This window comes from Papaver somniferum, chromosome 9 (genome assembly GCF_003573695.1).
Source record: "Papaver somniferum cultivar HN1 chromosome 9, ASM357369v1, whole genome shotgun sequence".
In the NCBI taxonomy this organism is placed as follows: domain Eukaryota; kingdom Viridiplantae; phylum Streptophyta; class Magnoliopsida; order Ranunculales; family Papaveraceae; genus Papaver; species Papaver somniferum.
Genome location: NC_039366.1, coordinates 67,129,139 through 67,201,227, shown reverse-complemented (window position 1 = coordinate 67,201,227; position 72,089 = coordinate 67,129,139). Strand labels below are relative to the sequence as shown.

General features: G+C 37.4%; 3 protein-coding genes across 5 annotated transcripts; 2 read left to right on the top strand and 1 right to left on the bottom strand.

Annotated features, from left to right (window-relative positions):
- The first annotated feature begins 45,077 nt into the window (after positions 1-45,077).
- LOC113313190 (E3 ubiquitin-protein ligase UPL7-like) lies at positions 45,078-50,769 on the top strand. 3 transcript variants are annotated; one of them, XR_003341747.1, is made up of 14 exons: positions 45,078-45,236; positions 45,333-45,455; positions 45,558-45,804; positions 45,895-46,487; positions 46,880-47,878; positions 47,977-48,308; positions 48,485-48,763; positions 48,872-49,124; positions 49,230-49,400; positions 49,488-49,580; positions 49,708-49,815; positions 49,992-50,022; positions 50,248-50,337; positions 50,437-50,493. XR_003341747.1 is itself a non-coding variant. In XM_026561928.1 (14 exons), exons 1-14 carry the CDS (start codon positions 45,213-45,215, stop codon positions 50,518-50,520), a joined length of 3,513 nt encoding a protein of 1,170 aa, XP_026417713.1. In that variant the 5' UTR covers positions 45,078-45,212; the 3' UTR covers positions 50,521-50,769. The 3 variants fall into 3 exon arrangements, 2 of the variants coding, with proteins under 2 accessions (XP_026417713.1, XP_026417714.1); XM_026561928.1 differs by having other exon boundaries at positions 49,992-50,108; positions 50,437-50,769; XM_026561929.1 differs by lacking the exon at positions 50,437-50,493 and having other exon boundaries at positions 50,248-50,388.
- Positions 50,761-52,692, bottom strand: LOC113313192 (GDSL esterase/lipase At5g03810-like). Its single transcript, XM_026561931.1, has 5 exons — positions 52,390-52,692; positions 52,150-52,280; positions 51,843-52,076; positions 51,480-51,738; positions 50,761-51,164 (listed from the first exon to the last, which is right to left on the bottom strand). Exons 1-5 carry the CDS (start codon positions 52,631-52,633, stop codon positions 50,968-50,970), a joined length of 1,065 nt encoding a protein of 354 aa, XP_026417716.1. The 5' UTR covers positions 52,634-52,692; the 3' UTR covers positions 50,761-50,967.
- A 2,233-nt stretch (positions 52,693-54,925) lies between these two features.
- LOC113313191 (stromal 70 kDa heat shock-related protein, chloroplastic-like) lies at positions 54,926-58,736 on the top strand. The gene is made up of 8 exons (XM_026561930.1): positions 54,926-55,529; positions 56,006-56,258; positions 56,580-56,659; positions 56,747-56,889; positions 57,035-57,133; positions 57,257-57,446; positions 57,556-57,954; positions 58,260-58,736. The coding sequence occupies exons 1-8, from the start codon at positions 55,017-55,019 to the stop codon at positions 58,653-58,655; spliced, it is 2,073 nt and encodes a 690-aa protein (XP_026417715.1). The 5' UTR covers positions 54,926-55,016; the 3' UTR covers positions 58,656-58,736.
- The last annotated feature ends 13,353 nt before the right edge of the window (positions 58,737-72,089 follow it).

The window sequence follows — 72,089 nt, the reverse complement described above, 5'->3', positions numbered from 1 at the left end:
AAAAAAAATTATTCTGAGAATGATAGATCAAGGAAAACTAAACCACTTTTTGGTAGGGCACCCACAATCTCAACCATTGCCACCACCACCACCAGAGCATCACAGAGTAAACACGGTGAAAAAGAAGGAAACATTCTTCATAGAAGTTGGTGCAAAAGCAAAGAATTTATTCTGTCACTCTATCGTACATTCATACAAGACAATTGAAGATTTCCATGATAATGTTTTGATTAGAGTGCTCGCAAGAGACAATGATGGAAGAGAAATTATGAGCATTGCGAAAATCTCGCCACTAGAGGAATGGCAGAAACAAACTATTTCTTTTACCGCAAAAGAAGTTCCCGGAGGTGGAGAGGTACATGAAAACACATTGGTGGTAAAATTAGAAATTAATCCAAAACCGAAAGAAGATGAGGATGATGCAGCTGAAGATTCATGGGCAATTAATAGGATTCTAAGCGATACTGGAAGCTCTGTGAACATCTTATTTTATCATACTTATAAAACTATGGGAGGAAGAGATGATGATCTTATACCATCAACATATAAGATATATGGTTTTAATGGTACTGCCAACAAGCCTAAAGGGGAGGTTACTATGCGAATTCCATTGAAAGGAATATCTTCTGAAATCCTGTTCTGTGTCGTTGACGTAGAATCACCCTACAATGTATTAATTGGTCGACCTTGGCTACATGGGATCCTAGGTGTAGCTTCAACTTTCCACCAGTGCATCAAATTCCCTCACCCCAGCGGTGTAGGAATCACAAAGGGATATTGGGTTGAAGGAAAGAAGTGTTACGAAACTGAGGTAGAATCCTACGAAGAAAGAGCAAACAAGAAGGATAGTTGGCGACAAAAAATCAAAGAGACACAAAGAAGTGAGAGATTGATGGTGTATGCAATCGAACGAAAAGAATAAGAAATGTTGCGAAACTAATGCTAGCTCAGAATAAGAAATGGTGAACATACCACTACCAAGGAAGCAGTAGCAGAAAATAACAAAGAAGCAGAGGATGGCAAAGGTAATAAAAATAAGAAATTGATGAATGATTGATTTGTTGCGACACTCTCACAACAAATAAAATTCTCAAAAATACATTTTATTGAATGACAAAATTGAGATTGCGAAATGCAAATACGTTATGATGATGTGCGAGAATCTCGCAGAGATGATGAATTCTACAAAAGACAATCAGAGAACAATGACAAAAGAGAAAGGGGCGAACCTTTATGGCGTACACCCTAGTTCGTGAATACAATTTCGCAAGAGGCAAATGTAAGACCTAAAGTACGTCATATAAGGGGGTACCTGTTGCATGGCTCAAGGAAAGGCTACACCGCCACCGGAACCTGAGTCATGGAGATTTGGGGTCAATAAAGCCCATCCGGGAGAGGCACCTTGGATTCTCAGCTTAAGCATATGACTTAGGTTGGGAGACTAAGGTAATAAGGACTCTCCCAAGGAGTGCAGAATATGACCAAGGCGCCGAGGTACACGGTTGAGTCAAGAGTGCCAGGGGCGTCTGGAGCGTATCTTGCCATTCTTGACAAGTCTTGGCTTATACTACACTCGGCCCGAAGAAAACCCCACTTAGGGTGCAGTCTCGAACATAAGCCTATAGGTAAAAGGTATAAGAGGCTGCGAAAACAACTGGTTGTTGTTAAGACCGGATGGGAGGATCCAACCTTGTATGGTAGAGGTACGCCTCCTTGAAGGGGCAACCAGGGGGAAGATAAGGGCGGCACCCTCAATTAGAGAGCTGATAAGTGTCTTAAGACGAAAATTTCATGAGGCTTTTTACTCGCAAGGGTATTAAGGCTTGTCATATTTGTGCGACAATCCTGAATAGGAAATAATACAAAAGAAAAAGATAAGACGAGATCAATGGGTTTTCGCATGAAAATGCGAAGACGTCCTGCGATTTCGTCGCAAGACGGCAATGTAATGGGGGTTTATTTTCGCAAGAATATTTAGGCCTGTCATATTGTCGCAACATTCCTGAAGAGGCAATAATACAAAAGAAAAAGTTAAGGAAAGATCAATGAGTTTTTGCATGAAAGTGCAAGGACGTCCTGCGATTTTTTCGCAATGACAAGGGGTGGCATGATAAGACCTTTAACTAGGAATGCAAAATAATACCACACAAAAATGAAATTTTGAAAAGAATCAAAATTCACTTCGCATATAATTGCGAAATTATACAAAAACAACTGCGAAGCTGAAGCACAAAATAAGAGAAATCTGCAAAATCTCTCGTTTGGATACAAATAACAGAGGCAAGTATGGGAATGAATGAAATCATAAAATGATATTTGACTCCACATGACAAATTTACGCAGAAAGTTAAAAATTAATTATTATGTTGATTAACCATATTGCAAGGAAGAATTGTCTTAATGAATGCAGGCCAAAATAATAGAAACTTATATATCAAGGAATATGGGGAACCAAGAGAATTCGCAAATATACAAAAAGAAGGAATAAATGTACAAGTACTACAGAAGATCAGAGAAAGAAACAAAGATTACTTCTTAGTTGATCCATCATCATCTTCATCAGAGTTGCTCTCTTCTTCATCCTCATCAGAACCTTTACCTCCATCAGAACCTTCATCACCATCAGATTCCTCATCATCAGCTTCGCTATCAGAGATGATCAGACTAGGAGTGTTCTTTGGGATCTCCTCTGAGAGACAAGGATAGTCAGAATGAGGAATACTATGGTCATCGCAAACCATTTGAACAGTTTGATTGCGAAAATGCAGAGCGTCATTCTTAAAGTTCGCAACAGTGATCTTGAATTGATTCTTCAATCTAGAATATTTGCCGTTGCGAGAAGAAAGACTCTTTGTGAGTTCCCCTTTCTCAGCTTCAAGTTCTTCAATTCTTTTGCGATATCTACTTTCAGAACCTGCGAGCAAAAGGCAATCAATTAATAACTTGATGAAAATTCATAAGAAACAAAAGATTAGTAAAGAAGAACAGTTAATAACCTTCTCTGTCAGAAATCACATCTCTAATCAAGGTTGTATGCTCAACTTGGAGACTAACTTTTACACCTAAATATTTTCTGGCATCGTCTAAGATTTTCGCAGCCCAAGCGAATTCATCCTCATTATTTATAAGGAGACGAGAACGAATTTGGTTTTCTCTCTCGTTAAGCACGGCATTTTGGCGGTTAGCTTCATCCCGTTCAAGTTGAACTTCAAGAAAAATTTCTTGGAATTTCGCCAAAGTCTCAGCACCTCGGTTAGATATGCGATCCTTATCATCTATGAGACCGCTAATTTTGGTTCTTAGATCATTGATTTTCTCTTTAAAATTAAGAAAGAAACACTTAAATTGGTTGGCTAAGCCTAAACTAGATATATGGTCAATCTCTAAGAGGCGAATTTTGGATCTCAGTTCATTCAGAGAAAGAGATGAAATTTTATCATTTGAGAAACTATTTAAAGATTTATTAAGATGCTCAAGAAGGGTGTCATTATCCAAGGCATTAGGAAATGAACGAAGAACGGTAGCTTCATCAGAAAGACCATAAATGTCTGCAAAAAGGATCAATCAAATAAGATAAAACAACATGATGAATGAATGAAAGGAAAGGAGAAAAATTGCATACCATAGAGCTGATCATTAGCTTTTTGAAGAGTAAAAATTTTGTTCCTTTGTGAAGAAGTGTCGGTTTCCAGTTGTTTGTTCTTCTCGCGAAGACCTTTAACTTCAGCTTCTAATTGTTCGTTCTTCTCACGAAGACCCTTAGCTTCAGTTTCCAGTTCTTCATTTTTCGTGCGAAATTGAAGATTCTTCTTTTTAAGAATTTCGCGTCTCCTCTCCAAATCTGAGGCAACAGCAAAAGAAGCTTTTCCAGCCTGCGAGAAAATGTAAAAAGTATTAAAATAAAAATAGATTTTGAGTTACAATAATGAAGAAGTAAAAAGACGAAAGCATACCAGACTATTAAGAGAATGCAGGAAGTTGGGAGTCACCGATCTAGAAACTCCGCGAAGAGAACTATCACCATCCAATAAAGAAACATCGCAAATAGTGGCGAGAGCTTTGCAGGTATTAGCGAGTTGACTATCTCCCATTCCTTGCCAAGAATCAGAAAAGATGTCAGAGAGCTTAGCCATGGAAGATTCAGATGGAGAATCTTCATTTTCAGCAGGGTCATCATTATCCTCATCATCCTCATCACTCTCGGAATTTTCATGAGAAGGAGTATTTGAAGGAGAGGAAGAACGTATTTTTCTCTTATTTGAAGGAGGAGCAGTTGGTTTTTCCCTGCGAAGAGCACCTTTGCCTTTATCACCAGTCTTTGCAACATTGGTAGGCTCTTCTATTTCAGCGATAACCTTCACACACAAATAGAAATAAGAAATAGAGGCAACAATATGTTGTTTAAAATCATAAGAGAATATTTCTTACCTCATCTGTGTATGAGCGAAGAGCTAACAAGGTATTAGCCTTCCCAGTCCTGTGGAAGCTATCTTTCAGTTTCTGGATCTGCAAAATATCGCAAGAATCAGCGAACAAAAGAATAAAGATAAATAAAGAAATGTAAAGTGGGCGAAACTGGAATAAATATACCTCTTTTTTCTTCTCAGGCCAAGAGAGTACCCAAGGTTGATAAGTATCGAGATTCTCAGGAAGAACATTTGACCCAGCAATGTAAGGTCCTTTCTGCATCAAGGGAAAAACACACCATTTATCATCTTTGGATTGGCGAGGGGTTGTGTTCTTACCAGAGTGTCAATCAATATCTTGAATGAGTATTTTATCTTCATCAATATTATCTTTCCTTTTCAAGCGAATACCCCAGTGAGTATTCTCCTTCTTCATGGATATTAATTCATAATTTTCGAAGAAATTCGCTATTGTATACTTCTCAGCGACTATCTCTAGATCTACGAATTTAGGATCCCTAAGCTCTTTGGAATAAAGAGATCCTTTACCAGCACCACGGTTAGCGAACTCCAGCATTAGACGGATGCAATCTCCACTTAATTGAAAGATAGCTCGCGAGAAGTTTGGATGAGTGAGAATCTCATAAAATAAAGGAATATCAGGGTCATAAAGAGGAATGGGGAGACCTGCGAGAATTTGACCCAGCGAAACTATGATTATATGATCATCACAATGTTGATCAGAAAAAATTTTAACAGAAATAATTGATTTGGCACTTTCACCAGGAATGGTAGAAAGTGTAAAACCTCTCTCGTCGAGATCTTTTTGGATTTCTTTAAAAGTTATCTCATGCTTTTGACCGCTTGGAGGCATATCTGAGTATAGAGTATGGGAATGAATGATAAGTAAGAAGATTGAGGAGGGAGGAATTACAGTAGCAGAACTTACGGAAGAACAACAGAGTTGCAGAGATGAGAGAGTAAAAAGAGAAGAGAAAGTAAAAAGAAAATGGAAAGAAGAGTAAGAAGAATATATAAAAAAGATTTTTTTTACTCGAAGAAATAAACACCATTAATGCGAAAAGACGTGAGCGGTTGAAAAGCAGCGGTTACAGAAGACGTGTCAAGAAATAGATGGAAGAAAGGATACGTGTGATAAATGCAGAATATGAAGAGATGGACAACTGCGGCATTTCTCACATTGTTCTCTACTTCGCAGAGAAGATATGAGAAGAGGCAAGATGTAGGATCAGAATCTCGCAGCAATAATGCCTCAGCGAAATTATTAACAACATAACACAATAGTGTCGCAGAACAACTTCAGAAATGACATAATAAACGACGTCAGCTAAATCATGAGAAAAATGTGATGGTCCTGCAAAAATTAGGGAGTTTGCAAGATTAACATTTATAAGGTTGCGATAATGCCGCAAGTCATTTCCGAAAATAAAGGATGGATTAGCTGTCATCCACTATGAAAAACTCTATATAAAGAGCCGATCAACTGTGAGGAAGAGAAAGATCTTTTTGGATGAGAAGCAAGTAAATAGGAGAGAGAAAATCTAGAGCAGTGATTATTCTTGATTCCTTTATCTTTTCTTGTAAGAGTTTTAAGAGAATTAATCAATAAAATTGTGATGGTTAGCCTTCAAATGTGTTGATTATTAATGAATTCTTATGAGGGGTGTGTTGTAGGATTTCCTGCAACTACACTTTTTGCAACTGGGATCTTTGAATCCAGACACTACTTTTTGTGTGTCCTAGTTGTATCTAGAGTCGTCCTTTCCGGAAAACCTTCTAGGGTTTAACGACTACAAAGACTTCACTGGGATTCGTGAGGCCATGATTAGTTATCTTTTATCTTGATAACTCAAGTATCCTGATCTTGATTTTTTGTAGAGCCTTTCTACAACGATCAAGATAGATAGTGATCATCAAAGTTCTCTTTGTCTCGGACTTTGTTGATTCCGCAAGTTTTATACTTGTAAGGTGAATAATAATCAAGGCTGCACTTCGGGTTGCATAAGTCCGAATTTTGAGGATAGCCAAACTTTTTTCAAGTTGCTATCGATTTCCATCACCTGGATCTATCGTTTGATCTCATCATCCGTTTAGATCGTAACGGGAAATCAATCATAGGCTTAACCTGTGGGAGGCAATTTTGGTTTAAAGTCTTCAATTGAGTTGAAGTAACTCTTAGTTAGTGTGAGACCGTCTAAGGGAATCAATTGCGCACAGTCCTGTTGGGATTCAAGAGGCGTAAGGAGTACGATTGTACCTGAATCAGTGGGAGACTGAGTTCGGGCTCAACTACGTTCCAGATCTAAGTCAATTGGTAGTATGCTAGTGTCTGTAGCGGCTTAATACAATTTGGTGTTCAATATGGACTAGGTCCTAGGTTTTTCTGCATTTGCGGTTTCCTCGTTAACAAAATTTCTGATATCTATGTTATTTCTTTTTTCGCATTATATTGTTTATCTTTATAATTGAAATTCATCATTCACAGTAGATAGGTCTGACCTTGTTTGTTGGATAAGACTTGATTGATCCTTGGACATTGGTCTTTGGTATCGTCCAAGAAATCTTTTTGTAGTTAGGTTCACAGATTCAGTTCTGTAAACTAACTAACAACAAGAGAGAGAGAGAGATAACTCTAGACACTTTCCTTGATTGAGTTTTAACTCTCGGAGTTGTGTTGAATTTTTCCATATGGATTGCCTACGAAAAAGTTGGTGGTGTATTTTGGTACCCCTAGCGTTTTCAATTGGTATCATAACAGGCAAACACGTTAAGACCTAATAAGTCTGTGTTTGAAGCAGTCTGACTATAAGGACATAAACGAAATCTCAGTAAACTACCACCAGATCTAGAAGATACATAATTTTCTTCCATGACTAATCGAATTAAGTACGTAAAAGAAATTTTTTGTAAACCTCCTACAGGGTTAAAATCCCTTGAAGCATTTTCAGGTCTTAAAAAACAACTTGTGTATTTCTTTTGATGTTGAGATATTTCTCCAGAAAGAACAAGATTTTCTCGGTAGGATACATCATGTTATGATGAATACTGTTCATGTAGAGGTTGACATTGATGCATTGATAAGTGAGTGCACTGCTACCTTCTTATGTAGCACAAAGAGTCGTGAACTAGATGTGATACAAAAGGAGCGTAAGCCTCATTCAACAAATAAAACCTTTTTGAAACAAGACTCTTTTCATTGGTCAAACCCTGAAACATCTTGTCAAGATAACAATGTGTTAATTTTTGGTAAAAACATTAAGATGTCTCCCTACACCAAGAAAGTTCCCTTTCTAAAGAATACAAAACTAGACATCAAAGACATAAAATTTTATTTTAAGTGTCTTTCTAAAGTCTTGCAAGGCTCTTATAAATCAGACTCTTGGGTTTCATAACTCATCTGGGTGTAAAAGTAGCTGGAAGGAAGTTCTCTCTCAAGCGGTCAAATATGATCGAACCATTTGTGCTCACAGATTTCTCTTAAAAATGTTTTAGAAATTATTTGCATGTTGAGCCTCGCTCCATAAAATAATCTATTTAGTGTTTTTCAAAAGCAAACCCTTGACGAGGTCTCATGTTGAGAAAGTCATTTTTTTGTACTCTAAATATCCACCAGATTAATTTATTGAGCTAAAAATAATGGCTCATGAAAGATGATAGATAGCTATACTTTTTAGATCTTGACTACACATACGATGAATGAGGACATGAACCTGAACAAGTTGGATCTAGTACCAGAACTAGTTGGCTCGGGTCCATGCACTTAAAAAGAGAAATAACTCTCTTGTTTTCTCTTTCAACCTCTCGACAATTCGAGAACTCTGAGAAAAACCAAAGGCTTCGCAACCCATCAATATCGCAATATTCATTTCTCAACCATCTTGAGTGATTTTGGTCTCAATAAACTCATGAAATCTTTCTGATCAAGGGGTTGTCACTTTTCTCACATTCTATCACCGTTCTGGAGCAGCACCATTAACGACAGTTCACGCACTCGGTAAGTTCTTCACCTTATATTTAAGAATTTTGTCAATTGAAATATGTCTAGGAATAGAACCCTTCGTGGAGAAACTTCAAGCTCTTGTAATCGTGATGAAACTTACTTTTATCCAACCATACAAACCAAGTTCATCAACAAGGAGGCTCGTGACTTCTATAGGGAATATAACAACAAAACTCCCATTATGGAAAGAATATATGATGCATCAAAACTTAGAGTAAAACATATTTTTTAATCATCGTGAATGGGGCATAATTATTCATCCTATGGGAACAACACACCTAAAAATGACAACCCAAATTTATGCAAATTTGCATGAACCTGATACGGTTAACCGTAACTTCAAGACCTTAGTCAACAATAAGGTTCTCGTTGTGGATCGAAAAATTATTGATGATCTCTTAGATTTTCTGCGCGTTGGATCCTTTCAAGTATCGCAACCAGAAAACTTGAGACCTACCCAGAATGAGCTTGCTAATCTTCTACTTGCAAAAACCGCACCTTGGAAGGATGGAAAGATCAACATCAATGATGCCGAGTTATTCCTAAAGGCTGCTGGAAAATTGGTTGTCGAAAACTTGAAGCCCAACACAATTGACAAGCTGTAGTGGATCAGATCACTTGCTGAATTGGTTTACTATATTGCACAAGAGAGTGATATTGATTTACATGGTCTTATTATTCGTCAAATGATAAGTGTAAGACAGATTTCTAAGAAGATTCTAGGATTTCCTTGCCTCATTACAAGGATTTTCTGTCAGTACATCATTCCTCCTTTTGGAACCAGCATTTGAGGCCCAAAAGCCTTTACCATAGACAACATTGAAAAGATGAGTAGAAATCAGTCTCAAACCCCTGAAGTTGCTCTTCTTCAACGAAGAGTTGATTACTTGCAGGAGCAACTGGATAATTCCTTGGATATTCATCCATATTTAGCATAACCATTCTGTAAAATTGCTGAGGATTTCTATCGCAATCAGGCATAAGTTTCTTTATCACATTTTCATATGTTATGATTTTTTTTCTTTTTATGTTGAACTTCTTGTGTTGAATTTTTATGGTTGTAACGTTGACGGTATTTTAGTTTTGAATGATGTTATCCTTCAATTAAATTGCTAAATGGGTCAAATCCATATGAAGTTCAGCTAAATACAGGAGTAGGATTATTCTAGAATTTTCCGGAAACTGTCCTTTTTATCTAGGAAACCTTTTTTTGAGGATTTTATTCTTGAGAAGGATAATTAGGTTTGGTATAGCAAAGATTGTGATTACACATAACTATTTCCAAACTTTTTCATCTTGCATGATTTTATATTTATTTATTTAAATTCTAGAGTTGTTGGAAGATGAACTTGCAGTATGTTATCATTATTGGTTTAATTATTGCAAAAATCTTATGAAATATCTGTGCTTTTACGTTCTCGTGAATTAGCTAATATTTCATATATGCTCAAAAGTCAAATATATTATGTTTTTTATAAACGAAGAATAAAACAAGCTCTTTAAGATTTTTCTCGCAGTATTGATCGTTTTTGTGATCACACTCAGGTGTTTTGTTGCTTGACACACTCTGTAACATTCTCTTATAATGAGTAAAATTGTCTCGTTGTTCGTAACTTTCCGTGAGATTAATTTATGTCGGTACTATGTGTTAGAGCATTGCTCGGTCGAACTCGCATGCGTTTCTATCTCAAGCATGTTTGTCAATGTTAGTGATCAAAACTATAAGTCTTGATTTCTAATCTACTATAGCTAAGGTCTCAAACTAGGATAGAAAGTGTAGTTGAGCTCAAGAACTCCATGGAAATCATCCTACAAGACGAAGGACTACTCAAGGAACCGGTGGATCTTCATCGACTAAAAGGTATGTGGAGACTTGAACTTATCTATTACTCAAAAGTCTATTTATCTCCTATCTTGAGACAAAAGTCGTTTTTCTATATAGACTTAGATTATACACATTTGCTATTTCGAGCCGAGTTTATCTCGCCTATCTATTTCTCGAAATATGTGTTGATAAGCTTTCTCTTTAGCCAAGTTCATCTTTACCTAGTGAAGAAAGTCATGACAAGTTTCAATAACTTTGAAAATTGCCTACTTTGACGAAAAATAGTTTGTGAATAACAACTATAGAATATCAACGTCCTCTAAGAATGTTTCAGTGATTGAAATTAGAGTTTAGATAATATAACCATTGGAGGATATAAGCATCATTGTGGAAACATATATATTTATAAGTCCTTATTCCTTGAACCGAAGTTTGCGAACTTTGTTGATCAAGAGAACCGGAATAGTGGCGTGAGCTAAGTATGCGAACCTAGTCCGCGAACTGGCGGAAGTTCTCGACCCGAGAAATTCTGCTGGAGTTTGTGAACTCCGTCCGGGAACTTAAGTCCGCGAACCCAGTTCGCAAACTTGAGTAGGTTATATCTAAAAACAATGTTTGTGAACTTATTCTTATATAAACTAAGGAATGCAAATTGCAAACCGTGGCTATATAGTTCATGAACCGATTTGAGTGAATCAAATCGTTTTTGCTTCGATTGTGTCTTGTGTTGCTACATAAGATTTCCTTGCAATTGAACAACTCTCTAACTAGTTCATTTGAGTCACTTGAACTAGTTATGGTGAAGAAGAATATGGTTGATATGAAAGTGATCATATGGCTAACCATTTGGTTGACTATTGTTGAACCAACAAATGTACAAGTTTGGGTACGGTTACACAAGCCTAGAAACGTGCATTTCATTTGTGTGTAACAAGCTAGTTTTCGATCTAATGGTTTAAAGATATTAGCTTGAATCTAATCAGGTTTTCATCTAACGGCGAATATTGAATGCTTTGTTACCAAGCTAACATTGATTGCAAACCCTGATTTGAAAAACTATATAAGGGAGAACTCTAGCAACTGGGAAACCTAATCCCCACACCTTCTGTGTGATACTAGTTGCATAGATAGAGTTGATTCTCCTTTAACCTTTGGTTTTTTCTTCTAAACCAGGTATTTGTCGGTGAAAACTGTTGCTGCTGGTTTTGGTAAATTTGGGTGTGTGGATGAGAAACGAATCTAAACCCTAAAGAATGCACTGCACGGAAGTAATTTTGATTCGAGAGATCAATCTGTACAATCCTGGCCTAAACCAAGAAATGGCCGTTCCAGGCTTGCTTCGGTCACAAAGTGAAGGAGAAGGGTTGGTCTTAGGGAGGGAAGTGAAGAGAGTGTTAAGAATCGTTGATTCTGAAGGTGTGGTTGTTTATGACTTGTATCTGAAAGTAGAACTGGCTAGCAGAATAGAAAGCTACCAGGTGATTTCTAGATACTGTGTTGTTGCCGACCAAAACTTGTTTTTGGTGAAAATAGGTGAATCCTATTTATACAAGTCATATTAAAACGATTGAGTGGTGGAAGAAAAGAGTAAGTGTAACTGTCAGTCATTATGCTTCCATGATGAAGGAAGTGAATTCGTTTACACTGTTACTTTTTTACCACGACGAATTATCCTGCTTCATGACACTTTCTTGTAACAGGCGCATTGCACGCCGCACACTGTAAACCACTAGACCAATACCCTGATGAGCATCCCCAAGTTTGTGACATGTTTGATGTCTCGAGTGTTTTCGTGGAAAACAAGTAGCACTTTGCTACGTGTGCCAAGTCAAAGTCAAGGGACTTACCGCAGGAAAATAACATGTAATGCTATTAGGCTCGTTTTGGCTGGTCGCCTAAAACTTGCCACAAGTTTGTCAGTTCGATGGTGAACTTCGATGGCTGAGATCGCATCTCATGAAGGAGGGTAGCCGTTGATTATGAATACCTTGTGTTTGCGCATGATAATGGCGCAGTGGTGTTTTGGTGTACGTCAGTGGCAATGTGGCATGGCTAGCATGACTCGTGCATGCCAGTGGCACGATGATGTAAGTGGCGCCTGGCGTAGGCATGGCCTCTAGATTTAGGCAGCTGGTCGTCTGAAACTTGCCACAAATCTGTCAGTTCGGTGGCAAACTTGGATGGCTGAGATTGCATCTCATGAGTAAGGATGACCGTTGATTATGTCTGCATCTTGTTGTATAGCAAAGTGGCGCCATTGGCATAGTGGAGCCTAGCGGAGCCATGACATATTGGTGTTAGACCCAAATATGGCTTATGGCAACATTGACCTTGTTGCTAAGTTAATCTTGAGGCCTTAGGAGAGTCAGTGGACTCAGTTGGCATGGAAACTTTTAGCCGAATTAGGGTTTGGCGCATCACAACTCTATTTAGCACGTGCGGCATGACTGCGGCATGACTGGCAAAGTTAGCACATGTCAGTAAATTCTAGCATAGCCATGTTCGCTAGACTTTAGCACCTCGGTGTTGGACCCACATGTGGTGTGGAAACATTGGCCTTGTTGCCACATCAATCCCAACTCTCTATGAAACGTTACTTGGCTTGGTTGGCGTAGCTGTAGGATCAGAATCTCGTAACAATTATATCTCAGCGAAATTATCAATGGTATTGCACAATAGCGTCGCAGAACAATTTCAGAAACGACGTCAGCAAGGATCATGAGAAAGATGTGATAGTCTTGCGAAGATTAGAGAGCTTGCGAAGATAATATTTGTAAGGTTCCGAGAATGTCGCAAACCATATCCGAAAATAAATGACAGATTAGCTGTCATCCACTATGTATTTCCTTATAAATAGTCATTCGAGTTGTAAAAGAGAGAGGGATCTTTTTTTGAGTAAAAAAACAAGTAAATAGGAGAGAGAAAGTCCAGAGCAAAGTTCATTCTTGATTTATTTATCTTTCTTGTAAGAACATTCAAAAATTAATCAATAAAATTAAGAGTGTAAAAACCTAAAAATGAGTTGATCAACAATGAAATCATATGAGGGATGTAGTGTAGGATTTCCTGCAACTACATAAAGGCGCTAGAAACAGGGACGAGTAGAAGATTATTCTAGAAAAAGCTAAAGATTGATATTGAGATTTGTGAAAATTTAAAGTAATTGATTAAGAATTTTTCATAATTTTTTGAAATACTGTTAGCATTGAAGAAACGGCTAGAAGAAGAAATACATCCGAACAACCGACTACTATTAGAAGAAGCAAAAGAATTGCTGGAAGAGAAAGAAGTGAAATGGGAGAATCTACTAGAATGAGAAATAATAGAGAAAATCTAATTCAATCGCCAATTCAACAAACATTAGTTCAAGAGAGGAATACAGATTATGACAAGAAGCAGATGAAGGAATAATTCATGGAAGTGAAGAAATTGGAGCGTTAGAAACATTGAGACGAAAAATACATGAAGAAAGAAGATCTGAGGCAGAAGAACGTGCAAATTTAACAAGACAAAATCACGAATTAAGGATGGAAAATATTAGATTGCAGAATAGAAGATCGAGAAGTATTACAAAATCATATTCCAGATCAACCAGAAGAGAAATAAGGCAAAATTCACCTACGATCAATGTTGGAAACAATATTCAAGAAGAAATGTCAAATCCTAATGAAGAATATCGCGAAAATAGAGAAAGATTTGATGATCGTTACACTCCACAAAATGAAACTTTTGATGATAGGAAAATTGGAGGAAATCAAGAGAACGTGCAAATTCAGAGACAAAATAACCAAGATGGCGAAGGAAATCAAGAGGAGGGAAGAAGAATTTTACATGTGAGAGAAAATCAAAGAAATCAACAGACAATTGAAGAAGAAATTGAAAGGCATAATGCTGAACAAGCACGTTCAATCTGCGAACGTGAAAGGCTGAGAGAAAAAATGGAAGAGCAAGAGCTTCAGGAAACAATTCGCCAGAATAATCATGACAACCGAGAAAGAAGGCGTATACAAAACCGGAATAATGATAATTTCAATAAGGAATATGATAGAGTGAAGATAATGGTTGAAAGACAGCGAATTGAGCTGATAAGAAATGAACAAAATCATGGAGGGGAAAATGAACGACATCATCATTTGCGAATTCAAGATAGGGATGAGGAAGAGAATCGCAGAAGAAGACGAGATGATAATAATGAAGAAGGGATACAAAATTTCGCAAGAGAAGATAGACGTGAACGCAGAAGAAGAGAAGAAAAATTAAAGAGACCAATGGGTCAAGATTCATGAGTAAACAAACAAATCTTGAAAGAATTAGAAGAAATGAGAGGAATGCTAAATAACAGAGGAGAAGTAGGTAGAAGACAATTGGATGAAGCAATAGAGGAAGCTGCGAAAACTCCATTTACAAGGGAAGTACAATTAGGAGGAATACCACTGAAATGCAATTTGCCCGCATTAACCAGCATTTTCGATGGAACAACTTGTGCAATTCAACACATTAAAGCTTATGTGAGGTGCATGTTACAGTGGGAAAATCATGATGTGGTATTGTGCAAATATTTCGCATCCAGTTTAACAGGAGAGGCGTTAAAATGGTTTGAAGGTTTACCAAAGAATACAATAACCTCCTTCAATCATTTGCAGACCACATTCTTGGGAGCATATATAATTAATAATTCCTCACGACCTGGTATAGAAGATGTGTTTGGATTAAAACAAAGGATTGACGAAAGTTTGAAACACTTGACTAAAAGATGGAGAACTATGTGTAGCGAAATGGCTGGCTGTGTAGATGAGAGATATGTCATATTATCATTCATTAATGCTACGTTTGCAACAAACCTTTTGTATGTTCAAATTTTCAGAGTCAAGAATATGATTACAATGACTGAATTACGAGAACTTCAAGAAGAATACATTTCTTTAGAGGAAAGACAAAATGAAATGGAATCATATCCAGTTGCGAACACCAACTCACAAGCAGCGAACACAAGCTAATAAATACAGTGGTGAATACTTCGCAAGTACAACAAGAAAAGGTGACAGGTAATCATCACCAGAAGTTGGTAGATATGGGAAGTCGAGATCAAGAAGAGTATGAAAGAGAAAGAAATTTCTACAGTCGTGGAGGAAATAACAAGATTCAAAGACTCGATCAACCACAAGAAACTTATGGAGGTCAAAGACCAAACTTTAATAGAGGACAAGGAGGTCACAAGGTAGTATGGGAAGAAATCAAGATTCCACCTCTAAATGCAAGTGTGGAGAAGATATGGGAGGCTATAATCTTGATAGAGAATATACCAACATCATGGAACATGGGAACGGAACCGCCCCCAAATCACAGAAGTCGTGAATTTTGTTCTTATCATCATTTTCATGGACATACCACAAATGATTGCATAAATGTAAAGAGAATTATTTTGAGAATGATAGATCAAGGAAAACTAAACGACTTTCTGGTAGGGCATCCACAATCTCAACCATTACCACCACCACCAGAACATCATAAAGCGAATACGATGAAAAAGAAAGAAACATTCTTCATAGAAGTTGGTGCAAAAGAAAAAAAATCTATTCTGTCACTCTATCGTACATTCATATAAGACAATTGAAGATTTTCATGATGATGTTTTAAGTAGAGTGTTCGCAAAAGATAATAATGGTAGAGAAGTTATGAATATTGTGAAAATTTCGCAATTAGAGGAATGGCAGAAACAGATCATTTCTTTTACCGCAGAAGAAATTCCCGAATGAGAAGAGGTGCATGACAATCCGTTGGTAATAAAATTAGAAATTAATCCAAAACCAAAAGAAGATGAGGATGATGAAGCTGAAGATTCATGGGAAATCAATAGAATACTAGTCGATACTGGAAGCTCTGTGAACATCTTATTTTATCATACTTATAAAACCATGGGTGGAAGAGATGATGATCTTATACCTTCAACATATAAGATACATGGTTTTAATGGTACCGCTAACAAGCCCAAGGGGGAGGTTACTATTCAAATTCCATTGAAGGGTATATCTTCTGAAATCTCATTATGTGTGGTTGATGTAGAATCACCCTACAATGCATTTATTGGACGACCTTGGCTACATGAGATTCTAGGTGTAGCTTCAACTTTCCATCAATGCATCAAATTCCCTCATCCCAATGGTGTAGGAATCATAAGGGGAGATTGGGTTGAAGGAAAGAAATGTTACGAAACTGAGATAGAATCTTGCAAAGGAAGAGCAAACAAGAAGGAAAACTGGCGACACAAAATCAAGGATGTACAAAGAAGTGAGAAGTTGATGGTGGATACAATCGAAAAGAAAGGAGAAGAGATGTTACAAAATCAATGCTAGCTCAAGATAAAAAGGATGAACATACCATTACCAAGGAAGCAGTAGCAAAAAATAATAAAGAAGCAGAGGAGGGCAAAAGTAATAAAAGCAAGAAATGTATGAATGATTAAGTTGTTGCGATAATCTCGCAATAAGTAAAATTCTCAAAAATACATTTAATTGAACAACAAAATTGAGATTGCGAAATTCAGATACAATATTATGAATTGCGAGACTCTCGCAGAGATAATGAATTTTACAGAAAATAATCAGAAAAGAATGACAAAAGAGAAAGAGGCGAACCTTTATGGCGTACACCCTAGTTCGCGAATAAAATTTCGCAAGAGGCAAATGTAAGACCTAAAGTACGTCATATTAGGGGGTACCTGTTACATGGCTCAGGGAAAGGCTACACCGCCACCGGAACCTGAGTCATGGAGATTTGGGGTCAATAAAGCCCATCCGGGAGAGGCACCTTGGATTCTCAACTTAAGCATATGACTTAGGTTGGGCGACTAAGGTAATAAGGACTCTCCCAAGGAGTGCAGATCTGATCAAGGCGCCAAGGTACACGGTTGAGTCAAGAGTGCCGAGGGCGTTTGAAGCGTCCTTCCCATTCTTGACAAGTCTTGGCTTATACTGCACTCGACCCGAAGAAAACCCCACTTAGGGTGCAGTCTCGTAACCATAATCCCTATAGGTAAAAGGGATAAGAGGCTGCGAAAACAACTGGTTGTGGGTAAGACTGGATGGGAGGAGCTAACCTTGTATGGTAGAAGTACGCCTCCTTGAAGGGGAAACCAGGGGGAAGATAAGGGCGGCACCCTCCATTAGGGAGCTGATAAGTGTCTTAAGACGCAAATGTCACGAGGCTTATTATTCGCAAGGATAATTAAGGCTTGTCATATTTGTGCAACAATCCTGAAGAGGCAATAATACAAAAGAAAAAGATAAGATGAGATCAATGGGTTTTTGCATGAAAGTGCGAAGACGTCCTGCGATTTCATCGCAAGACGGCAATGTCATGGGGCTTTATTTTCGCAAGAATTTTTAGGCCTGTCATATTGTCGCAATATTCCTGAGGCCATAATACATAAGAAAAAATTAAGGCAAGATCAAGGGGTTATTGCATGAAAGTGCAAGGACGTCCTGCGATTTTGTCGCAATGACAAGAGGTGGCATAATAAGACCTTTCATTAGGAAGGCAAAATAAGACCACACAGGAATGAGATTTTGAAAAGAAACAAAATTTACTTCGCAAAAGGTTGCGAAATTATACAATAAGAAAAAGTTTATGATATCTCTCATTTGGATTCAAATAACAGAGGCAAGTATGGGAATGTATGAAACTAGAAAATGTTATTTGTCTCCATATGAGAGATTTACTCAAAAATTCAAAAATTAATGATTATATTGATTAACTGTATTGCAAAGAAGAATTTTTTTAATTTACGCAGGTCAAAATGAAAGAAACACATGTATACAGAAAGAAGAAATAAATGTACAAGTGTTACAGAGAATCAAAGAAGAAATAAAGATTATTTCTTGGTTAATCCTTCATTATCTTCATCAGAATTATTTCCTTCTTCACCTGCGTCAGAATCCTCATCACCATCAGAACTTCAATCACTATCAGATTCTTCATCGTCCTTCACTATCAGAGATAATCAAACTGGGAGTATTTTGTGGGATTTCTTCTAAAAGACAAGGGTAATCAGAATGTGGGATATTATGGTCATCACAAACCATCTGGATGGTTTGATTGCGAAAATGCATAGCGTCATTCTTAAAATTCTCAATGGTGATTTTGATTTGATTCTTCAATCTAGAATACTTGTCGTTGCGAGAAGAAAGATTCTTTGCGAATTCTTCCTTTTCAGCTTCAAGTTCTTCAATCTTTTCACGATATTTATGGTTAACCTCTTTGGGTAGACTATTGTTGAACCAACAATGTACACGTTTGGGTGTGGTTAACAAACCTAGAAGCGTACAGTCATTTGTGTATGACAAGCTAAGTTTTCGATCTAACGGTTGAGAAATATTAGCTTGAATCTAAATCAGGTTTTCATCTAACGGTGAATATTGATTGATTTGTAACTAAGGAAAAACCCTGATTTGAAAGGCTATATAAAGGAGACATCTAGTATTGTGCAAAACTAATCCCCACACCTCACGTATAATACTAGTTTGCATGCTAGAGTCGTTTCTCTTTTTACCTTGGGTTTTCTTCTTCTAAAACCAGGTTAACGACTTAAAGACTTCATTGGGATTGTGAAGCAAAACCGATACTACTTTTATCGTAGTTGTGTGATATGATCTTGCATCTTCTATCGTAATAGTACAATCATATTGATTGGATTGAGATCGTGAGAGTTCTCCGATAGGCAAGATATAAAATTAATCACAAACACCTTCGTCTCATTGTTTGTGATTCCGCAACATCTTGTTTCGCTACCATACGATTAAGATTTTGTGAGGTGGTTGTTTAATCTTGGCTGTTCTTCGGGAATATAAGACCGGATTATCAATTGGTTCCTGTTCGCCTTGATTATTATCAAAAGACGGAACAAAAACTTTAGGGTTTTTCTGTGGGAGACAGATTGATCCTTTGATAGACTTGTATGTGTGAGACAGATTTGTATATTGTTAAAGCCTGCGATTTTGAGTCGTGGCAACTCTTAGTTGTGGGTGAGATCATCTAAGAGAATCAAGTTTGCAGTATCCTGCTGGGATCAGAGGCATAGGGAGTACAACTGTACCTTGGATCAGTGGGAGATTGATTGGGGTTCAACTATAGTCCAGTCCGAAGTTAGATTGGAGTAGGCTAGTGTCTGTAGCGGCTTAATACAATGTGTATTCAATCTGGACTAGGTCCCGGGGTTTTTCTGCATTTGCGGTTTCCTCGTTAACAAAATTCTGGTGTCTGTGGTATTTCTATTTCCGCATTATATTTTTTATACAATTGAAATAATACAGGTTGTGCGTTTGAATCAATCAATTGGAAATCCGACCTTTGGTTGTTGATTGATATAGATTGATCCTTGGACATTGGTCTTTGGTACTGTCCAAGTTATTCCTTGTGTTTGATTAGGACTCGCTGATTTCTATTAGCTTGAGTAAATCAAAACAAGAGAGAGATATTAACTCCTTGAGATACTTTTACCTAGATTGAGTCTGACTGTCTAGTTGATTCTCTAGTAAGTATTTCGGAGTTAGTCCATACAGATTGCTAAGCGAAATATTGGGTGGTGTTGTTAGACCCCCGCTTTTTCAATTGGTATCAGAGCAGGCAAACACGTTTAAGACCTCAAAAGTCTGTGTTTGTAGCGATCTGACTATATGGACCATAAAGTCTCAATCGACGCTTCACCAGGATTAAAAAAAAAACCGTAGAAAAAGGTCTGATATACTGGTCACTCTTCAAAAAGAGTTGGATGAACAAATCCGGATCTACTCTGGTCTTGTTGCAGAAATTGCAATTCTTAAGGATTTGCTATCTAGTAAGAGTCTCTCAGTGAATCTGAGAAAATCCAGTTTTTCCTCTCCAAAGAATAGTCACTATTCAGATAGTAATCAACGATTGGTTGATAATAAAACTGAATGACTAGGAACCACTCAGACAAACACCAAGGTTCTATCCCATATTGTTGTTCGTCCAATCAACCTCAACAAGTTTGTACGTCAATTCTGAAGAGGCTGAAGATTGCGAGTAATCCTTGTAAGAAAACTAAACGATCTTTTGCTACTCTAAAAAGACGTACAAAACTTTCAGAAAATTCTAAAAAAAAAAGTATTGATGGTATGGGTAATCTTGTTTCTAGTCCTACATATCCCGTCCAATGGTGTCGTGACAGTAGTTGTAGCCTTTTTCTACATGTGATAGGTGACTCTCCATTGTGTATATCATCTATCAACTTTAAAAGTAGAAGAGATCATATATCCAAAACAAAATGACATCTTCATATTGGTGGCTATTCTCCACAAATTGAACCAGGAAATCCTGATAAAACTCTGAATATTCCCTTTTGGGAAAAAGCATTGCATGAAGAGTTAGATCAATTTCACAGATAAACCGTGTGGGATCTTGTACCATGTCAGTACAATATCAATGTTATTGGTTCTAATAAATCCAGCATCGTTGATCAAGGATTCTCACGAATTGAAGCTTTTGTGTGTGACGAACCTTTAGTTCCAGTAGAATGTCCTGTGTCGTTGAATCATAAGCCCTTGGAAACAGGTTTTTCCAGAATCAAAAAGGGGAGGATCTTTACTCACGTAACAAACCTTGATATTTCACAATGTGATAAACAAGGGGAGATTTTTGCTCACAACGTCTCCTACTAATCCTAGACGTTCGCATCCTCATTCTTAACTTGAGAAGATGGGGTTTTTGCATCCTTTTGACTCAAGTAAAATTTTTTTTTGGTAAGTCTTGATTAAATCTATATAAATAAGAATTCTTTAAAACTAAAGGAACTTTTGTCTAGGGTTTGGAGCAGTTCATAAACGTTGTGATTTCCCAAAGGGATACTGTTTCATGGCTCCTGTGACTAGAGGTAGCGCAAGCAGGAATGCAGTTGAAGTAGCTAACGTACGGCGGTGTACATGAATCTCATCCACAAGGGCGAAGAAAGTGAAGGCTGTAATTAATGATAAAAATCCTTCCCCAAACTGGTTTGTATCCTTTTATCAGTGTGATGATAGTTTCAGGAACTTGGTAAAAGAGTTCATCAACAAAAGAAACGACTTAAAATCTCAAATCGTTTCATGTTTGGAAGAGCTCATTCACTATGAACAGATGTTGTCTTTAACAACGAACACCGTACGTAAACTGAAAAGAGAACTCAGTATGTTGACGATTATTCCCAAGAAGTTATAAGAATTGAACGATCCCATAATCAATGGATTATTCAATAATGAGAAGGAGTTTTCTGTAGATGCCTTGAGAAAAATCTACAATGCCTAGGAAGTCTTCTTTTTGGTTTAGTTGGAAGAATGACTAGTATTTTGAATAGCGATGATTGTGACTACACATATATATTATTTTCATCTTCTTGTTTTTAGGTTTTTGGTTTAAAATTCTAAAACTATTCTTAGGATGATGTTTTGCAATATTTTTGATTCGTTATATTGCAACTTGTTATGGGATATTGGTGTTTACGTCCGTGAACTTTGTTGTCCCATATTTTTGTCAAAAGTAAAGTCGTTCACGATCGGTATTCATGTATTGATTTAAGGATGAATAGACTTTCGACATATACAAAAGTTAAGCCTATATTGTCAATCTTTGAAGGAAGATAGGTTAAAATCTTTTGTATCCAAGGATTATTGCTATTGCATATACTTGTGCAAAAGAACGAATCCTTGTGTATTCTACAGTATTGATATTCATTGATCTATCCTTTTTGTATTACCGTGAGGCTCCGTGATGTATCTTATGTTGAGCACAATACAACCAAGTTGATTATTCTTGATTAGCTTTGTTGGTTGTTCCGTGAGGTACACTATGTTGAGCATTTATAACTAAATTAATCATCTTCTTGGTTATTTAGTTATTACTCTACAAGTTCTCTTGTGTTGAGTATATGAACGATTAAGACAATCACTCTGTTGTATGGTTATCTTAGTCGTTGCTACATAAGTTTACATATGTTGAGCACAATGAATTATATTGGTCACTTTTGTGGTTAATTTGATTATGTATTCAGATTAAATTAATCATGGGTTTTCTTGTGATTAATTTGATTGAGTTTTGGATATAAAAATCACTCTCATGGTTTTGGTGTCCAATAAAAATCCTTCGTTTCTCTTGAAATTAAGGTCGCTCGTTGTTGTTCTTTCGGGAATGACATCAAATGGGGGAGAGTTCTTTTGAACTTGTGCTTAATGGTCATATCTTGAGGGGTGTGCGGTTGTGGAATTTTAGAGGGGTTATCTTGTATCTTTAAACTCCTTGATGAATGCTGTTAGCTTCGACTATATGATTGCATCTAAATAAGATGATGTGTATTTCTTTCTCTCAGTCATAAAATATCTCTTACGAAAATTTCATTATGATCCCGCTCTTGTACCTTTTCCAATTTTATTGACAAAAAGGGGGGGAATTAATATGTAGTTCACACTACAAATACATATGGTTTTCGGATCATTGTGTAAGGGGGAGTGGTTTTCATGTGAGATGGAGTATTGACTAAGGGGGAGTGATACATATCACCATAATATTATTGTTAAAGTTGTGATACAATTGGACTTTGACACTGTGTAATAATACTATTACACTGTATAACAATGATCGAGACCGATGCTTTCTCATTGTTATAGCTACGGATCTTCAACAACGGTGATGCTAAACTTACAACCTTTGGGATCATTGGAGTACTTGGAAGTGACAAAAAGATTTCGAGGAATGTTGAAGATTAGACATGAGGAATAGGAACTACTAAAGTTTCATTATCCTTTTTTGTATTCCATATGTATTGACAGTTTTGTCACTAAAATTGACAAAAGGTGAGATTGTTAGAGCATTGATCGGTCAAACTCGCATGCGTTGCTATCTCAAGCATGTTTGTCAATGCTAGTGATCAAAACTATAAGTCTTGATTTCTAGTCTCTTATAGATAAGTCTCGGACTAGGATAGTAAGTGTAGTTGAGCTCAAGGACTTCATGGCGATTCATCATACAAGTAGAAGATCTACTCAAGGAACCGGTGGAACTTCTCGACAAAAAGGTATGTGGAGACTTGAACTTATCTGTCACTCAAAAGTCTATCTATTCTATCTCCTACTCTTTGAGACAAAAGTCGTATGCTATATATATAGACTAGATTATACACATTTGGTATTTCGAGCCGAGTATATATCGCCTATCTATATATCGAAATATGTGTTGGTAAGATTTTCGCTTCGAACAAGTTTATCTTTACCCAGTGACGAAAGTCATGAATGTTTCAATCACTTTGAAAATTGCTTTGACGAGAAATAGTGTAACAACTATATAACGTCCTCTAAGAATGTTTCAATGATTGGAATGAGAGTTTAGATTACATAACCAATGGATTCCTCGAACCGAAGTGTTAGAGCACTGCTCGGTCAAACTCGCATGGATTGCTATCTCAAGCATGTTTGTCAGTGTTAGTGATCAAAACTATAAGTCTTGATTTCTAGTCTCTTATAACTAAGTCTCGGACTAGGATAGTAAGTGTAGTTGAAATCAAGGACTTCATGGAGATTCATCATACAAGTAGAAGATCTACTCAAGGAACCGGTGGAACTTCTCGACAAATAGTATGGAGACTTGAACTTATATGTCACTCAAAAATCTATCTATTCTATCTCCTACTCTTTGAGACAAAAGTCGTATGTTATATATATAGACTATATCATACACATTTGGTATTTAGAGTCGAGTATACCTTGCCTATCTATATCTCGAAATATGTGTTGGTAAGCTTTTCGCTTCGACCAAGTTTATCTTTACCTAGTGACGAGAGTCATGAATGTTTCAATCACTTTGAAAATTGCTTTGACGAGAAATAGTGTAACAACTATATAACATCCTCTAAGAATGTTTCAATGATTAAAATGAGAGTTTAGATTACATAACCAATGGATTCCTTGAGCCGAAGTTTTCGAACTTTGTTGATCAAGAGAACCGGAAGAATGGCAAGTGCCGAGTCCGCGAACTCAGTCCACGAACTGCCGAAGTTCTCAAACCCGAGAATTTATGCTGGAATTGACAAACTACTTGCGTGAGCCAAGTTTGCGAACCCAGTCCGCGAACCGGCGTAGTTCTCGAACCCGAGAATTTGCTCTATCCGGTGTCTTAAGTCCGCGAACCTAGTATGCGAACTTGAGAAGGTTATATATATAAAGATGATTTCTGAACTTAATCTTAAAAGACTAAGGAATGCACCTGATTTGAAAGGCTATATAAAAGAGACATCTAGTATTGTGCAAAACTAATCCCCACACCTTACGTGTGATACTAGTTTGCGTGCTAGAGTCGTTTCTCCTTTAACCTTAGGTTATCTTCTTCTAAAACCAGGTTAACAACTTAAAGACTTCATTGGGATTGTGAAGCCAGCCCGATACTACTTTTATCGTAGTTGTGTGAACTAATCTTGCATCTTCTATCGTCATAGTATAATCATATTGATTGGCTTGAGATCGTGATAGTTCTCCGATAGACAAGATATAAAAAGTAATCACAAACACTTTCGTCTCATTGTTTGTGATTCCACGGCATCTTGTTTCGCTACCATATGATTAAGATTATTATGAGGTGATTGATTAATCTAGGCTGTTTTTCGGGAATATAAGGCCGGATTATCAATTGGTTCTTGTTCACCTTGATTATTATCAAAAGACGAAACAAACTTTTAATATTTTTCTGTGGGAGACAGATTGATCCTTTGATAGACTTGTCTATGTGAGACAGATTTATTTATTATTAAAGCCTGCGATTTTGAGTCGTAGCAACTCTTAGTTGTGGATGAGATCAACTAAGGGAATCAAGTGCGTAGTATCCTGCTCGGATCAGAGGCGTAGGGAGTGCAACTGTACCTTGGATCAGTGGGATACTGATTGGGGTTCAACTATAGTCAAGTACGAAGTTAGCTTGGAGTAGGCTAGTGTCTGTAGCGGCTTAATACAGTGTGTATTCAATCTGGACTAGGTCCCGGGGTTTTTCTGCATTTGCGGTTTCCTCGTTAACAAAATTCTGGTGTCTATGTTATTTCTATTTCCACATTATATTTGTTATATAATTGAAATAATACAGGTTGTGCGTTTGATTCAATCAATTGGAAATCCGACCTTTGGTTGTTGATTGATATAGATTGATCCTTGGACATTGGTCTTTGGTACCGTCCAAGTTATTCCTTGTGTTTGATTATTGACTCGCTGATTTCTATTATCTTGAGTAAATCAAAACAAGAGAGAGATATTAACTCCTTGAGATACGTTTATCTAGATTGAGTTTGACTTTCTAGTTGATTCTCTAGTAAAGTGTTTCGGAGTTAGTCCATACAGATTGTTAAGCGAAATATTGGGTGGTATTGTTAGACCCCCGCTTTTTCACGAAGTTTTCGAACTTTGTTGATCAAGAGAACCGGAAGTATGGAAAGTGCCAAGTCCGCGAACCCAGTCCGCGAACCGGCGAAATTCTCGAACCCGAGAATTTCTGCTGGATTTTGTAAACTCTATCCGGTGTCTTAAGTCCGCGAACCTAGTCTGCGAACTTGAGAAGGTTATATATCTAAAGATGATTTCTGAACTTAATCTTAAAATACTAAGGAATGCATTTGCAAATCGTGGCTATTAAAGTTCATGAACCGATTCGAGTGGATTAAATCATCTTTGCTTCAATTGTGTCTTGTTTAGTTACATAAGATTTCCTTGCAATTGAACAACTCTCTTAACTAGTTCATTTGAGTCAATTGAACTAGTTATGGTGAAGAAGAACATGGTTGGTATGAAACGCTCATATGGTTAACCTCTTTGGGTAGACTATTGTTGAACCAACAATGTACACATTTGGGTGCAGTTAACAAACCTAGAAGCGTACAGTCATTTGTGTATGACAAGCTAAGTTTTCGATCTAACGGTTGAGAAATATTTGCTTGAATCTAAATCAGGTTTTCATCTAACGGTGAATATTGATTGCTTTGTAACTAAGGCAAAACCCTGATTTGAAAGGCTATATAAAGGAGACATCTAGTATTGTGCAAAACTAATACCCACACTTGATAGGCCCGGAAGGGGTGTATAAAATGAAGCAATGAAACGGGAGCCTACAGTAATACCGCAAGTGCACGGTCGTCAGTTGTAGCTCGTGCAAGTACGGGTCGATCCACAGAGATCGGGTGTGTTTTGGAAGTTTCTAGCTAATTGGGTTCCTAAATTACTATTGGGCTATGAAGCCTTTTGGCTCAAATTGGGCTTTGAGTACTAATGGGTTTGTTCACAATAAAATGAACTGAGCTTGGGCTCAGTTAGTCTTTGAAGTGCAAATGGGCTTTGGCCTTAAACTTAGGCTTTTGATTAAGCCTGAATTGGATTGGGCCTTAATGAATTTGGGCTTTGGTCTTTTGATTGAGCTTTGGGCTCAATTTCACCCTAACAGTGAAGTGATCTTTCACTGTAACTTGGCTTTGGGCCTTCTGGAATGAAATGTATTGGGCTTGGCTAATGAACTAGGCCTTTGGGCTTCACTGAATTGAACTTGGGCTTAGTTGGCTTGGAGAGGCAGCAGCAGTAGCAAGACTGCACAGCAGCTGCACCAGTAGCAGCAGCAGGGCAGCTGCAACAGCAGTGCAGCAGAGAAGGAAAGCAGAGGCTGCAGCAACAGTAATGCAGCAGGGGAGCAGAGAAAGCAAAGCAGCAGAGGCAGCAGTGTAGCAGAAACAGACAAGGCAGTGCAAGCAAAAACAACACAGGGCAAAACAAGGAACAAAGCAAAGGAAAACTAAACAGCAAAAAACAAAACAATGCACAAAAGCAAAACAAAATAAGATGAACCAAGGCCTAAGGCCAAGGGCAGGGATGATAATGAAACTAAAATGAGCAAGGCTAAGCTAAGGCAAGATTACAGGAGGTATACTAAAAGAATGGGAAGAAAACTAGCTTGCTAAGAGCACTAGTTTCTCCCAATGCTCAATCAACAGTGCAACCTAAGCATACAACAAGAATGGTAAGATAATCAGCTTTCTATGAGCACTGATTCTTCCATTGCACAATTACATCAATGCTTCACAGATATCTAGCCTAGCATTAACAGGAAATGTGACAGTAATTAAACACAAGTGAACATGTAACAAACATCAACAGGAAGAATAGCATTAACAGGACACAAGTATTAACAATGAACATTTAACTAACAGCAAGTTTAACAACAAGTTTAGCAAGTTTAACATAACAGTGAACATAAACATCAACAATGAACACAAACATCTAACAGTAACAACATTAACAGGATACATTTAACAAGATATGAAAATCTAACATGAACATGAAACTGAACTGTGAACTGAAATTAACATTTAACAGAAATTAACAGTTAACAGGACATGAAAGTCCTGGATGTTGGCTACTCCAAGCATACATAACAATTAACACAAACATTAACAATAAACACAAACATAACAATTAACAGGACATGAAAGTCCTGGATGCTGGCTATTCCAAGCATAACTATTACAACACACCCACAGTCTTATATATACCCACAACACATTAGGGTTCTACAAAAAAAATTCCCAAACTGACAGAGCTAGGGTTGGTGAATTCTTACCTAATTTGATGTAGCAACATCAAATTGAACGCAACCCATTACTCTACTTGTCCTTCTCTACCTCTCCATGCCTTCAATTTCACTCTAGCTCAACCCAATTTACCTATTTCACACTTTAGGGTTTCGGTTGAAAATGTGTGAATAAGTGAATTAGATGGACTAGGGGGATGGGAACAATGATGGGTTATCATTGTTTGACGTGGTGACAGAGGTGGGTGGCGGAGCAGGTGGTGACAGAGGTGGAGAAGGTGGTGGCAGGACATGGTTGCAGGGAGATGGTTCTGCAGAGGGGTGGGTGGAGGAGAAGGTCGACTGGTTGGGAGAAGGGGTTGTTTGGTTAGGTGGATGGTGCTCGGTCACTAGGGTGTGAGGCGGGTGTATCTAGTTTTGATGTTCTGTGACTCTGAGCTGCGAGATGCGAAGATGGTTGGTAGATCGGACGGTGATGCGGAGGCAAGCGATGAGCGACCGTTGGATTATATGATACAACAAAATCAACGATGCCAGATGGAGTTAGGTGTTGTAGTGTTAGGCGGAGATATCAAACTTTGATGAACAGCAATGGAGTGACCGTTGGATTCAACTACCATCTAATCTGAAGGCTTGGAATTCCAGCGCTGTGGTGCTCGGCATAGACTTCAGATTTTGATGATCTATGAAGGAGCGACCGTCGGATGCTTCTGAGAAATGATCTGATGGCTGAGAACGGAGGCGCTTTTGTGTGTCGAAAATGAGGTTGTGCGCACCATTCTTCGCGGCTTCCTTGCGTAATTTCTCCCGGCTTTTCACTACTTTTCTTCTTTTCGCTCCGCGACTCATCCGAACTTTATTTACTACCTAAAAATGCAAAATTAATTAAAAAATATTTATTCTTGAAAACAATGAAAATACAGAATATGGGATAAAATGTAGAATTAATGCACAAAAGATGAGTTAAAATGCCAACAGAAAGGGATAATATATACAATATTTGGCACTCATCAAATACCCCCAAACCTGAATTTTACTTGTCCTCAAGTAAAACAAAACTAAGGAAATCCTAACTATACCACTGTCGCTGGTCTCTCGAATGCATTTAGCGTATGCACTAAGCCTTTTAAACCACTAAGTGTCCCTAGTGGACGAGTTGAAGTCTCGTGAAGGTTTACCATGTGCCTACAAAACCTAAGGACAAAATATGAGCTCAGATTCCATCAAACGTGACATGTGCAAAACAGTTAAGCTCACAGCAAAATGGAGATGTCAATCTAGCTATCGAAGGCACAATCCTAGCACTGATAACAAATAAGGACATGTGATAAGAGTGTAAAGTGTATCTACACATGTGTAAAGAAAGATCTGAAGTCATGACTACTAATCACCAAGAGATAGTTTCTCAGGCTAAGAACTGAGGTCGAGATCTAGCTAGCTGTCCGGACTTTACGAGAATTGTGAATGAGTTGGAGGTATTTCACAATTGCTCGCGTTGTACATCAATGGCATACACCCTCCTTGCTTACAACACAAAACAACAAAAGATGACTATTTACATGACTCTTATTTACATTGACAATTCTCTTTTTATTTTGGAACAAGAGATGATGGAATTGATAAATACTTGATTTTTTTTTGTATTTTCTGATATTTTTTTTTTCTTTTTTTTTTTTTTTTTTTTTTTTTTTTGAATATATACATCGTATTTTTTTTTTTTTAATTTTTAATTTTTTTTTTTTTTTTTGAACATCAAAACACTTTTGATACATATACAAAAGGAAACAAAAGATTACATGACACTTTGCAAGAGGTAGCCCTTTTTGATGCACCCAGTTAAATTCGATGGTTGTCTTTCTTAATGTAACCTCCACCTTCTATCCCAACCAACCAAAGAACAAGCTAGTCAAGTTTCGTTCAGTATTCTAAAGTGATTGGCAATCGTAACTTCCTATCAAACACCTTGAAGATCGAGGCCATACATGTATTGGTAGATCGTGCGCGTGCAAATTTCTTATCACTATGTGAATTGTGCTAGAATCAGGGTGCCTAAATATCTAGACTAAGACTCCTAATAATTATACATATTTGCACAAGAGTCAACATTTCAAGGTAAATGAGCTCCATTTTTATGATTTTTTAATTTTTTAATTTTTTTTGAATTTGGTTTTTCAAATTTTTTTTTTTTCGAATTTTTCAATTTTTTCAAAAAAGAAGGAGTTCGTTTTCAATTATAGCATATTATCGTGGTATCTACTCTATACCCCCAAACCTAAACTAAACATTGTCCTCAATGTTTCAAAATATGGAAAGAATTAAAATGCAACATATGGAAAGGGACATGCTGAGTAGAGTAAAAGGAAAGAGAATACCCGATTTCGGCGAAAGCAGAATTAAAACTCCGTTATTCAAGGCAAAAATCCAACATATTTCAGAGTCACAATGGATGAGCACAAAATATATACAAAAGGAATTTTAATTAAGAAAATTTGGTTTTTAATGGGATTGGACTTTTTGGGAAAAATTTGGTTTTGTCGGGAGACATTTGGCTTTGATGGGAAAGAAAAATTTTGGTTTTTTTTAAAATTGGGAGCAAAAGAAAATTTTGGTGTTTTTTTTTTATTTTTTTTTTTAAAAAAAAAAAGTAAAGTTAAATTAATTTTTTTTTTAAAAAAAAAAAAAAAAAATTTGGTTTTTGAAATGGGAGCAAAGGAAATTTTTGGTTTTTTTTTTTTAAAAAAGAAAATAAAATTTGGTTTTTGAATGGGAGCAAAGGAAATTTTTGGTTTTTTTTTTTTTTTAAAGAAAATAAAAATTGGGTTTTTTTTTTTTTTTTTTTTAAAAAGAAAATAAAATTTGGTTTTTGAATGGGAGCAAGCCCACTGTTTGTCCTCTAATGGAATGAAAGGAAAGCCGCGGCCCACGAAACACTAAGTTTTAATTTTGAAAGTTTAATTTGGCCCAGTTGGTTAAGGCCCGACGTTTGTTTTAAAACTTTGGTGTCGAGGTCCACTCTTGAGTGGAAACAAGCCCACAATCGGTTATAAGCTCAGCTGGGTTTAAACCCAGAGTCCAAAATACAAGTCCAATGAAAGAATTTAAACAAGCCCACAAATTAAACAAACAAGCCCACAAATAAATTATTACAAACCCAACAGAAAATAAGAGAAGCCCAAAAATTGGCTTTAATATTACATGCCCACAATCAAAAAATTGGAAGCCCACAATTCGGGTTCTCTTAAATGGGTTACCTTTTAAGCACAGCCCAGCTGCTCTGATATTGTTGCAAAAACCCAGTTGGGTTTTGGTTCTTTTCCTTGGTGGCGTCCCAGCAGAGGAAAAACAGGTTCAAAACAGCGGGTCCAACAGCAAATGAAGTGAAGCAGATGCAGATGCAAATGCTATGCAGTGAAATGCAAAAATAGCTAATAAAACAACAAGAAAAACACAGCACCAATCCCCGGCAGCGGCGCCAAAAACTTGGTAGGCTTCTAAAAGGTCCTAAAAATGATCCCCGACAGCGGCGCCAAAAACTTGGCAGGCCTCAAAGAGGTGTAAAAAATTATCCCCGGCCAAAAACTTGGTGGGCCTGGAGAAGTGTATAAAATTAAGCGCAATAAAAACGTGGGCCTACAGTAATACCGCAAGTGCACGGTCGTCAGTTGTAGCTCGTGCAAGTACGGGTCGATCCACAGAGATCGGGTGTGTTTTGGAAGTTTCTAGCTAATTGGGTTCCTAAATTACTATTGGGCTATGAAGCCTTTTGGCTCAAATTGGGCTTTGAGTACTAATGGGTTTGTTCACAATAAAATGAACTGAGCTTGGGCTCAGTTAGTCTTTGAAGTGCAAATGGGCTTTGGCCTTAAACTTAGGCTTTTGATTAAGCCTGAATTGGATTGGGCCTTAATGAATTTGGGCTTTGGTCTTTTGATTGAGCTTTGGGCTCAATTTCACCCTAACAGTGAAGTGATCTTTCACTGTAATTTGGCTTTGGGCCTTCTGGAATGAAATGTATTGGGCTTGGCTAATGAACTAGGCCTTTGGGCTTCACTGAATTGAACTTGGGCTTAGTTGGCTTGGAGAGGCAGCAGCAGTAGCAAGACTGCACAGCAGCTGCACCAGTAGCAGCAGCAGGGCAGCTGCAACAGCAGTGCAGCAGAGAAGGAAAGCAGAGGCTGCAGCAACAGTAATGCAGCAGGGGAGCAGAGTAAGCAAAGCAGCAGAGGCAGCAGTGTAGCAGAAACAGACAAGGCAGTGCAAGCAAAACAACACAGGGCAAAACAAGGAACAAAGCAAAGGAAAACTAAACAGCAAAAAACAAAACAATGCACAAAAGCAAAACAAAATAAGATGAACCAAGGCCTAAGGCCAAGGGCAGGGATGATAATGAAACTAAAATGAGCAAGGCTAAGCTAAGGCAAGATTACAGGAGGTATACTAAAAGAATGGGAAGAAAACTAGCTTGCTAAGAGCACTAGTTTCTCCCAATGCTCAATCAACAGTGCAACCTAAGCATACAACAAGAATGGTAAGATAATCAGCTTGCTATGAGCACTGATTTCTTCCATTGCACAATTACATCAATGCTTCACAGATATCTAGCCTAGCATTAACAGGAAATGTGACAGTAAATTAAACACAATAGTGAACATGTAACAAACATCAACAGGAAAGAATAGCATTAACAGGACACAAGTATTAACAATGAACATTTAACTAACAGCAAGTTTAACAGCAAGTTTAGCAAGTTTAACATAACAGTGAACATAAACATCAACAATGAACACAAACATCTAACAGTAATAACAAACATTAACAGGATACATTTAACAAGATATGAAAATCTAACATGAACATGAAACTGAACTGTGAACTGAAATTAACATTTAACAGAAATTAACAGTTAACAGGACATGAAAGTCCTGGATGTTGGCTACTCCAAGCATACATAACAATTAACACAAACATTAACATTTAACAGAAATTAACAGTTAACAGGACATGAAAGTCCTGGATGTTGGCTACTCCAAGCATAACTATTACAACATACCCACAGTCTTATATATACCCACAACACATTAGGGTTCTACAAAAAAAATTCCCAAACTGACAGAGCTAGGGTTGGTGAATTCTTACCTAATTTGATGTAGCAACATCAAATTGAACGCAACCCATTACTCTACTTGTCCTTCTCTACCTCTCCATGCCTTCAATTTCACTCTAGCTCAACCCAATTTACCTATTTCACACTTTAGGGTTTCGGTTGAAAATGTGTGAAATAAGTGAATTAGATGGACTAGGGGGATGGGAACAATGATGGGTTATCATTGTTTGACGTGGTGACAGAGGTGGGTGGCGGAGCAGGTGGTGACAGAGGTGGAGAAGGTGGTGGCAGGACATGGTTGCAGGGAGATGGTTCTGCAGAGGGGTGGGTGGAGGAGAAGGTCGACTGGTTGGGAGAAGGGGTTGTTTGGTTAGGTGGATGGTGCTCGGTCACTAGGGTGTGAGGCGGGTGTATCTAGTTTTGATGTTCTGTGACTCTGAGCTGCGAGATGCGAAGATGGTTGGTAGATCGGACGGTGATGCGGAGGAAAGCGATGAGCGACCGTTGGATTATATGATACAACAAAATCAACGATGCCAGATGGAGTTAGGTGTTGTAGTGTTAGGCGGAGATATCAAACTTTGATGAACAGCAATGGAGCGACCGTTGGATTCAACTACCATCTAATCTGAAGGCTTGGAATTCCAGCGCTGTGGTGCTCGGCATAGACTTCAGATTTTGATGATCTATGAAGGAGCGACCGTCGGATGCTTCTGAGAAATGATCTGATGGCTGAGAACGGAGGCGCTTTTGTGTGTCGAAAATGAGGTTGTGCGCACCATTCTTCGCGGCTTCCTTGCGTAATTTCTCCCGGCTTTTCACTACTTTTCTGCTCTTTTCGCTCCGCGACTCATCCGAACTTTATTTACTACCTAAAAATGCAAAATTAATTAATAAAAATATTTATTCTTGAAAACAATGAAAATACAGAATATGGGATAAAATGTAGAATTAATGCACAAAAGATGAGTTAAAATGCCAACAGAAAGGGATAAATATATACAATATTTGGCACTCATCAGTAGACTATTGTTGAACCAACAATGTACACATTTGGGTGCAGTTAACAAACCTAGAAGCGTACAGTCATTTGTGTATGACAAGCTAAGTTTTCGATCTAACGGTTGAGAAATATTTGCTTGAATCTAAATCAGGTTTTCATCTAACGGTGAATATTGATTGCTTTGTAACTAAGGCAAAACCCTGATTTGAAAGGCTATATAAAGGAGACATCTAGTATTGTGCAAAAATAATACCCACACTTTACGTGTGATATTAGTTTGCGTGCTAGAGTCATTTCTCCTTTAACCTTGGGTTTTCTTCTTCTAAAACCAGGTTAACGACTTAACGACTTCATTGGGATTGTGAAGCCATACCGATACTACTTTTATCGTAGTTGTGTGATCTGATCTTGCATCTTCTATCGTAATAGTACAATCATATTGATTGGATTGAGATCGTGAGAGTTCTCCGATAGGCAAGATATAAAAGTAATCACAAACACCTTCGTCTCATTGTTTGTGATTCCGCAACATCTTGTTTCGCTACCATACGATTAAGATTTTTGTGAGGTGATTGTTTAATCTAGGCTGTTCTTCGGGAATATAAGACCAGATTATCAATTGGTTCCTGTTCGCCTTGATTATTATCAAAATATGGAACAAAAACTTTAGGATTTTTCTATGGGAGACAGATTTATCCTTTGATAGACTTGTCTGTGTGAGACAGATTTTTTTATTGTTAAAGCCTGCGATTTTGGGTCGTAGCAACTCTTAGTTGTGGGTGAGATCAGCTAAGGGAATCAAGTGCGCAGTATCCTGCTGGGATCAGAGGCGTGGGGAGTACAACTATACCTTGGATCAGTGGGATACTGATTGGGGTTCAACTATAGTCCAGTCCGAAGTTAGCTTGGAGTAGGCTAGTGTTTGTAGCGGCTTAATATAATGTGTATTTAATCTGGACTAGGTCCCGGATTTTTTCTGCATTTGCGGTTTCCTCCTTAACAAAATTCTGGTGTCTGTGTTATTTCTATTTCCGCATTATATTTTTTTATATAACTGAAATAATACAGGTTGTGCATTTGAATCAATCAATTGGAAATCCGACCCTTGGTTGTTGATTGATATTGATTGATCCTTGGACATTGGTCTTTGGTACCGTCCAAGTTATTCCTTGTGTTTTATTAGGACTCGCTAAGTCTGACTGTCTAAGTTATTCCTTCTATTAGCTTGAGTAAGTCAAAACAAGAGAGAGATATTAACTCCTTGAGATACTATTACCTAGATTGAGTTTGACTGTCTAGTTGATTCTCTAGTAAGTATTTCGGAGTTAGTCCATACAGATTGCTAAGCGAAATATTGGGTGGTGTTGTTAGACCCCCGCTTTTTCAAAACTACCTTCATGTAAACAGAGACTGTTCCGACAAGAGTGAGATGAAACCTTTTTCCAGAAGTGATTATCAACTATTTCGTTTGAACAATTTGAGTCGACTTTATCAGTATGGGGTATAATATGTCTTTCTACTGAGGAATGATCTTTCAGTTTATTAAGACAAGACACTTCTTTCAATACTTTTACAAGAGTATTTTGAAGAAGCACAAATTTCTTGTCACGTGACTAAAAGCTATATTCCTTATGATCCTTTACACGGAACTAATTCAAAGTTTCATTTGAAGTAGATTTCGTTTGATCATTAGTAGATGTAGAAGGAGGCTTTTCATTTTCTTCTGAAGAATTTGTTGGATATTATTCAAAATTTTAGTCCAACTTCAGGGCAGGTTATAAATTTCAGCAAGTCAAGCACATTCTTCAATAAACCCATGCAAAGACAGAGAAGTGAGCACATAACTGGAATTATTTAAATGAGGAATATGGGTTTGAATGAGAAGTACCCGGGACTACCACTTTTCCTTGGGAAGAACAAACCAGAAAGTTTCAAGCCAATTGTAGATAAAGTTCAAACTAGATTTAGCACATGGCAGGGGAAGATTATTAATCAAGCTGGAGAGCTACTCAAGTGCAAGCAGTGACAAGTACAATGGATAATTACCAAACGGGATGTTTCTACATGACAAAGAAACCGACAGAAGCTATTGATAAAGTTCAGAGAAGATGCTGGTGGAATAATTACAAAGACAGAGGGCGATATCCCAAAGCATGGTGTTCTGTATGAAAACCTAAAAACTATGGAGGCTTGGGTTTCAAAAATATCGAGAAATTAAATGATGATTTGTTATCAAAAATTGCATGGAGAATGATCACAAAAAAGAACTCTCTTTGGTCTATAATTATGGAGGCAAAGTAATTCCACAATAAAGATCCTTTGTGTGATAAGTTAAGTTCTCATGGCTCGTGGATCTGGAAAAGCATAATGAAGGGGTTTGGAGATAATGAAAAGGTATCATGTCTGGTGCACTGGAGATAGAAATAATGTGAAGATATAGAAACATAATTGGACTGATAATATCGATCCAAATTAGCTAGTTAACTCGAGTATGCATGATCAATATAATTCTACACTCAAAAGCCTCATGGAACAAGACAATAAACAATGGGATCTGCAAACTCTTCAATATTCTTTCTCTCCAAGTGAAGTTTCTGCAATCCAAAAAATCAAAATTCCATACAATAATAAAGATTCTCTTCAATGGAGTTTGACCAGAAATGGGCTATTTACTGTCCAACCACTTATAAAGCTCTTGTTCTAAATAATGTCAACAATATCAGCAAGGTAGATCAGAGATTTTGGTATCTTTAGAATGCGAGCATGATATCATTAAATAAAAAAAATTATTTCTGTTTTTCAATAGTTTGTCGAGTGCTAATATAAATACTCTTTAGTCAAGAATCTAATTAAATAAGATATCTCATAATATTGTTGTATTGGTGTTTTTGATTTCAGAAATGGGATGTAATGAGCCAGAGGAATATCAATCCCTTTTTTTGAGTTTGTGATTCTCTGTTGCTACCGTTGATAGCCATTATGGCATTTGGTGATTGAACTGTTAAGATTGTCAGGATATTGTGATATCTTGGCAGTTATGCTATGTATATTCTGTTTCCATGTGTTGTAAGATCGTATAAGATCATATATTGTGTATCTTTTCCATTCCTTATTTGTAGCTGTACAACCTGTATATATGAGGCGTTTTCCCATTGAGGAATATACACTGAAAGATTATTCTTCACAATCCATCTAGTTTCCCTATGATGTGCATGTTCTATCATGGTATCAGAGCTAGGTAAGATATGAGAAACCACTTTTCTGCTACATAAACCTTTGAAACAAACATCTTCCAGTAAATCATTGCCTTGTGTCTTTTAGTCTATTTTCCCATTCCAAAGTTTGAAACCCTAAATCCAGAAAACTAGTTATCTGTTACCCTAAAGTCTGTGAACATGTCTCGAGAATATTTTCAACCGATTACTGTCAGATTAGATGAAACAAACTATAATCACTGGTCTTTTCTTATGAAGAGCTTTCTCAAGGGAAGAAGCATGTAGAAATATGTAGATGGAACAGAAAAATCTCCAGCAGCAGGCACAGGCACCTCTGGTGTCAAAGATAAAGACAAAGAAGATACAACAGTTGATGCCAAAGAAACTTGGGAAGTTAACAATCATAAGATCCCCACATGAATTAGTAGCACAGTAATCACCTCAATTAGTATGCAACTCACCAGCTTTGAAGTCACAAAGGAGGCATGGGATTTTCTGCAGAAAAGGTATACACAAATCAACTTAGCTCAACGATATAAACTTGAACAAGATATTCGTGCTATGAAACAAAATGACCAATCGATTTCTGAATTTCACTCTGAGATGTCTTTGATTTAGAACCAACTTGCTCTTATGGAACCAAAATGGACTGTTGATTTGGCATTATGGGAGAAACATAGAGAAGAAACACGGCTAGTCCAACTCTTGATGGCATTAAGAGAAGAGTTTGAAGCTGTGAGAGGTGTCATTCTTCATCACTCACCTTTACCAACTGTAAAGCTGCCCTGTCTGAGCTTATTGTCGAAGAAACGCACAAACATATCAACTCATAGGTCTCAGGAGTATTTGCAATGTCATCCAACCGACCAAACTTCAAGAATCAGAGGAACAATTTGCCTATGCCCATGCCATCAACACAACGTGACTTGTCTCAGGTCCAATGTCATAATTGTAAGAAGCTTGGCCATCTAGCAAGGTGTTGCACAGTTGCACCGCCGATTGCACCACCAGATACACCCTCAACACAATGCAATTATTGCAAAGAACTTGGACACTCTACAAGAAACTGCACTTCTCCATCATCCAGAAACATGAGAAGGATGAACTCCGATAGATTCAGTGGTCCAACAAGATTTGCTGCAGCACCAGTGCCATATATTGGGTCGGCTCCCTCTTCATCAGCACAAATAGTACCGGCTACACCAGACATCATCTGTGATTCAACATCATCTGTGCCAAACCTTGCTGAGATACAAGAGATGATCAAACAAGCACTTGCATTGGGTAACAATACTGCAGCTGCTTCTATTTTCTCTGCTCCATCAGGTATCTTCTCTACTGATTGGTACCTAGATTCTGGAGCATCAAACCATATGACATATAACTTGAAAGCTTTTGATAGTCTTTATCCAGTTATAACTCCTAAAATACACACTGCTGATGGGTCAACTGTCACTGCTAGTCATATTGGTTTGGTGAAGGATTCAAGTAATATATGTGTTCCAGATGTGTTACTTGTACCTAAGATTACAATGAACCTTATATCTATTGGTCAGCTGTGTGATCAAGGTTTTTACACACTTTTCTACTCTAATGGTTGTGTTATACAGGATCTCAATACAAGGAAGCTAGTTGGGATATGCCGTAGAGTTGGTCGATTATATCTCCTTAAAACTCTAGTCATTCCACCAAAGCCCAGAAATCATGTTGTTGCTGCTACAACTACTTCATCTTGCTCCACTTCTCCATTTATGTCTTGGTATTCTAGGTTACATGTTTCTTTTTCCCGTCTTTCATATATGATCAATAAAGGCTTGTTAGGAGATACTCAGTTAGACAAAGAGCCCAAATGCATCTCTTGTAAACTGGCAAAACAACCAGCACTTTCTTTTAGTTCTAGCACTTCTATATCTACTGAACCCTTTGCTCTTATTCATTCTGACATTTGGGGTAAATCTCCAGTTGTGTCAAAAGGAGGAGCACTATATTATGTTAGCTTTATTGATGACTATTCTCGTTATACATGGGTTTATCTATTCAGTTCTAGAGCAGACTTCCTTAAATTATATGTTGATTTCTCAACGATGATAAAAACTCAGTTTGGCAAGGTAATCAAAGTCTTTCGTGCTGATCAAGGTGGAGAATACATCTCCAATCCATTTAGAGAATTTCTCAAAACTCAAGGAACCATTCTTCCATTATCCTGTACAGAAACTCCATAGTAAAATGGAGTTGCTGAATGGAAAGCACCGACATATCATGGAGACAGCTAGAACCCAACTGATTTCTGGTTCAGTCCCATCCAATTTCTGGGGAGAATCAGCCCTAACAACAGTCTACACCATAAATCGTGTTCCAACAACTACCATAGGAGGTATATCACCATATGAGTGCTTATACGGTAAGAAACCAAACTATTCTGAGCTTAAAGTATTTGGTTCTACATGCTTTGTGCTTCTTCCAGAACGTGAACGACACAAACTTGGTCAAAAGAATGTGTTGTGTGTCTTTCTTGGATATGGTATTGAACAAAAAGGATACCGTTGTTATGATCCTATCAATAGAAAACTTCGCATCTCTCATCATGTCACATTCTGGGAAAAAGTCCCATTCTGGTCCCTTCCCAGTTCCAAGTCATCATGCCTTGAGTCTTTCACCTATGTTGATCCCTTTCCTAGTGAATCTAGTGGTACATCAGTGTCTACTCCTGAGAATTCCTCTTCCTCAGTTGCTGAACCTCAAATATCTACTGAGTCAGACCACTCTATGCTACCCGACAATGCAGAACTGGTAAGAGATCCTGAACCTAACAATGATATCTTACCACCTCGTAACCGAAGGCCACCGGCTAAATTTGCAGATTATCATTGTTCTTTATCATCCATTATGTCTTTCTATGAGACAAAGACCTACAGAGAAGCAGCAGTGATACCAGAATGGCAAGATTCGATGAAAGATGAATTGACTGCTCACAGAGAGGCTGGTACATGGGATATGGTAGATCTTCCACCAGCGAAACCAGTTGTAGGCAGCAAATGGGTCTACAAAGTTAAAACCAAGTCAGACGGTAACAAAGAACGATGCAAGTCACATATAGTTGCTCAAGGGTATACGCAAGAATATGGCATTGATTATGAGGAGACATTTGCTCCTGTAGATCGAATGGTAACAATACGAACTCTTATTGCTGTTGCTGCTTCTCGTCAATGGGATCTTCATCAAATGGACGTGAAAAACGCTTTCCTTCATGGTGAATTACAAGAAGAAGTGTATATGAAACCTCCTCCTGGATTGCCTCATGATATAAACCAAGTATGCAAACTTCGTAAAGCTCTTTATGGCCTCAAACAAGCCCCTCGTGCCTGGTTTGGGAAGTTCAACAATGCAATTCTCAAATACGGTTTTGTGCAAAGCTACTATGACTCATCAATGTTTACTAGGAAATCAGACAAAGGTGTTGTGATTCTTCTCTTATATGTGGACGACATGGTCATTACTGGCAGTGATATAGACGGAATCAGTGATCTCAAAACCTATTTAAGCACATGTTTTCAGATGAAAGACCTTGGGTTTTTGAGTTATTTTCTTGGCATTGAGGTGGGTAAGTCTAACAACGGATACTTTATGTCTCAAGCAAAGTATGCTTCAGAAATCATTCAACGTGCTGGAATCACAGATGCTAAGATCGTAGACACTCCTCTTGAAGTGAATGTGAGACATAGTCCAACAGATGGGACTATCTTGTCCAACCCAACTCTGTACAGGAAACTGGTAGGCAGTCTAAACTATTTAACTATTACTCGGCCTGATATAAGTCATGCAGTTCACATTGTGAGTCAGTTCATGTCTGCTCCTCGGTCTACATATTTTGCTGCAGTTCTTAGAATTTTACGGTATCTGAAAGGAAGTATGTATCAATTTTTGCAGTTTACATCTAAGTTTGATCTAGTTCTTCGAGCCTATTCAGATTCCGACTGGGCAGGAGATGTCACTGATAGAAGATCTATCACATGGTATTGTGTATTTCTGGGAGACTCTCTTATATCTTGGAGAAGTAAGAAACAATCAGTTGTTTCTCGCTCAAGTGCAGAAGCTGAATATCGAGCTCTAGCTCACACTACATCTGAAATCATATGGTTATGTTGGCTTCTTGGTGACATGTGTGTTGAAATTCATCATCCTACACCTCTATTTTGTGACAATAAAGCTGCTATACAGATCACTCATAATGATGTTTTCCATGAAAGGACGAAACATATAGAAATCGACTGCCATTTCACGAGACACCATTACAAGCAAGATACAATAGATCTTCCTCATGTCAAGTCTGAATTAGAACTTGCAGATCTCTTTACAAAGACTCATCCAGCTACTCGATTACAATTTCTGATATCCAGACTCAAGATGTGTTCCACACCACCTTGAGTCTGAGGGGGGGTGTTAAGATTGTCAGGATATTGTGATATCTTGTCAGTTATGCTATGTATATTCTGTTACCATGTGTTGTAAGATCGTATAAGATCATATATTGTGTATCTTTTCCATTCCTTATTTGTAGTTGTACAACCTGTATATATGAGGCGTTTGCCCATTGAGGAATATACACTGAAAGATTATTCTTCACAATCCATCTAGTTTCCCTCTGATGTGCATGTTCTATACTATATATTTTGAGAACTATATTGCATGAAATATTGCGTGATATGGTTTCCCAAATACAATTCAATATGGTTCCCATAAACAATAGTCGAGTTCTCGATATATACATTTGTGCACAAGCCAAAATCAAAGGTCAAATTATAAGTTAATTTCTTATGTAAAATCTACCTATCCTGATACTAAAGTTGGTGAGTGTATGTACATAGGTCACATGGAAATTACATTATTTAAGATTAATTTTGTTATGAACCTGGAATTATTCCTGCAGTGTTTGAGATGTAGTGGTGATAATTGAAAGCATTTTAACAAAAATGTTGCTTTATTGATAAATTCAGATAAACAAATATGGAAATTTGATTAAATATTATAAGTTAACAGAAGGGGATACAAGCCCGTTGTTAAATATGCCATGAAAGAGAATCAATTAAATTGATCACCTCAATAGCGAAGCCGAGCCACACCCAATCAAAAATGCATCACAACAAGGTGAGGCGATATCACACCAAATCAAAAATCCTAAGCATGCATTGGGACGGGGCGACGCGAAGCCGAGCCACACCAAATCAAAAATCCGAAACATGCATCGGGACGGGCCAGGTGAAACCAAGTCACACCAAATCAAAAATGCATTACATGCATCCAATACTTACGGTTGTTGTTGTATGCGTTTCTGTGTGTCTATTCCTTAAGAACTCACCTGATATTGACTCTAATCAATTGAGACATTCTGCATTTCTGCAGAGGTCAAGTCCGACAGAGGCACACCAAATCAAAAAGGCATCGTGATGCGGAGAAGCCGTGCAACACAAAATAAAAAATGCATCGGGACGGGGCGAGGCGAAGCCGAAGCCGAGACACACATAATCAAAAATGTATCGTGATAGGGTAGCGCAAAACCCCACGACACCTAATAAAAAATATGGCTAAAAGAATAAAAATGCCCGAGCATAGCACGGGCACAAAATCTAGTTTTCTTTTATGAATTTATGATTTTAGAATACAATCGAACCTCGATAAATGAATGCTCTCGGGACCAAGAAAAAATATTCGTTTAGCGGGATTATTTATTTATCGATAAATGAATATTTTATTCATTTAGACAATATTTTCTTAATAAGAAGTTAAATTGTATAGGAGAAAATGTACAAGTATACCAGAAAATGGACAATTAGAAGAAGAAATCCAAGGATTAACTGGTGTCATTTCTAATTTACGTTATAGAAATGTGATGGACGTCGAACATTTTTTGAACTATCCTAACGAGAATGATGCAATTATGGAGTCTCTGACATACGAAGAAATTATTGAGTAAATAATGAATAATGAGAATGATCCTGAACCAGATGATAGTAGCGTCGTACCAAATGTGTCATCTAAAGATGCTTTTCAAGGCGATGGTCACTTTAAAGAATTACTTTCTACAACACGAGCAAAATATTCCAGAAAATTGTACAAGCATTGCATAAAATTAAGGAAACGGTGCATTTTGGTTTGGGTGGAAGAAAAAGACAAGGGATAATTGGTGTTTGATACTCAGGTTTGGACCAACACTAGGCTTTGGTCTAACATTTGTCCAGCGTTAGGGCTTGGTACCTGGACTGGACGTTGACCCACGTTGATTGTCTATGACCAAACTTTAATTAATTTTGTAAAATAAAAAAAGGTAAATATACCGAGTTTACAAATCTAGCCTTGAACAGGGTCTATCATCCAACGGTTGAAAAAACAAAAGACTAAAAACATTTAGTCGGTTAAGATCATTGAAGGACTATCATTGCTTCACTGTGTTTAGGTAAGTATTCTTCCCCAAAAAGAAATCCTAAAACTCAGCCACCTCTTTCTTCACCGTGTTTTCTCTGATAACCAGAAAAAATCAACTTCTCGTATTCATTCTCTGAAATCACCAGATGTTTCGTATAACAATTTGAATGGTTCATTATTAGATTCCTCAAGTTAAAAGTTCCAGAAGAAATTAGATTCAACTTCGAGTATAGTATCGTTACGGCTTGTGGGGTTGATCTCGTCTTGATTATTTCCTTGTAGAGTCAGATTGATCAGATCGAGTACACCTTTCTTTAATGGCTTGTGGGTTGATCTCGTGTCGATTGATTAAGCTTCACTTTCCCTTTCTAAACAAATCTGAGATAAAGTCGCTGCAGAGGATGAATCAAGACACGAGTTCACTTTGAATCAAGTTTTCTGTGTTGTGATGGTGGTGATTGAATAGGTAAATGAAATTAGGGTTTCGATTTGCAGCTGTAATTGAAAAACAAGAAGGTGATTATGGGTTCTGATGATTCTTTGTTTTGAATAATGGGTTCGAATTTGTGTTGCAATTTGAGATGAACTTAGGATTTTTCCGTGGTTCAATCTGATTGAGAAATTAAGACAGAGAAGATGATTTTCTGTAGGTGCGTCTATGGTCATGAGATGAAGAAGATGAATCTGCTGTCACTGATTCTGTTGATGGCTATGACTGATGGAAGATGATCCAAAAGACTTGAGGTGGATTTTTTTCAAGCTTTTCAACAGGTTTTCTGTGAATTTGGATTTGTTAATTTTGATGAATTAAATTTGTAAAAGATTGAATCGAGAGTCGGCGGCAAGGATTAGGAGAAAGAGGAGAAGGTGAAAGAATTAGGGTTAGTGTTCAATGGTTGCCGTGTAAAATATTAGTAGAATGAAGGGTATAATTGTAATCTCGCTAAATAATTATATTTATAAAAAATTCATTGATAATTAATAAACATAATTTAGGACTTAACCTGGTCAACGCAGGTCAACATTCAGTCCAGGTACCAACCCCTAACGTTGGACAAATGTTAGACCAACGCCAAGTGTTGGTCAAAACCTGAGTATCAAATACCAATTATCACAAAAGACAATCAACCATAGATGAATTTTTTTGAGTTCATTCCTACATATATTTTTAGTAAAATTTTCTGATTATGTATTTTGGTTTATTTTTATATATAATTCAGTGATTATTCGTTTATATTTCTATAGGGCCTTTAAGGATCCAAATTTTTAATTCGTTAATACATTTAGCGAGGTTATTCATTTATCATATTGGCCCAAATCGGGACCGAAAAAATTATTCATTAGTCGGGATTATTCATTTATCGAACATTTAAATATCGAGGTTCGACCGTAGGCTGATTTTAGATCATTGGCAGCTCATTGTTCCTCCCTTTTGTTTTCTGTCTCGCAGCCCTCGCCAAAGCTAGCACACAAACATTGAAACACCCTTTTAAGTCGTGAAACGCAACAAAACAAAACAAGAAAACAGTTTTCTCCGAAAAAAGGCCGAGGGGAGGGTTATATGACTTAATCAGATATCTTATTTTCATAGAATCCTGAAATCTCTTTCTCTTCGATTTCATTTCGATGGCTGATCGTCGAAATAATCAAGTAATCTCTCTCTTTCTTACTTTCAGTCTCACAGATTTGAGAAACTTAGGGCACAATTTCGATGTCTGATCATGTGTTTTGCTGTTGTTTTTGTAGGTATCATTGAGGGGAGCAAGTGCTAAAGAGATAACAAGAGCAGCACTTCTCGAAAAAGTTACACAAGAAAGAGAGCTTCGTAATCATACGCGTAAAGCTGCATCTGCATCTCTCTTCATTCAGGTTATCATCATTTCTTTCTCTGATTTTTTCCCCAAATTACAGTTTTTTAGGTCTAATGTGATTTTTTGGCCGGAAAAGATGATTATGTTGTTGTTGTTGTAGAGAGTATGGAGGGGTTACAGTGTTACGAAGAAATTGGTTGTCCAAATTCGGCAAGAATGGGAGGAAGCTGTAGTGAATTGCCAGCCTGATGTTGTGATTACTGGTGAATGGGTGTCGAACTGTTTATTGAGACCGTTTATTTTCTTTATAACTCATTCGTCTATTGCACAAAGGAAGTTGGAAGCGAGGAATTTGAGTTGTATGCTGACTTGCTTTAAGTTTCTCTTGCAAAGCATTGACTCAACTGGTATATATGCTCTTTCTCAAATTGTTTGGTTAGCTCCTGATTGGTAATGCGTGTGCTGAATTCTTAAGTGTTTTTGTTTTGAAATTGTAGAATCTCAGAAGAATTTTTGTTCTTTGGCTACGGGTACACTTGAGGAGAGAACTACGTGGAATTACCAAGCAAAGAAGATAATTTTTGTATCGTCATTTGTGCTTGGTGAATGTGATCCAGCGGGTCCTGTGGGGGATGACTTCTGTTTGGCTACTTCACTTGCAATGCGGGCGGTTGTTGCCTTGACTGATTTGAAAGGGTGGAAATGCATCAATAGTGAAGGTCTAAATGGTGCAGAGATTTCTGTAAAGCATTTAGTCAAATTTATAGGAACTGAGCAAAGTGGTCTTCATAGGAGTATTAGGAAATATTTGATGAAACTGGATATGAAAGTTCCTTTGCAAGGAAGCTCGGCTCTGCAGACAGGTGATCATTTCTTGATTATTGCAAGTGCTATAACATTGGCATTACGACCTTTTCAAGCTGGCAAATCACTTCCAAATGATTCCCTGTACTTGGAAATGCAAGACGTTGTGGAACAGCATTGTGTTTTTCTACTTACAGTTCCTTGGCTAGTTCAACGTGTACCAGTGATTCTCGTGCCTGCTTTGAAGCACCAGTCTGTGTTCGCGCCTTGCCTCAGCACTTTACTGGTAGGGATCATCTAAAGTTTAACAATCTCAAATACTGAGCACCAAAAGATGACGCATAAGACATAATCTTAATAAAGAAATCTTAGAGTTCTATAGGAGTTTAAAATACTTACGATAATCAAATTTATAACTTAAGAAAGATTCAGTCACCGCCTTCCAGTATTACCTTTAAACATACTTTTCATAAGATACTATTCTGTAGGCATTTATAGCTCCCTTTTATTAATGCTCATACTTAATCTTATCAATCTTCTTCTTTTATTGGTGCTGTAGAAGGTGTAATTCCCATGTTGTATCCTGTGATAACAGTTCATTTATTCTCTTGCCATGATTACATTTCATTGATTCCAAAACGTTGTTGAGGCTGATCAAACTATGGCAGGTGGTGGCAGACATCTAAGGAGAATATCTTCATGAAAATGTCAAAGTTGGATGATTCTGCTGCTTGTCACCGATTTATTCCAAATGCTGGTTGGGCTCTTGCAAACATAATAAATTTGGCAACAGAGTATACGAACAACTCCTCAAATCCAGGGAAATTTTCTTCTGGTCTAGATTGCAGAGTGTATGTTCGTGTTGTTAGCATTTTTGCAGAGAACTTATTGTCTGTGCTTGATAATGTTGGTAGCATAAGGAAGGTGGAGAACCATGAATATCAAGAACATTTTGTTTCTTCTGGAGAAAATATTGAGCCTGCTGTATCCCAGAGCCACACAACTTTCGAAACCTTAAAGTTGCCATACTTAGGCATTTTTAGGCCAGTCCATCAGCGGTGGCATCTTGTGACACTTCTGTCCTCAATCAAGAAGGATGCGCTTTCTCTGCAAAATGGTATTTCTCCTCCCAATCAGAAGCTGGATTGTTTAGGCAACTTGGAACTGCTTGACGTCGCATATTTCTATTCGTACATGTTGAGAATATTCTCATCCTTAAACCCCGCGGGTGGATCATTACCTATCCTTAACTCACTATCTTTTACTCCTGGATTTCTTACTCATTTATGGAAAGCTCTTGAAGCTTCCATATTTCCAGAAAATTGCACCAGTTCTATTTCTGACAAACCTTGCACAAGCGAAACCGGAGTGAATAATGATGGAAGTACTGGTAGAAAGTTAAAATTGACCTCAAAGGATTCAGGGAATAAGTGGGTGAATGCACTACAAAGGATCACCAGAAAATCGACTAGGGATGTGGAGGATAGTCACTCTGTTTATGAACCACCGAGTTTTGATCACTCCGAGGAAGACTCATGTGAAACATGGGATGTTGAACTTTTCAAGCAAGGGCCACTAGGTCTGTCAAGAGATATGTCATGTATGCTACATCTCTTTGCTGCTATATATTCTCATCTCCTGTTAGTGCTGGATGATATAGAATTTTATGAAAAGCAGGTATGTTGGTCCGGATTTTGATTTCAGCAGAAATTCGCTCATCATTTTTGGTGGTGATGTTATCTCTCCCCATATCTGAGCATTATTTATTGATGTAGGTTCCATTCACACTGGAGGAACAAAGGAAGATCGCATCCGTGCTTAATACCTTGGTGTATAATGGGTTTTCTCATGGTAGCCTTCGTAATAAACCATTAATGGATGCTGCAGTTAGATGCCTCCATTTGTTGTATGAGAGAGATTGCAGACACCAGTTCTGTCCGCCTTCTCTGTGGCTCTCACCGGCCAGAAATAGTCGCCCTCCTGTTGCAGCAGCTGCTAGAGCTCATGAATCTATATCTGCTAATTCTAGGCCTGAGGATGCTTTATCATTTCCAAGCATGGGTTCTGCTATCACTACCACCCCTCATGTATTTCCATTTGAAGAAAGGTAAGTGTTATACCAGATGAGATGAAGTAATTGTGGATTTACTTGTTATGGAGATATGCTAACCTATGTGATCTGTTGCTCAACTCTATGTCAGGCTATGCGATTAGTGTGTGTCCTTTCATTATCTGTTCATTCCTTAATTTGCTGGTTTTTGACATCTCTAATTTAATGAACAGAGTTCAGATGTTCAGAGAATTCATTAAGTTGGACAAAGTATCTAGAAGAATGGCTGGTGAAGTTGCGGGGCCTGGTCCAGGATCGATAGAGATAGTGATTCGCCGTGGTCATATTGTTGAAGATGGATTTAAACAGTTAAACTCCCTTGGGTCAAGGTTGAAGTCATGTATTCATGTTTCCTTTGTCAGTGAATGTGGCTTGCCAGAGGCTGGCCTGGACTATGGTGGTTTATCAAAAGAGTTCCTAACTGATATATCAAAAACAGCTTTTGACCCTGAGTAAGTTCGGATGAGCTCTTTGCTTATTCTATATGTAAGTTTTCCCATGTTGTTAGGTTTGAATTCCAAATGTGACACCACTAATAAATTGTCTTTTTTTTGTTGAAGTTATGGAATATTTTCTCAGACGTTAACTTCAGAGAGACATTTAATTCCAAATACATCTGCGAGATTTCTAGATAATGGTATGCAAATGATTGAGTTCCTAGGCAGAGTTGTTGGAAAAGCACTTTATGAAGGAATTTTGTTGGATTATTCCTTCTCACCTGTTTTTGTACAAAAGATTTTAGGCCGCTTTAGTTTTGTTGATGAATTGTCAACACTTGATCCGGAAGTCTACAGGAATCTTATGTACGTCAAGGTAAGTTGTTTTTGAATGCTGTTCTTGTGGTGTCTTCATGCTGTCCCTTATTGACCTTATTTAGACATCTTCAATTTATATAATTTCCAATGACTTCTTCTACAGCATTATGATGGTGATGTCAAGGACCTGTCGCTGGACTTCACAGTTACAGAGGAAATAGTTGGTAAACATGTTGTCTCTGAGCTTAAACCTGGTGGGAAAGACATGGCAGTGACAAATGAGAATAAGTTACAGTATGTTCATGCAATTGCTGACTATAAACTCAATCGGCAGGTATAAAATATTGTTTTTGGCATGTTAGCTACATTTATGTCTCATGTTGTGTATTATCTTATCTTACAAATTGATATTGATCTGTAGATGATACCTCTGGCAAATGCATTTTATAGAGGCATGATTGACATTATATCGCCATCTTGGTTGAATATATTTAATGCTAGTGAATTCAATCAGGTACATTTCCATATATTGAACCATTCATGTTCAAACAATCCATGTTGCTTTTGATTAGAAACAAATATTTTAAAGGCTGTGCACATTTTTACTGCTATTTACTAACTTGTGGTTTTACCTTATGCAGCTGCTTTCAGGTGGAAGCCATGACATTGACATTGATGATTTAAGAGAAAACACGAGGTACACTGGCGGCTATTCTGACGGAAGTCGAACAGTTAAAATTTTCTGGGAGGTAGTTGCCTAACAATTTGTAAAATTTTCTTTTAGCCAGGATTTTGACTTTTGAGCTTCATGAAACAACAGAAATAATCTATAAAGAAGTTTTTTATACCCTTCTCCGCTATTAGATTTTGTGGGAGTTGGTGAATGATGACTTTAACATTTATGGTATTTCCTCTGCTGTTGCAGGTTATTGCAGGATTTGAGCCAAAGGACCGGGGTATGCTTCTAAAGTTTGTGACAAGTTGTTCTTGTGCTCCTTTACTTGGATTTAAACACTTACAACCAACCTTTACTATTCACAAGGTCTGATGTTGGTTAGCTTTTATTTACAGACCTTCATTATTATTACTGGAGTTTTTCAGGTCTGTTCATATATTGTTATGTATAATAATGAACTCGGGAAGAATTTGAGCTGAAACAGGAATCTGTTCTTACTTGTTAGGTTGTGTGTGATGTTCCTCTTTGGGCATCCTTTGGAGGTCAAGACGTGGACAGACTTCCTTCGGCCTCTACATGCTATAACACACTGAAGGTATCAAACATCGACAAAATGACTACATGTGCTTTATCTTCAGACAACAAACACAAAACTCTGGTTTCTATCTTTTGAATTTGTTTCGAAAATATACAGCTTCCTACATATAAACGGGCGAGTACTCTGAGGTCAAAGCTTCTTTATGCAATAAATTCAAATGCAGGATTCGAGCTCTCTTAAAATATGAGGTATACACCTGTGGAAATTCTGTAAGCTTTCTAGTTATCTAACCTTGTAAGTAAGCCAATCTGAATTTGAGGTTGTAATATTGTGTATAGCAGAAACCTAATTGTTAAATACTATAATGAACAAAGAGAATCTATTCCATGCTTCAGGGTTACCCCAGTTTTTTGGTTGCTTAGTGCATGTGTCAAGTAAAAACTAGTTGTTGTATTTTTATTTTAAATTTAATATTCTTGGTTTGAGCAAGCATTCTTGGTATTGTTTTATTAGAACTTAACATAATTAAACAAGTGGTGTAATTCTTGACGACCTTATCCAACTACATGGAAGCATACACAACTCATTACATTATGGAAACATAACTCTGACAAGCAGCAACCCTATGTACTTACCAAGAACTTGTTTACATCTAGCAACAACAATGACTCTATGTGATATCAGTGTTTAGCCGGAGATGAGGGGGATTCCCTGGAGGAGGAGTACATCAGCTAACATCTTGTTTGCAGCTTCAGATGGATGGAATCCATCCCAAAACACATACTCTGTTGCATTCATGCAAGTTCCGACAGACCTAGCATTGCAAAGGAATGCTGTCTCGAGTGTTCCTGTCCCACAACAAGCTTTCCTGGCCTCGAAGAACCCTGTAACGTGGTAAATACCCACACATCATCATTACTATGTGAAGTTGCAGGAAATAAATTGGATTTGTGTTGCCAATCTATGTTGTGAAAGGCAATCTAGGCGCTCGCCTAGGCTCACGAGTCGTGCAGGGGATGCCTAGCTAATAAAGCGCTGTAGAAAATGCGAGCCATCAGTTTTGTTTTTATTTTTTTGGTCGACTTGCGCCTCACACAACATAGTTGCCAATATCCTAGTGAATTAGTTGAGTAGTCTAAATGTTGCTCCAGATTGCTAAATTTTGGTAACAAGGTGGATTTTTATTCATGTTGACTCACCATTATCAGTAGGCCTTGTAACGAAGCTGTAGAGAGGGGTGTATATGTCAAACACGACCATAACAAGGCCGGGGAGTCTGCTCTGTAATGCTATAGCTGTAGAATTTAGTTTATTGTTGAAAGCAGTTGCATCCCTGTTTAGCCTTGGCACACATTGGCTACTCCCTAAATTACCAAATAACGTAATTGCTGCTGGCAAACATCCCAGTGGTGGTAAGGATGTCACCCCAATCTTCCTTGCTCCCAATTTGTACAGATTCTGTCACAAAAGTGTCATTCAAAGTTTAGATAACTGTCTGCTGCCAAATCAAGTGGAGTATCAACATAACGCTCAATAACCTATGAGTGTTCAAGGAGAGGAACCTGGACGAAAGTAGAGAAAGAGTTCATGAGCATGTCTGAGTATTGATCCGGTGTGTACGGTCTATTGAGAAGAGGATTTATGTAGTAATTTTGAACAAAGTCACTACTCCCAGCACTGAGAAGGTAGATAGAACCAGAGATGATGGACGTAGCGTTAGCTTTCCCTACCATCCTTACCAATGTCTTCTGATAATCCTTGTAGTTCTCCAGTTGTTCGGGCAATGCAATAGCACGCTACAGCGAAGCAAACGAATCAGGAAATGAATAATACTATTTCACACAACTTGTGAGAAGAGAAATGGTTTACATATAATCGTGACGTTCTATCGAATAAACCAGACGCAGCAGAGGCAAAGTTAACACCAGTCAGTATGTTACTCCCTTTAGCTTCTGGACTGAAGTAAGCTGGTGGGTAGGTAGTAAAACCCAAGTTCTCAGCTGAGTTAAACAATTGCGTGAAAACAACAAAATCCATTAGTGAACTGCGTAGAAAATGATCAAGACAACGATGCAGATAAAAGATGAAAATGAAATCTGTTTGCAATACCAGTGAAGTCTGTAGCTAACTTTCCATTGCAGAATCTTCCTGTAGGTTTATGAGTTACAAAATCTCTCCCATACGGATAGAAATTGGCTTTAATAAGAGTTGTACGGTTGTTGTTGTTGCCCACATCAACTACTGAGTCTCCAAAGATGTATAGTGCAGGTACAAGAGCATCTCCATTAGCTAAGGTGAAGATCATAACAACAAAAACAGAAGTAACCAAGATATTTCTTAAAGGTCCACCCATATTTAGGAATTTTTCGACGAGAAAAAGGAAGAACTGAGAATGAATGAAGGTCAAGGAGCAACGGGTTTTTATTCCACAAGAATAAAGAGTTCCTTAATATCTGCTGATTTTAAGGTGATGAAAACATGTCTTGTGCATCTTAAAGCTACTAAGTTTCAACCTTTAGTTTAACTGAAAGTGTTTACATTTTTGTCCAAGTTTGAAAGAAATCTTTTATGATAACTTAGAAGACCCATGCATTGACACACTTCAAAAGAAAAAGGTGAAAATCACAATTTATGCACCTCCATGATCCAAGTTGGCGTGTTTCCATAAAGAAAGTCTTTGAGCTGTTATGTAATTTGTGCAGCAAGGATTTACAGTATTGGAATCCAGAAGCAAAAGTCAATCCCAAAAGACAAAAACAAAAAAGTTTTGCTTCACAAAAAGGTTATTCTTTTGCTTCTAGCAGTAATTTTTAAATTTGTATCGCCAAACTATTTGTTGACTTTTCGGTTTCTAAAAGTCTCAAGGTTATCCAAACACCCTACCAGTAGCTACTAAGTCAGTATCTAATAATTGTGTTATGCTGTCTAGTACAACGGATAACACTTTCATCCATAATGCGGGTGAGAGATAGGGGGATCGATTAAGGAAAGTTGGATCCCTATTTTCTCTCTCTGTCCGGTCTCCGAGAGATGAGAATCATGTTGTTGGATCAGTGAGGCTGGTCAATGTACTCAATTTCGGGAGAGATGGCTGAGATTTGGCCGAAAATTTCGCTTTTGGCATTCAAGATAGCAAAATGTTTGATTTCGCTGAGACGGTTAGCCGGAATTGACCGGAATTCTCCGTTGAAGTTTTTGAAATTTGTGCGGATCTTGGTTTTCTACTATTTTAAATGAGAATTTGTTTCTATTATATTTATGTGTGAAAAATGTCTATTTAAAAATTATTGGTATAAAATCCGAAAACAAAAATTCGGTAGTTACTCCAAAATTTCAACCGAGAATCTCCCCGAAATAAAGTTGTCGCTGTGTAATCCAAAATTGAATACATTGGGCTAGTCTAACTAGCTCAGCTTGCTCCGGGGAGTGGGCTCAGCTGTGCTGAAACAAAAATAAAGTTATTATCCAGTAGGGGTGAGCAAAAACACACATATCCACGGATTTTATCCAAACCAATCCGTATTTTTGCGGCTAGACAATTCGTTTCTCGGCGGATTGGGTGCGAGTGAATTATTGAAGCCGGTCGTTTTCACGGGTTGGATGCGGGTGATATATCACCCATCCGTTGGACACCCAATCCGGAGAATAGTTTTGGTTATACCAAAATATGAAGGATAAACTAGACAATGAACAAGGTATTTACATTTAGAAGGCAGAGAAATAACCGGAATTTGAATAAGAGAGAGGGACAAAGTTAACTACGCTATGAACTCCGTGTGCTGAAACAAAAATAAAGTTACTATCCAGTAGGGGTGAGTAAAAACACGCATATCCACAGATTTTCTCCAAACCAATCTGTATTTTAACGGGTGGACACTCAATCCGCTTCTCAGGGGATTGGTTGCGGATGAATTTTTGAAACAGGTCATTTTCACGGGTTGGATGCAGGTGATATATCATCCATCCGTTGGAGGCCCAATTCGGAGGATAGTTTTAGTGTTATACCAAAATATGAAATATAAGCTAGACAGTTAGTAAGGTATTTACATCTAGAAGGCAGAGAAATAACCAGGATTAGAATGAGAGAGATGGACAAAGTTAACGATATTATGGACTCCGTATGCATGATCACAATTTTTTTTTTGTCTGTTTTCATTGTACATTGTACCAATATTAATCTTTTGTAATTATGTTTTGAAACCGACCAATCCTCCGGCATCCACCCAGTTCGCCCATTTATGCGTGGATATTTCACCCGCTGGGTAATAGAGTGGACGTGGGTGCAATCCTAATATCCGTCATTTTAGTAGGTTAGATACCGGTGGTAGGGGCGGAGCCAGCCCATTGCAAGGATGGACAGTTGCACCCCTGCAACCCATAGCAAATTTTACACCCCATCTCATAGTTTCCGGCTCCGCCCCTTACCAGTGGTACCAAATCCGTACCCACCCACTCATGACTCACCCCAACTATCCAACTATCCAGTGAAAATGTAAAATGCTATGCGGACACAGATCCTAACCGGGCCTTTACCTGCTTCCCGTAAATCCCAGCAGTGCCGGCCCTGGACTTGGGGTTTTTCTTGGTCCTATAAACCCTCCACTTATACAGCTTGAATCTCCTAAAAAAACCTTGGTTTCCAGAGTTTGTCGGATGCTCTCCCCCTGATTCTGAGACTGTATATTCTTTAAACCCCCACCTCTTAAAGAGCTTGAATCTCCTAATAAACCCTTTTAATGGCATCATCAACATCACAGATTTTTGGTGGTACATCTTTCCCATCAACAACAACAACAAGACAATGTACTTCTAGAAATCTATTTTTAGGGCAAAGATTAAATTCGAGAGTTTCATTTAGATCACAAAGAAGAAATTATGGTCCACTTAGAGTTGTGGCTGAGAAAGTTGTTGGTATTGATTTGGGGACTACTTATTCAGCAGTAGCAGTAATGGAAGGTGGGAAACCTACTATTATTACTAATGTTGAAGGACAAAGAACAACACCATCAGTTGTTGCCTATTCTAAGAGTGGTGATAAATTAGTTGGTCAGATTGCTAAGAGACAAGCTGTTGTTAATCCTGAGAATACTTTCTTCTCTGTCAAGAGATTTATTGGTTGGTTAATGAATGAGGTTAAAGAAGAATCTAAACAAGTTTCTTACAAAGTTGTTAGAGATGAGAATGGAAATGTTAAACTTGATTGTCCTGCTATTGGTAAACAGTTTGCTCCTGAAGAAATCTCTGCTCAGGTTTGTTCCTTCTCTTCTTTTAGGGGTTTTTGATTTGCTTACTTGTGTACTGAATTTGGGTCATTTATGAATTGTGAAACCTGATTAGTTAGCATGTGTTAATTCGTAGTTTTGCTGTGAATGTGGTATTTGCTATTGCCTTTTGAAGTATGGTTGCTTTAGCTGATGATTATGGTATGTTAGCTTGAGATGAATTGGCATGGATAATGTAGTCAAGACTAATCGTTTTTTGTGCTTACGACTAGAGGTTGTAGTGTTTTCTAGTTTCACCTAGGGCAAGGGCAGATGGCAAAGAGTTCAACAGTACCACATGAAAGTTTTCTGTAAAGACATTTCCTGGTCGGTGTTTTGAGAATTAAGGGGTTTGCGTTTACGTTTACTTATGTTCCAATGTTGTGTTTGAAATGTAGCTTAGTGTTCTGTTCTTTTTGGTTTTGCATTTTGATGAAATAGTGCTTACATCTTTTTGCATACAGGTCTTGAGAAAACTTGTGGATGATGCATCAAAGTTTTTGAATGACAAAGTCACAAAAGCTGTTGTTACAGTACCTGCCTACTTCAATGACTCTCAAAGGACAGCAACAAAGGATGCTGGAAGAATTGCTGGTTTAGAGGTTCTTCGTATCATCAACGAGCCAACTGCTGCTTCATTGGCCTATGGGTTTGAGAAGAAAAACAATGAAACAATCCTAGTGTTCGATCTTGGTGGTGGTACCTTTGATGTTTCAGGTACTTAATTATTCAAATTTTGAAATTTATTTTTGTGCAATTCAATTGTATCATATGAGTGCGTCTGTTACCAGATACTGTTTTAGATGTACAATCTTTTCAGTTTTCAGTTTTTTTGAAGATGCCTTATTTAGAAACAGGATAGTTAGATGTTAAAATAGACACTTAGAATATTTGTTTCAGTTATCTGCGGTTTAAGTGTATTGATGCTTTTGAGGTGTTGCTGAATGTTCAAAGGCTTGAAAGTCAGACTCCAAGTTTTTCTTGAGCATCACTGTTTTAAACAATTATATTTAATACGCTTCTCTGCCTCTGTTGCAGTTCTCGAAGTTGGTGATGGAGTATTTGAGGTGTTATCTACCTCTGGAGATACTCATTTAGGAGGTGATAACTTCGACAAGGTTGGTCCAGGCTTTCATTTGTGATGTGCATGTGTAAAATTATTATTCTGGCTGCAGTTACTGAGCGTGTGAATTTCCAATGAACAGAAAATTGTTGATTGGCTTGCTGCCAGCTTTAAGAGAGACGAAGGCATTGATCTTTTGAAGGATAAGCAAGCTCTTCAGCGTCTCACTGAGACTGCTGAGAAAGCAAAGATGGAGTTGTCATCCTTGACTCAGACTAACATTAGGTGAGTTGTTGTCCTTGCTCATTCAGTGAAAGGTGCATGCAACAGTTTTTTGGCTATTGGCAAGCTCGCACAGGCACATGCTTCTTTATTTTCTACTGGCTGTGTTCGTGAAAGCTTACTGTTGTGTATCCGTTCTGCTTTGCAGTTTGCCTTTCATTACTGCAACAGCTGATGGTCCCAAGCACATCGAGACCACTCTTACAAGGGCCAAGTTCGAGGAGTTGTGCTCAGACCTTCTTGATCGGTATGTAATCTCCTTTATTCATCAACAGCAGTATTTTGGCACATCTGGTTGTGAGACTTTCGTAGTATGCGGTACATTGCGAGTGCTCTAACTCCTGTCTTCTCTTGGAAACAACTTTCTTAGACTGAAAGTTCCAGTTCAGAACTCTTTGAAAGATGCAAAGCTCAGTTTCAAGGACTTGGACGAGGTGATCCTTGTTGGTGGATCCACACGTATCCCAGCTGTCCAGGAGCTTGTTAAATCATTGACTGGTAAAGACCCAAATGTTACAGTGAATCCTGATGAAGTTGTTGCTCTTGGTGCTGCAGTTCAGGTTAGTTTTAGCTTTTTTCTTGTCGTAGTTGATATATACTCATGCGAGTGACAACATAAATCCACAAATACTTGGATACTTAACCGTTTCTTGATTTTTTGAACCACAGGCTGGTGTTTTGTCTGGGGATGTGAGTGACATTGTTCTCCTGGATGTCTCACCATTGTCTCTTGGACTGGAAACAATGGGAGGTGTGATGACCAAGGTCATCCCGAGAAATACCACATTGCCCACTTCAAAATCAGAGGTGTTCTCTACAGCCTCAGATGGACAGACAAGTGTTGACATAAATGTACTACAGGGTGAAAGAGAGTTTGTGAGAGACAATAGGTCACTCGGAAGCTTCCGTCTAGATGGTATTCCTCCAGCCCCACGCGGTGTCCCCCAGATTGAAGTCAAGTTTGACATTGATGCAAATGGTATTTTGTCTGTTTCCGCTACTGACAAGGGTACTGGAAAGAAGCAGGACATTAAGATTACTGGTGCTAGTACACTACCTGGTGATGAGGTATGTTTCTATAGACTATATCACTATTTTCTTCTGTAGCTTTTACTCTTTCAATTGCTGCATTCGCAAATCTCAAAGTACACTTGAGGTTGAGCTCCTTACAGTATGAATTTTTTGTTTGAGGAATGCGTAACTGTCTCTACGGTTGTCACTTGTCAGCATTAACCGTTCTTTCTTGTGCAGTGAGGTCTAGCTAGCTTTCTATGGGCCTTTTATGTTTATTTACTGTGCGTGTCAACTGTCCAGACAATGTCGTTTACGCTTGAATGTATAGCTCAAGCTCGTTTATATGAAAACTCGTGCAGGTAGAGAGAATGGTGAAGGAAGCTGAGAGGTTTGCAGGTGAAGATAAGGAAAAGAGAGACGCCATAGACACCAAGAACCAGGCTGACTCGGTAATTTACCAGACAGAGAAACAACTCAAGGAGTTGGGAGAAAAGGTTCCTGCTGAAGTGAAGGATAAGGTAGAGGCAAAACTCGGAGAGCTCAAGGAAGCTGTCAGCGGTGGATCAACACAAGCCATCAAGGATGCCATGACTGCACTCAACCAAGAGGTGATGCAGCTCGGTCAATCTCTCTACGACCAACCTGGTGCTGGGCCTGCACCTGGTGGTGATGAAACTGCTGGGTCTCCGGGAGCTGGATCTGCCAAGGGATCTGAGGGTGATGTCATCGATGCCGACTTTACTGATAGCAAATGAGGAATTAAATTGTAGGAACCATCTTTCTTTAGTGTTCTCTTTTACCCTCCGTACTGTATATAGGGAGATTTCTTGTTTGGTCCAAGACCCATATAGTTAGTCATATTTTTTACTTGCTCCGAGGTCCAAAACAATTTAAAACATGGAAAAGACTAGGGGTGCCCATATCCTACCCATACCCGCCAACCCTATCCTACCCGCCAGTTTTTTAACCGTATCCTACCCTATCCACTATTTGGTGGGTAGGGTGGCGGGTAAAGATTTTGTTAACCGCCAGTAAACGGGTAGGGTGGCGGATATAGGTCATATCCTACCCACCCTACCTAGGGGTGCACATACCCTACTCATACCCGCCAACCCTATCCTACCCGCCAATTTTTTAACCGTATCCTACCCTATCTATTATTTGGCGGGTAGGGTGGCGGATAAAGATTTTCTTAACCGCCAGTAAACGGGTAGGGTGGCGGATATAGGCCATATCCTACCCACCCTATCCGTTGTGCAGCCCTAGAAAAGACAGTAACAACCCCAACGCCAGACACGTCTACTCCACGATCTAGGGCTGTAAATAATACTCGAAAACACTCGGTCTGCTTGTACGCGCACGAGCTTGCCTATACTTGTATGAGCCCACTGCATGTTACATTCTGCTATGGCCCGCCTGGCCTGGTTATCTTAGAATCATTTTTTGGGATCATGGGTTTTTTCGAGGGGATCATGATTTGATTAGGCCACCTTCCCTATAATTATAAGGGGTGTCCTAAAAGGTGGAGATGACTAGTTTACTCTTTTACCTAATTAAAATTATAACTAATCTACAACTTCTTCTTCCTCGATTTTACAATTTTTCTTCTTCTCTTCTTCATCAATATATGATCATCTAAACCTGATCGTATACAAATCTAATCAAAATCATCAAATTTTCATCGTCATCGACTCATTGAGTTTTCATCGTCGATTAATCAATCTTTTATAAACAAACCTATCCATAAATATTTCCCGACAAACCCATTACTTCTAATTCGTTTTTGATTGAAATTTTGAGCCATAGTCATCAAAATATGTTGAATTTGGAGGTTACAGTAGTAAGTTTGGTTAGGATAATTTTGAAAAAAACCCTAGTTTTACAACCGAACTTTTAAAAATGAAGAACACGAAGAACACTTCGGCTAAATTTTTTTTTTTTTGCCTAACCGAACACCTGAGTTCGGTTGAGTCGCAAAAATAATTTCAAAACCGAACTCTTCTCTATATAGCCAAATATTGAGTTCGGTTTAATCGCAAAAAAGATCCTAACCAAACTTTACTCAGAAAACCTATATAATGAGTTCGGTTAACTCGCAAAAATAATTTCAAAACCGAACTCTTCTCTGTATAGCCAAATGTTGAGTTCGGTTTAATCGCAAAATAAAAAAAAATTGCGAACTTACCGAACTCTGTTGTTTAAAGTTCGGTTACAACGTGGTCGAGTCGACTGAACCGAACAAACTCTGTAAACTCAAGCATAGTTGTTCGGTTACATTTTATTTTTCATCAGCTAGCCGAACAAACAAAAACTCCATTAAAGCTCTGGTTCGGTTGCCTGTGATTTTGGATTTATTAACCGAACTGCATTTGCAGAAAGTTCGGTTACATGTTCTTCATATAATCTAACCGAACTTTGTTGACCTGGTCGAATTTTTTTTGTTACAATTTTGATTTTGAAGATATTTTAGGCCATTTATAACAACATTCACTAAGTTACAAGCATACTTCGGTACCCAGAGGATTTTTCTTTCTCCATATTCACCCATCTCAAAATAATTTTTTTCTCCATCTTCTTCTTCTTCTATCACTTTAGTCACTCAATAATTCTACTTAAAAAAAACAATCTATTAATTTAACCTTAATCAATGATTAATCACACTAACTAATCATTATACAAAAATAATCAGGAGCGTAATTTTGGTATTAATATAAATATTTAGATAAGGGGTGACCTAGAATTACTTCTAATTTCTTACCCAAAATAAAAAAATGGTCCCCTCCCCCAAAAAAAAGGTTGGTCCTCAAAAAACCGTTCTTATCTTAAATGGGATGGTTCAACCTTTCCCTAAAATTTAATAGCCTGGCATGGTACCTGACACCTGTCCAAACAATCCAACTTGATACTCATTTGAAATTTTATTTTTTTTAGGAGTTTTAGTTTTACGTTGAAGTACATTGTAACGTGATTTGGTTATATTTTGGATTAAATTTTTTATTTTCATTTCTAGTCTCCATTTAGAAGATTAATTACTTGGATTGTTTTAAACTATAGTTCGCTCATATAAGAACTAAATTTTGTAGCATGTTTGGCCTGCGTGGTTTGGTTAATGGAGTGAGCGCTGGGCGGTCTTTGGGCTTTAAAATAAGTGTGTTTACCTGGCTTGTTCGGCCTGACGGAATTTTTGGGTTGCTGAATATGAGGCATGTCTGGGTAAGAGGCATGTTTACCTGGTTAACATTGCAAACCATCTATCTATATATTTATCTTCTTAATCTATTCGTGTGATTTGTTCGATTCAGTAAATTGATGTCTGTAGTGCAACTATCTGAGCAGAGCTCTGTCAGTTATATAATATATGAATCTTAGTACACTTGAGTGCAAACTCTTGTACACCAATTGGATTCACATCAGGGTACTTCCTCCTGTAGTCAATGAGAGTATGACAATTAAGCAGATTGTTAAGTGCCTTTCCTAGATTCTTCACATGTAGCTAGAGTTTTGAGTAAAGGTTTTGTGGGTACACCTCTTGTAAACCCTCGCGAAACTATAACTGGGTCACTAGGGCCACGTAGGGGTTCAAAAGCTTGTTGCACATGCTATGTGCAATCGCGTTGCTTGCGACAATGAGTTAGGATTTTATTTTCTAGATTAGATTTGCTCGAGGACTAGCATTGTTTAATTTGTTAGTACCTATTTTTGTACTTATTTTGCTATTTTATGTATTTGTAGATGTTTTTGGAGAAATAAACTTTTATGGAAAAAGTTTCTCAAGTACCCCCCCCCCCCCCCCCCCCCCCCCCCCCCCCAAAAAAAAAAAAAAAAAAAAAAAAAAAGTGTTAAAGGCACACATGATAATTGATAAAGGCACCTCCGAATTACTAAGGGCACCCCAATTGCTAAAGGGACTCACAAATCGGATTAAGGGCACTTCACCTTCTTCTCGGGAGTGTCTGAATTTTGGCGGGAAATTCTTGTTTGAAAATTCAGTAGCAACGTGTTTTTCTGTTTTGATTTTGGACGAGATTCAATTAGAGTTTTGGTTAGGATTGAATTGAGAATGACCTGTCTTATCGAAACAGGAAAGGTATGTGTTTTAAGAAAGAAAAACAAGGAAAATCACGTGGGTTTTAACTAAAATAAGGGAGGAAAAAGACTCGGATTTTGTTCACGTGGAAAATATCGAGCAAACATCAAATGATGTCTCACACAAATCATATAAGATGCTCAAGGTAATTTTCACATGATCATCTTTTGATATAATATTTAGTTTCCAACATATAAATTGTTTCCAACTAGTCAAGAATATGATGAACATAGGTAAAGAAAAAAGCTTCCAACACATATTTCGAGAAACAGATAAGCGAGATAAAATCGGCTCGAAATATCAAATGTGTATAATGTAAAAGTCTATATAACTATACCAATTAATATCATATATAATATAATAGATTTCTGAGTGATAGATAAGTTTTAGACTCCACATACCTTTTGTTGATGAAGTTCCTCCAAGCTCCTCAGCAGATCTTCTTCTTCAATTGGTGAACGTCGTGAAGTCTAAAGCTCGATTACACATTCTATCCTAATCCGAGACATAGGTATAAGCAGACTAGAAATCAAGTATATAGTTTTGATCAACTACACTTGAGGTAATTGTTCTTCTCTGCAATCTTAGTAAGTTATGAATTTCTTTTGGTGAATTTATGAAATTATCAATGAAGTAAGAATTTAGAACGGATATGGTTGGTATGTAATTGAGTTGTAGTCGTAGTTTTGTGTGATGTGGATCTAAAGAAGATGTTGATAGTTGTTGTTGTTTTGAATTTTTGGAATTGAACTTGTAGAGTTGGTTTTGAATATGAGTTATTGAGTTAGGGGTAAGTTTTAGAAGATGGTCGTGTTGTTGTTAATGGTATTGAACTAGTGGCGTTGATATTGAAAGGATTGATGAGTTTGAAGTATGTTTGAGAATGGTGTGTAGTGAGAAGGTTTAAGAAGAGGGCGGTGTTGTTGTGTTGTTGATGACTGCGTTATGGTGATGTTCCTTAACTGGTGGTATTGGTTTGAGATATAGGATGAGCTTAGTTGAGCTGTCTTAAGTGGTGTTGAAGAGTACTGGATTGAAGGATGATTTTGGTAATGAATGTATATGAGTATTATACAACTGATGTTGCAAGTAGTGAACACAAGACATGAAGGAGATTATGGTTGTGGTGTTATGAGCTGAGTAGAAAATGTGGAGTTAATAATGTTGCAGTTAAGAGTTGAGATGACAGTGGAACTGAATTGCAGGTGGAGATGTCATGGATAGTTAGATGAGATGGCAATGGTTGTGGTGTTGCTGATATGAATGGTAGAGTTCGACCGAGCAGTGCTCTAACACCAGTAATTAAAAAGCACAGTTCTGGATATTATATTAGTAAAGTATACTTTTATGCTTGCTAATATTTGGTTGTCATCCAAGACAGATTTCGATATAGTAGTTGGACACAACAATTGGAATATTTACAAAACGAAAATTGGTATTTGTTGCATATCTTTTATAGTTTTCAGATTTGGTAATTCCTTGGTGTCTAAACTACCCTTGTCATTATAAACACTGAAGTTTGATCTTCTTACAAACTTATCCCGTGAAATATGTACTTCATTTTCTGTAGTCAGTATGAGGTAAGCCCACTAGAAGTATTCTCGTAATACTCATTAAAGAGGAAAGTATCTTAATTAGGTGAAATAGGTTCATTTAAAGAATTCTCTGGGATCAAGAAGCGTCAAGTACTGATTCACCAAGGCGACTTTCTCGCACATCCGGAGTTTTTCGAGAAAAGTTCCCTTTTCTCAATACGAATATATATTGGGTCGAAGAGGCCAGATCTTGAATGAAATATCATGATTGGGTCAACCAGATCAGGCCCGATTAGAAGTGAATAAAAAATTAATTGATTCTATTTTTCCACCAACGGTATAGTTGAACCTTGATATTAATTAGTTTGTTTATTCTTTGATCCTTTTCTTTCCGATATAAGATCTTTCGAGCTAGATCAAGGATCGAAGATCTACTTTATTGATTCAAGATATGAAGATAGGTCTTGTGATAATTCATTGTTAACAGACTCCGTTTTGTGCTTGATTGATCATAAGGAAATCAAGTAGTTTATGCAGGTACTTTGAAGACTGAAGATTTGAAGACTAGAAGATTTTCTTGTTGGTATTCTGATCGTTGTGATTTTATGTTTTGCACAGTTGATTTACTAAGATCCGACAAGCCCGTCTATCTTGATAGACTATTTATAGCTTGTTATATAGATTGGTAATCTACTTTGATATATTACGAACTAATCTTGATTATCTTTGATAGTCTTTATATCTTAGTTGATCTAACGGATACAAAGGATATTAAATGGAAGAGCCTTTGTAACTCAACTTATCTCTGATTAACTTGTTGATCTGGGAGATAGGTAGAGCGGCTACTGAAAAAAAAGTTATTTACTGTCTCGGGATATGATCCAAAAGAGTTGAGTGCTATAAGTCTTCACAACAGGTGAAGCGATACTGAAGGAACTCTATTTTAGGATTCACGTGCGTAAACCATATTTATAGTAGGCGTAGGGATACTGAAGAAATTGAGTAACCTGACTTGTTTTCAATTATACGAAGTTGGTTGTAATCTTTGTATAGAGGCTTAACTCTGGGAGTATCCAAAACTGGACTAGGTCCCGGGTTTTTTCTGCAATTGCAGTTTTCCCATTAACAAAATCATGTGTATGCTTTTATATTAGATCACATAAGGAGTGACATATTTATTTTCATGAAATATATCGTGGTTTTCATCTTCTTGACAGTTTCTATATATATTAGATCACACAAGGTATGTCTTGGATAAGTGGATATCGAAAAGATTATGGTGTATTTTGTACCCTCGTCATTTCAGAAAATCTTTGAGTTGTTTTTAGTTATGCAGGATAAATTACAGTATGCTAACATATGTCCTAGCCCTACATATTACGGGATAGTTTAGAGAACAACAAGTTGGCACTATATGTACCTCTTCCGAAGTATTAGACTAATCGTCACTTTTCACAGTTACCTTACCAAGTGGACCAGCCGAATTATTTTTTTTCATGACCAATATATTATTAAAGGACGCATTACTTAGTGAGTGAAGTCGCAATAAAGATTTTGGATTCTGAAGCAAAATTTTGGGTCAAAGACTCATAGAGAAAGTATGGAAACTAAGTATAAAGACCCCGGATGCCCCATAATATCTTGTGTGATCGGTAATCACTTGGTTGTTAAGGCACTGCTTGACTTAAGAGCTAGTATTAACTTACTCCTCTATCATGTGTACAACCCTCTAGGTCTTGGTAAGTTGAAACCGACCCGATAGGTCTGTCAAAGTCCCTCGTGGTGTCATAAGGGATTTCTGATCGAGTTTGATAGGTTCATTTATCCAGTGGATTTCGTTGTTCTAGTACCCAGCCTGTTCAAGACCAATATGCTAAAATACCGGTGATCAACTGTAGGACCAGGCTTATGAACATATCCTTTGGTAATATGACCGCTGAATTAAATATATTTAATGTTACTAGACAACCATATGAGATTGATTTAGAAGAAGTGAATATGATTAACACTTTAGTTTAGGATCATTGGCACGACACTTTATTTGGTGATTCCTTAGATGAATTTGATGATAATATATTTTAAATCAGATGTATGACCAGACCCTAGATGAAGCTCTCGAGTATTTTTTAGACTCTAAGAACCCTGAAATTCAAGCAATAGTTTTATGTCTTTTCTGAGAGTAATGATTACCCTAAGTTTGGGGGTAGTGATGATTCTTGTGATTCGTCAAGTATCCCTACTGAAAGTCCCTAACTTGGGACTCGAGATTTGTGCGTCCAAGGTATTACTTGAGTTTCTTCATACTCCACAATTTGACCCTCTTGATATTGTCTAGGAGGAAATCCATGTATTAAGGACCCGTCGTACGGATGAATCTGTTTATCGCGAAATTCAAATGAAGCCTAATTGGGAGCTTTAGATAAAGCCAGTTGTCTTGAAAGAAACCTTAGATAAGGTTTGTTTGTTCATTTTTCTGATCCAGTATAGAAATCTCATATTTATCTCAACACTATTTGGTTATGATGACCCGCAGTTGTTTCAGCTATTTGCATCCGATTTTGAAAGTTGGCTAGCCATTTTGTGGTATTTGGTGTTTGGATGAGGAATTTAAATTTAGAACTTCTTGGGAGGTAACCCATGCTCATGCAACATGGTAATATCCTTCTGAAAAGGCGAGGGTACCCAAATATACCTCAAGTTAAAACTTTTCCTACCTATAAGTTATTTCTCCGAAAGTGATTGTCTATGGACAGAGTCGAGACAATACAACTAATAGTTTCACACTTCGTATGATCGTCTATGGATACGGGATCGAGACAATACAACAAAGAAGTATGTTTACTTGATACAAAGGTTCAGACTTAACCAACCACAATAGGATTGCTTATCAAGTAAATAGGAATTAACGTTTGTGCGATTTACTTTAATTATAATAAAAAAATTATAATGCGGAAATATAAAGTAAATGATACAACAAGATTTTGTTAACGAGAAAACCGCAAATGCATAAAAGTCCCGGGACCTTGTCCAGAATTGAGTACTCTCAGGATTAAGCGCTATACAAAATTACACCAATTTCGTATAGTTGAGACCAAGAAACTAAACCTATAGTTCACCTAGTTCCGTATGTATTCCTACGCCTCCAACTTATAAATAAGTCACGTACTTGGAACAATTCCTTTGGTTCGTATTCCAAACAGTAAAGGAACAACAAATCTGTTTTGTATCAACTCTATTCAACCAAGTGATATGAGTCAAACAAAGGCTCTTCCATTTATCTTAACATAAACTCCTTCGTCAGGTCCTTAGATCTATCTTATGTTCAAGTACTGAAGTAATCGTTTAAGATTAAGCCAACAACACTCTTAATCCAAAGAATTGTGTTGATGCCGATTTACTCAATTAATCAATCCTCTTTTACCAAAACAAGTATTGTGCACACCAAAGATTATAAAACCCAAGTCAGATCTTCAATATCTTCTTTGTCTTCAAATCTTCTTAAATCTTTAATAAAAACCTGCACACAATCACTTGAATCTCTTGTGATCAATCACGCACAGAACGGAGTCTGTTAACAATGGATTATCACAAGATCGTCTTTAGAACTCACAACAATCTAAATATCCCTGTCGAAACTCTGAACTAGTTTGAGTGAATCTTATTTCAGAAGAGAAGATTCTCAAGAATAAAAAAACTAGGTGCAATCAGATTTCAACCACCGTTAGTCAATCAAATCAATCGAAAACAAAAGATAAACTGCAATTATCTAGTTTCCCACCAACGGTACACGCTAGAGATTCTCAATCCCAAAGAAGACTTTAAGATGAGCGGCGGTAAGAGATTTCGCCTAATTAGGTTACTCTCCTCTCCGAATAGGCGGCTACACCAGTAACAACAACAAAAGAGGAAGTCTGTTGTTACGAAGGATTAGTTTGCTAGAAAGGAAAACTTCAAGTATTTATAGACAAGGAAGTTTGGACACCAAAGAATTTCCAAAACCGAAAATATTCTCAAGATATACATTAAAGCACAAATTTGGTTTTCATAATTCCTGGAAATGCTCTGTCCAAAAATAATGATTAAAATCTCTCGGAAAATCTAATTAGTAAATGCACATTACTAATTCTGGAATTTCCCTACAAAATGAAATGAATAACCTTAATTAAAAGATTCTTCACTTACTTATGTTTCGATCCTGGGATTCTCTTCCCTTAGCCGTTAAGGAATATATTTGAACAATTAAAGAAATAAACATTCACAACACATGTTCAAAGTATTTAGACATCCTTACTTTGTAAGTTCTCTTTCACACTTACAACCTTGAGACCGATTTGCCACACTTCCAAACAAGTTTAGAATTGGTTTATCTGACTTTCAAGAACTATGTGATTGATCAAACCAACATTCAATCACAATCATGGGTTTAACGGTTCTATCAAAACAAGTTTCGGTTCTACCTCCATGTGAGTAATGTGCATAGTCACACTAGCTTTCCAAAATTCAGTTGACTAGGTACTAGGATCGGTTCCCCACATATATATGGTATTTAACTTATATGTGTTGCACATGTCCATAGGATCGTTTCCCCTTTGCCTAAAACGTGTTGCACATGTCCATAGGATCGGTTCCCCTTTCTGCTATAAACCTTGCTGCACCCCATACAAGGATCGGTTCCCCTTTGTGATGTACTACACCTCTTACAAGAATAGGTTCCCTTTTCCCATATTTGGTCAGATAAAACACAAACCCGATCATACCATCTCAGGTGATTACTTAAGATCGGTTTCACTAATAAAAGTCATACCAATACATAATTCAGGCCTTTCTGAATAGTTCTACCAAGAACACAAACAAGTTGTGAGTGGTTTTACTCAATCACACATATTGGTTGTTCATAAGATATGCAATGAATAACAAAACCAACAACACCTGGCAATTTCCTTTTCGGTTCACAAACAAGTTTATGAACTTACTTCCTTAGAACACATGTAAACATTGTTCCCTAGGATGAAATCCTCACCTCATACCCATACATAATCACAATAGCATTCAAATGATTATGGCGATGTTTTATCTACAAAGTTTAATGGTTAAGAAATAAACCTCGTATTGTATTCCTTAATACTATGTCTATCTAGAGTTCAAATATGCTTCGGAGTTACGTTTTCAATATGCACGACTTGAGAGATACATTAGGGAATGAAACATTTCAAGTCAAATATCACTAACCTCAAGTGGAAGGATGATTGTTGTCGTTGTAACTCCTTGCTTATTCACATCTTTAAGACTTCACAATACTTGCAATGTCTCATATCCTAATACTTTCAAGCTAACCTATACGAAGTTGACTCTAGTACATAATCAAGCGACTCTTAACATGAGTTTTGATTCACTAAAATATGACAACCAAACTTGACATACCAACTCTTGGTGGGTTCAAACGATCCATGCTCTAACAATCTCCCCCTTTGTCAATTTTAGTGACAAAACTCTTACATCATATGGATAAACAAATTACAAGAATGCATTACACATCCGCTTGATTCCCGATTCAACAGCACAGTAAAAATTCTTACATTCAATCCTTGAAAATGTCGTTGTTGACATTATAATAACAAAACTAATACTCCCCCTAAGGAAGATAGGTAGATATTCAATCCGCACGTCTTTGTTATACCAATTCATATGACATGTTACTCCCCCTTAGTCTGTGCTTTCACTCTTTCGTTAGATAACTGTTCAAGCACCATTGTTCTTTTCCTTAGCGATACCAATCAATATAAAATCAATGCCAGTATCACCTGTTTACTCCATATATTTCTCCCCCTTTTTGTCACAAAAATGACAAAGAAACGAAAAATAAAGGAAAACACGAAAAGAATCTTACAAATCTCAAAATAGACTTGCAAACCTGTAGAGTTAGGCACGAGGGTTCCACACATCATGTTCAGATAACCAATATCAAAACCGAAACTACAAGTAGTTTTATTTTGATATGTTATCAAGGAAACAATTGTCCAAAATAATTTTTCCAATTTAGTTTAGCAAACCAAAAATCAACTAAGCACTTTAGTCCCTTTGCTAAACCGATTGTTCAAAAAAAAACCGCTTAATTCGATAAGACCAAAATAAAGATAAACTCTGTTTTTCTCATCAGGTTTTAATTATCCATAAACTTAGACCTTTCAATTTTAAACAAGACAAGTACTAGGTTACTTAACTAGCATTTCTTGTTAAGGCATTCGATTAGACTTGAATAACCGAAACCTCACTTTGATAAGTCTAACTAAGATCAGAATTAACTTAGTTTCTCTTATCCGGAATCGGATTGGACTAAACAACTCATACCGTACACCTTTTATTTCGTTAAGCCATAAATAATTCATACAAACCAAAATAAATCAACTTGCATAATTATTCACCTCAACCGGAAGCAATTGAAACAACATAGACATTAAAAGTACTGCAATTGCTCCGAAATTTTGTAAGCCTAAACAATTGATACCATACAAAATCAAGGTAACAATAGTTTTTCTTAACCGAAACCAATTGAATCACACACAACATCAATTGTACCGAAATTTTGTAAGCCTAAACAATTGATACCACACAATAAAACAAGATAACAATAGTTTTTCTTAACCGGAACCAATTGAATCACACATGCACACACACACATGGAATAAACATCAATTGTACCGAAATTTTGTTAAGCAAAAGCAACAAATATATATAATATAAACTCAGGCTTTTCTTAAACAGGAAAACAATTAACTAACAAGATTGTTACCTCAAATTTCGCATCCACTTCTCCAATATGTTTGCATCTTCGTCCAGGGAGAATTGATATCGAAATATCATCACATTGTCATCCTTATGCATAAACAAAAGAATAACAACATCCCTCAACTTTTACCAGAGAAAGGTTGAAAACCGGTTTTAACAATTGCAAGCAAGAATTGAAAACCGTCGAAACACATATGCTTTTATGCTAAACCAAAACCGATTCAACATATTGTGACTTTTTCACATATTGTTTCTACCAGAACCCCTCATGATCCTTTGATAAAGCCTACCAACATGGGCTAGAACTTAATCCTGCTAAACCAAAAAGTCACCCAAACCATAAGGGTTCACAACATATGAGATCGAATATTAAGGTAGTAAAACCGAAATCAAACATCCCATAAACATACATAGCGATAAGATAAAAGCATTCAAGCACAAGCTATGTAAACTGAAAACTATCACAAGAAAAATTATAAATCAAATAATTTTATTCATAATAGACCAATACAATCAATGAAAGAAATCAAAAATTGATGTCTATTTTTCTAGATTAAGTATTACAGCATATAACTTAATCTCTAGTGGTGCTCTTGTTGTTCACTGAGGTCTCTTCAGTGTTCAAACTCTTAAAGCATGTCTCAAGAGACTTGTCAGCAACCACTTCTTGTTTCTCAAGTTCTTCAATTAGAGCTTTGAGCTCAGCAAGAATTCCTCTTGTTCCTTCATACTTCTCTTTTACCCAATCTTGATGTCGAATAGTTATAGCAAGATTGGTTTCTAGTTCGTCAAAACCTTGGACATATTGAGACATACTATCAGAACGAATCCATTGGGTTTTGGTTGGATCTTGTTTGTTGTAAGCTAACAGACATGACTCATCTTGTGATCCAACTGAACTATCAGAATCATAATCAGACATGATGTTTGATATGCCATTTTTCTTCCTCTCTGTGTTGATTCCTTGACAATCCTTAACCTTTGAGCTTCCTCCTTATTAGCCTTTGAGACACTGCGAGTTAATAGGATTGATCAGGGTATCAGAATACAAGAAGAGAAAGTTCCTCCTTTTAAAAGAGACAACTTTCGGACCAAAAGACCTTTGGAGAATCCGAAATATAAGGGAATATATTTCGTTTCCTTAGCCCGAAAATCTCAAGTTTGGAAGGATTATTAAAATCCAAAAATTCCAAATAACACCTATTTTGGAAAATCATGGTAAACATGAACATTTATAGACTACCATGGATTCCCATCAACCCATATACTGTCACAATTTTTTTTTTCCTGATAAACATCTACACAAAACATGTGCTCTTGTTTTATTGTGCCTTTCCCATCCAAGATTATGAGCACGAAAGGATGAGAATGCACAACATATGATACAACTAAGTTGCATCGTAGTAAGCTCTTTCCAGCTTATAGTGAATATTAGAAACATAGTTCATGTTTCTTTTAGGGAATTTTTGCCCAAAATATTTTCTCCCAAGACGATGATCTTTTCTAACTCTAGAGATATGATCATGTGGAGAAAATGTACTAATGTGAGAATTCTCGGAGATAGCTAAATCTCTCTTAATTCTTTCAATGAGATTTTCATAAGATTTTCTCATTCTAAGGACTTCCTTATTATTCACATTAGTGTGATCATCTGAAACAACTATCGGAAATTCCTGATTGTTTCTTTTGGCAGAGATTCGCTCTTTCCCTTCCTTCTGGAGTCGTTCCTTATCAAAACCAGAATTGTTTCGATATGGGTGCGGAGGAACCTTTTTACAGAA

What these genes read in the sequence shown, in the direction of transcription:
- LOC113313192 (XM_026561931.1), bottom strand. Translation starts at nt 52,633, where the DNA reads ATGGGTGGACCTTTAAGAAATATCTTGGTTACTTCTGTTTTTGTTGTT. An exon ending in GTTAGCTACAGACTTCACTG is followed by an intron (nt 52,281 to 52,389) that starts GTATTGCAAACA and finishes TGTTTAACTCAG; the next exon opens with CTGAGAACTTGGGTTTTACT. An exon ending in TACAAGGCCTACTGATAATG is followed by an intron (nt 51,165 to 51,479) that starts GTGAGTCAACAT and finishes ACCACGTTACAG; the next exon opens with GGTTCTTCGAGGCCAGGAAA.
- LOC113313191 (XM_026561930.1), top strand. Translation starts at nt 55,017, where the DNA reads ATGGCATCATCAACATCACAGATTTTTGGTGGTACATCTTTCCCATCA. An exon ending in TGGTACCTTTGATGTTTCAG is followed by an intron (nt 56,259 to 56,579) that starts GTACTTAATTAT and finishes CCTCTGTTGCAG; the next exon opens with TTCTCGAAGTTGGTGATGGA. An exon ending in GTACACTACCTGGTGATGAG is followed by an intron (nt 57,955 to 58,259) that starts GTATGTTTCTAT and finishes AAACTCGTGCAG; the next exon opens with GTAGAGAGAATGGTGAAGGA.
- LOC113313190 (XM_026561928.1), top strand. Translation starts at nt 45,213, where the DNA reads ATGGCTGATCGTCGAAATAATCAA. An exon ending in TAGAATTTTATGAAAAGCAG is followed by an intron (nt 47,879 to 47,976) that starts GTATGTTGGTCC and finishes TTATTGATGTAG; the next exon opens with GTTCCATTCACACTGGAGGA. An exon ending in AAAACAGCTTTTGACCCTGA is followed by an intron (nt 48,764 to 48,871) that starts GTAAGTTCGGAT and finishes TTTTTGTTGAAG; the next exon opens with TTATGGAATATTTTCTCAGA.